The sequence below is a fragment of the Pyrus communis genome, chromosome 3 (genome assembly GCF_963583255.1).
Source record: "Pyrus communis chromosome 3, drPyrComm1.1, whole genome shotgun sequence".
Lineage (NCBI taxonomy): Eukaryota > Viridiplantae > Streptophyta > Magnoliopsida > Rosales > Rosaceae > Pyrus > Pyrus communis.
Window position 1 is genome coordinate 4692705 of NC_084805.1, and position 70458 is coordinate 4763162.

The 70458-nt window shown below is 38.2% G+C and overlaps 14 protein-coding genes and 2 long non-coding RNA genes across 16 annotated transcripts; 6 read left to right on the plus strand and 10 right to left on the minus strand.

Moving 5' to 3' along the window:
* The first annotated feature begins 3009 nt into the window (after window positions 1-3009).
* LOC137727535 (uncharacterized) lies at window positions 3010-11268 on the plus strand. Its single transcript, XR_011067807.1, has 5 exons — window positions 3010-3198; window positions 3277-3375; window positions 10311-10384; window positions 10487-10926; window positions 11117-11268. It is a non-coding gene; the product is annotated as an uncharacterized lncRNA (long non-coding RNA).
* Window positions 11269-12277: 1009 nt separating this feature from the next.
* LOC137729322 (indole-3-acetic acid-induced protein ARG7-like) lies at window positions 12278-12888 on the minus strand. Its single transcript, XM_068468238.1, has one exon. The coding sequence runs from the start codon at window positions 12833-12835 to the stop codon at window positions 12536-12538; it is 300 nt and encodes a 99-aa protein (XP_068324339.1). The 5' UTR covers window positions 12836-12888; the 3' UTR covers window positions 12278-12535.
* A 4119-nt stretch (window positions 12889-17007) lies between these two features.
* Window positions 17008-17539, minus strand: LOC137729321 (auxin-induced protein 15A-like). The gene has a single exon (XM_068468237.1). It carries the CDS (start codon window positions 17444-17446, stop codon window positions 17084-17086), a length of 363 nt encoding a protein of 120 aa, XP_068324338.1. The 5' UTR covers window positions 17447-17539; the 3' UTR covers window positions 17008-17083.
* Window positions 17540-20016: 2477 nt separating this feature from the next.
* On the minus strand, window positions 20017-20535 carry LOC137729236 (auxin-responsive protein SAUR21-like). The gene has a single exon (XM_068468100.1). The coding sequence runs from the start codon at window positions 20533-20535 to the stop codon at window positions 20230-20232; it is 306 nt and encodes a 101-aa protein (XP_068324201.1). The 3' UTR covers window positions 20017-20229.
* A 5380-nt stretch (window positions 20536-25915) lies between these two features.
* Window positions 25916-26221, plus strand: LOC137728094 (auxin-induced protein 15A-like). The gene has a single exon (XM_068466980.1). The coding sequence runs from the start codon at window positions 25916-25918 to the stop codon at window positions 26219-26221; it is 306 nt and encodes a 101-aa protein (XP_068323081.1).
* Window positions 26222-28113: 1892 nt separating this feature from the next.
* Window positions 28114-30113, minus strand: LOC137729237 (uncharacterized). The gene is made up of 5 exons (XR_011067979.1): window positions 29940-30113; window positions 29770-29838; window positions 29600-29668; window positions 28976-29037; window positions 28114-28293 (listed from the first exon to the last, which is right to left on the minus strand). It is a non-coding gene; the product is annotated as an uncharacterized lncRNA (long non-coding RNA).
* A 5919-nt stretch (window positions 30114-36032) lies between these two features.
* LOC137728095 (auxin-responsive protein SAUR21-like) lies at window positions 36033-36338 on the minus strand. Its single transcript, XM_068466981.1, has one exon. It carries the CDS (start codon window positions 36336-36338, stop codon window positions 36033-36035), a length of 306 nt encoding a protein of 101 aa, XP_068323082.1.
* Window positions 36339-44924: 8586 nt separating this feature from the next.
* LOC137728096 (auxin-responsive protein SAUR21-like) lies at window positions 44925-45230 on the minus strand. Its single transcript, XM_068466982.1, has one exon. The coding sequence runs from the start codon at window positions 45228-45230 to the stop codon at window positions 44925-44927; it is 306 nt and encodes a 101-aa protein (XP_068323083.1).
* Window positions 45231-50617: 5387 nt separating this feature from the next.
* Window positions 50618-50923, plus strand: LOC137728097 (auxin-induced protein 15A-like). The gene has a single exon (XM_068466983.1). The coding sequence runs from the start codon at window positions 50618-50620 to the stop codon at window positions 50921-50923; it is 306 nt and encodes a 101-aa protein (XP_068323084.1).
* Window positions 50924-53111: 2188 nt separating this feature from the next.
* On the minus strand, window positions 53112-53417 carry LOC137728098 (auxin-responsive protein SAUR21-like). Its single transcript, XM_068466984.1, has one exon. The coding sequence runs from the start codon at window positions 53415-53417 to the stop codon at window positions 53112-53114; it is 306 nt and encodes a 101-aa protein (XP_068323085.1).
* Window positions 53418-54730: 1313 nt separating this feature from the next.
* LOC137727932 (auxin-induced protein 15A-like) lies at window positions 54731-55466 on the plus strand. Its single transcript, XM_068466798.1, has one exon. It carries the CDS (start codon window positions 54856-54858, stop codon window positions 55129-55131), a length of 276 nt encoding a protein of 91 aa, XP_068322899.1. The 5' UTR covers window positions 54731-54855; the 3' UTR covers window positions 55132-55466.
* Window positions 55467-56989: 1523 nt separating this feature from the next.
* On the minus strand, window positions 56990-57295 carry LOC137728099 (auxin-responsive protein SAUR21-like). Its single transcript, XM_068466985.1, has one exon. It carries the CDS (start codon window positions 57293-57295, stop codon window positions 56990-56992), a length of 306 nt encoding a protein of 101 aa, XP_068323086.1.
* A 5385-nt stretch (window positions 57296-62680) lies between these two features.
* LOC137728100 (auxin-induced protein 15A-like) lies at window positions 62681-62986 on the plus strand. The gene has a single exon (XM_068466986.1). It carries the CDS (start codon window positions 62681-62683, stop codon window positions 62984-62986), a length of 306 nt encoding a protein of 101 aa, XP_068323087.1.
* Window positions 62987-65170: 2184 nt separating this feature from the next.
* On the minus strand, window positions 65171-65476 carry LOC137728102 (auxin-responsive protein SAUR21-like). Its single transcript, XM_068466987.1, has one exon. The coding sequence runs from the start codon at window positions 65474-65476 to the stop codon at window positions 65171-65173; it is 306 nt and encodes a 101-aa protein (XP_068323088.1).
* Window positions 65477-66808: 1332 nt separating this feature from the next.
* LOC137729662 (auxin-induced protein 15A-like) lies at window positions 66809-67529 on the plus strand. Its single transcript, XM_068468661.1, has one exon. The coding sequence runs from the start codon at window positions 66921-66923 to the stop codon at window positions 67194-67196; it is 276 nt and encodes a 91-aa protein (XP_068324762.1). The 5' UTR covers window positions 66809-66920; the 3' UTR covers window positions 67197-67529.
* Window positions 67530-68578: 1049 nt separating this feature from the next.
* On the minus strand, window positions 68579-69118 carry LOC137729793 (auxin-responsive protein SAUR21-like). Its single transcript, XM_068468814.1, has one exon. It carries the CDS (start codon window positions 68990-68992, stop codon window positions 68687-68689), a length of 306 nt encoding a protein of 101 aa, XP_068324915.1. The 5' UTR covers window positions 68993-69118; the 3' UTR covers window positions 68579-68686.
* Window positions 69119-70458: the final 1340 nt, after the last annotated feature.

The following is a 70458-nucleotide window of genomic DNA, read 5'->3' on the forward strand; positions in this document are numbered from 1 at the left end:
CTCCCAAAAGATTTTAGTTATTTTGGTTTTAATAGACGTCCATGTGATTTTGAATGAATTATTGTCTCTCTTCATTTGTTCATGCTGGTGCCTTGGATGGCTTTTGGCATATACCAATTTATCCATATATACTTACATATGACATGACTAAGGAGCAAAGCAACACAGTCTTCTAATGCTCAACTCCCAAGCATCTCTAAGCTCTCTTTTTTCATAAGTTAATTGAGATCCCCATTAGTTTTTTAATATAGAAATTTAAAACAATGGGTTTCCGATTGCCTGGCATCGTTTATGTTAAGAAAAACCAAGTTCCTTCAATGGCCTTTTATGTGCCTAAAGGCTGTTTTGGCTGTACGTTGGGGAGGGCCAAAAGAAGCGGTATGTGATTCTGGTATCATACTTGAACCAACCTTCATTCCAAGAATTTTTAAGTCCAGCTGAAGAAGAATTCGGGTATGATCATCTCATGGGTGCTATCAGAATTGTTAAGTCTAGCTGAAGAAGAATTCGGGTATGATTATCTCATGGGTGCTATTACAATCCCGCGTAGTGAAGATCAGTGGCGAAGGCAGGAATTGCTGGTGGAGGGGCGAAATATAAAAGGGTAGAAGCTTTTGCCTTTGTTTTGTCACGCTCCATAAAAACACATTTAGTTGTGAAAACTCGTCAAACGCTTTCATAGCCCCGCCCATTTATCCGCATATGGAATACAACAACATATAACCCATAAACATATTCAATGCAACCTAGTCATGTTTCTTCACAAGCCCATGCATTATTTTCTCATATGTTAGTGCTTTAACCTCACAAATGATGAAATTATCAGGTTTTGCATCATTCTCTTGACTCAGATATCATGTTATAGAAGAGATACAAGGTATATTCCTATCAACTATCACTATAGTACCTCCCAAGCGTGGCATTTAAGAAAGAGACAGTTAAGTGGGGTGTTTCGTTAAACATCTTGCTGGCATGACCGAGTGACTCATATAATTTATAAGTATGTCTATTGTGCTCTATTCCCTCACTCAACATTTTAGTAAAATACCTCTTGGCCATCATATACAGGTTGTGGTGCATAATGGCCTTAAATAGAGCCTCACAAGACTTGAAACTTCTCTGCACACGCAATTCCTTCATACTATTAAACAATTTACTAGACTGTTGAATAATGATAGCCTTACTGTAGCCCTCCTTCATGACGTCGTTCTACGTCTTTTTTATCCCAGGACCAAAACGACTTCGTTTTGGCCTAGGTATTTAAAAAAAAAAAATTTAGAAGAAGTAGTGAAGCATAAAATGTAGAAGTAGCGAAGCAGATTTCAGCGGCAGTTCAGAGGACCAGAGGGGTGAAATCCTCATTCTCAATTTCCGGCGACTAAAGGGGCAGCCGCCCTCCTTGTATGTATGGCGAAACATCATCAATGGGACACCCCACCTCAGTCAGCTTGGCAGGTGCCGCTGCTGCTGCAGTTATGGATGCATTTCGAATCACCTGCAGCATCCACCATTGATGTATTCCCATTGGCGAGATATAGACATACCTCAATCACCGGAATTCTTCTTTTGCCACATAAACTTTATTATCATCGTCATTGTTGTTACTGCTCTTAAGTGTGACGATAATGCTGAAACCACTGAACTTTAATTTCTGAGCGTTATAGGAATGCCCGATCCATTTGGAATCCAGGGCTCGCACAAAACGATGCCATTACATAGTCGGCAATGATTCTTTTCCTCCTGAAGATTTGGGAGAAGGGATGGGGAGGGTATTAGTGTTTTAACTTAAAGGTGTATTAGAACTTTTACATTAATTATTAGTTAAATTTGTAAGAATAACAAAAGGTAGGCTAAAAATCATTTCGTGATACAAAATGTGGCTAGCTTTCAAAATTTCCCAATACATTTAAATACTTCCTCATATGTTTCGAAGTGGAAATGAAGTTTACATATACAGGATAAAAGACAAAACTTGACTGCCTTAGCATTAAGATTGGACCTGTGTTGTTTGGACCAAATGTTCATGATATCATCATTTGTCATGTTGATAACTTTTTCTGTCTGCTCAACCCACATTGTGTCATTTCATTGGATGCTCAATTGTGGCCTTTTCTTTATCCAATTTCGATGTTTTCTGAACTGAGGATTCTTTGGATACGACCATATCAAAATTCTTCTTGGGCTCCACACTCGAGTGAGTTCTAAAATGAGGCTTTGCCTTTTTTGGATGATCGGATCCCGTTCACTCATACACTCAAGCGAGAAGTGAGACGAAGGAATGTGTCTTCACTGCAGGGAATTGTGGCTTTATATTCTCAAGAGGGAATCAGAGTTCTCTTGGCGGACAATTCGAGGCAAAAGGAAACCCATGACTCTATATTCTCAAGAGGGCAAAAGAAGAAGCAAAAGATTTTAAAGGACTTGGAAAACACAGAGAAAGTTTGATGCTTATTAGGAAGGTGAAGATTATTTGTTGTTCAGGATGAACTCGGTATAGACGAATAGAGTGCAGAAAATCATTAGGCAGATATAATGATTGGTGAAGAGGCTCTGAGACGGTAAACAACGAGGGACACACTAGCTTGTGAGCAATCACATGGGTTTGTCATCCACCGTAACAAAAATCATCTGAGAGATTTCTCGCGAAACTCTTCCCTACCACATATGGATAATAAACAACAAGGACTACTAAATGTGATTCAATCCCAAGGAATCATGTATGTTAGGTAAGAAGCATATATGATTGAGAAATGGCACTTGTCTATGTGACCACCAATTCAAAATGCCGATTAATTGGACTCATTACTCCAAAAATTCTTAATTAGGTCTGCTAGTAAATTGCATGTGTTGATTGAATGAATGTAACAACTCGTCCCGAATGTTACGGAACATCGAGGGACCCGTTTCCCACTCAACCCCATCCTTTCTGCCACGTGCCACCTTTTCCCCACCCCATACCTTTCGGATCCCTCTCTTCCCTCAGCTCCCTCATTCTGTCACCCCCTTATTCCCGAGAGCACACTCAGCTCCAACCTTCCCTCTTTCTCCCTTTCTCAGTTTGATCTCCCTCGCCCCCCCTTGGAGCTCCTCATCTCTCTTGTTCTTCTCATTCCTCTGCAAGTGTAGAGTGACCGTTGCACGTTGGTAACTAGTGAGAGAACGGGGGGAGATCCGGCGAGTGTGACCACCTTCGATTGGGTGAGTCTCAGACCCCTTTTGTCTATCTCTGGATGTTTTCTTTGATTTCTAAAACATATTTATTCGTACTTGGTGAAGGTTTAACTTGAAAACTACTAGGTGGAAACCTCCCCGGATTATGGCGAAGAATGTCGTGACTTCCCGACCAATTCCCGGCCACGGCTGGACCTAAGTATGGTATGATCCTCTTCCTCTCCCTTGTGGCTTCTTTTCCATGGTTTACATCGTTGAGTTTAGTGTAGTTTCGAGGTTGACCGGAGCTTGGGAAGCTCCTATTTTCGTCTCCGTGAAGTTGGTTTGAAAACCGGGTCAAACCGACCCAAACCTGGAAACCAAGACCCACCAACCCAAACCTTTGGGCTGGGCCACCAAGCCCAAGACCCCATCTGAACCCAGCCCTAAAACCCTCTAACCCAAAACCCAAACTAGGCCTTTGGGCCATGGAACCTAGCCCATAGTCTCAGGCCCAAAACCCTAAGATCCAAACCTAGTTATTACTTGGCCCAAGCCCAAAAACAAACCCAACCCAGAACTGGCCCAACCACTACGATCTAGACCCGGATCCGATGGAATATTCCGTTAGGGAATATTCTTTGGAATATTCTGTGTTGACTTTTACGAAATTTGCCCGGGACCCCCCTTAGGGTAATTCGACGTCCTGAATTTGTTTCCAATGTCCATTTTCCCAAATTCAATAGTTATGATAGACTTTTAGTAATTGGTACCTTTATGTGCTTAGGTGCAATTGTTTATGGCATTTCCGTCTTTGCTAGTTTGCACGGCTTTTCGACGGCGAAGTATCTGTGAGTGGACCCCTTCAAAAGTGCATATTTTACCATTAGAAATGCATACATGAAAAACATGATTTATTGGTTACGTTTTATGAAACGTTGATGAGTAAATTGGTTTCACGATTAATGAATTATCATGCTTTATCGACTTTACGTTCCTTGTGGTATATGATTGATGACTATATACATATTTGTGAATGTGATTTTACGATATGACATTTTAGCTACTGAACTCCGATTAACATATATATATATTAGAAATATTATGCTAGTGTTTTATGTACTTACTTAGTGGTTATTCATACGATTTGCCTATGGGTGAATGTCTTGCCTACGGGTGAATGATACTTTTATATTGGCTTTGGTCGGGTGTTGTAGGAGCCTACAAGTGATTGATATTTATATTGGCTTCGGTCGGGTGCTGTAGGAGCCTATGGGCGATTGATATTTATATTGGCTTCGGCAGGGCGTTTGGTTGGTGCCTACGGGTGGAAGATATTTATATTGGCTATGGCCGAGCGTTTAGTTGGTGCCCACGGGCAGAAGATATATATTGGCTATGGCTGGGTGTTTGGATGGTGCCTACGGGCGGAAGATATTTATATTGGCTTTGGCCAGAAGATATTTATATTGGCTTTGGCTGGGAGATGTAGTGCTTCCTGGCGAATGAAGATATATGTTTATATATAAATATATATATATATATATATATATATATATATATATATATATATATATATATATATATATATATATATGCCTTGTGCTACCACTACTGAGCAACCAATATACGATATATGTTTTATGAAAGGTTTTATGGCATACTAGGGTTTTCGGAAAAACCTATTACTTATTATGCTATACGAGTTTTCTAAACTTGGGGGTTAGTACGTTAAAGATTAACTGTTTTAGTATTACTTATATATATCAACTTGGTCTACTCCTGTTTTGTTTTGCGTCCCCTCAAGACCTAGAATCGAGGCGTACAATCCTGGTGTCAAGGCACTCCCGCATTGGCATCTTCGAGTCCCCTCGGTGTAGGACCCATCTCTTTGTTCATTCAATTTTATATTTCCATTCTAGTGTCTCGGTTAGTTGTATGCTCTGAACGTCTCCCTAAATTGCATAATCATTGTATTTAAATTTATAAGTGTTTTTTATATTTATTATTTCTCATGCATGTTAGTATGGTTCGTCACCTTCGGGTGTCGACCAGCACGTGCCTACTTTGGTGTTCGGTGGATATCAGGGTCGGGCATGTCAATTTGGTATCAAAGCGTGGTTTGTTCAGAGCATACTTAGGATATTTTGTTACTGTAGTTGTGTGTCGGTCTTGACATCATTTGGGTGTCACGACTTCTGAATTTGGTGCCATTCGACGTAGTTGTGCAAACTTTTCTCTGTTTGAATTTCAACTTTTGGTTGAAATACAAGAATTCATGTCAGGATTGTGTCTTATCGGTGACGAAATGGATTGTTGGACGACTTTCATCATTGGACCGATACTTTGCAACATGTGTTCTTTAGGAATTACGGGCAGAGTTAGATTTATATATGAGTGTTGGGAGACCCTAAATGGTGATGCTATTCTGCAACATGCGTTCCTTAGGAATTGCGGGCCGAGTCATATCTACACAGAAATGTGGTGAAACGGAAAAAAAAGTCCTAAGTGGTTTGAATTCGGAAAACCTGAGTCGGTGATGTCACTATGCGACATGCGTTCCCTAGTAATGACGGGTAGAGTCATATCTTTATGGAAATTGTTCGAAACATTGGAAGTGCGTGTTGGAGAAAGCGAGTAAAATGCTAGTTGTTATGAAGGTTAGTAAGTGTTAGTTTGGTGGGATCGAACCAATGTCCTTTGACTCGTTCCTGCCATGGAAACTCGTGTGGATCCTTAGAACAATTCTCGACAATTGTTTTTTTGATAACCTTCTTGCTTACTCTAACCACGAGGTCAAGTTCATTAAACATCGACAGTCAGATGTACGTCAAATTCTTCGAACGTTGTTTTTGTTTAGAGTAAATACTCTTCTTAAGAGATTCTTTGGTAGCAGACGCTATTCTCATCAATTTCCAAAAAAGGATTATGGTGTTGTGATATGTGAAATGTCTTTAGCCTCGTTAAATCCTATCAGCAGTTCTTAACTATTCTTTGAGCTTAGACCTATTTTCTTTTTAGCTATGAAACCAGTCAATTTCATTGCGATTCTGACAGCGAGCAAAGTTTCTGACAACAGGGTATTGTCTCATCTAACGTAGCTTTTACATGTTTCAAATTTCTATGGTGGTGTATTATTAAATGTTGGCTGAACGTTGATGCAGCAGGATTGAGTAATGCGTGTGTCTCTTGATGATTAGAAGGCATCAGACTTATCTTAATTTCTTTATATTCCTAGTTCGAGATGGGAAGAAATTTCCATGGTTATCCTTTTTGGGTTGTCGAGGACTTATTGGGGATGCGAATAAAGATGGGTGAGTGTCACCATAGATTTCTGTACAAACCATCTTGTACACGTGTTTCGGTATTTGTTGATCAACTCACTCGTTGTATTATCTACCAGTTCGAAAGGATTATACTTTCGAGCACTTGGAAAAAATTTTCATTCTAGACTTCGTTAGACCGACGTATCGATCACCATTGATTTCGACCGTGATCTTAGTTTCACCTCCTTGTACTAGAAGGCATTTTAGTCAACTTTAGGTTCGTGCTTACTTTACGACATTTCGTATCATTTCACTTCATATTTTTTCTATAGCATAGAGACTATTCAAGAAAACCACTCAGATCCGAAAGTTTTAGCCGGAACCATTAGTTATTCAACCACCTATTAACACCCTATCGAGCTAATCATTACCACTAGTGTTTGAATCTCGTTGAGTTTATCATTGTATCAAGTTGTTGTGAATTTTTGGAACGGGAAAAAAGTTTGAGTTCCCGTCTATCAGATTACATTAGACTACTACCTGAGTCAAGTCCGTACTCAACCATCTCGACTTGCGACCACAGAATCAAGTTAGGTACTTACACGTGTTCTTGCATCAAAGTTACGCATTCACTCCAGTTATCATATACTTTAGATTTCTTGGACTTGTTTTGACCCTTAAATTCGTGAGTGTTCACTTAGCTTTCTTGGCTTAGCTATTCGCTAAATCTGAGAGAAATTTTCAATGAATCAGCTTGCTTAGATGTTGTGAATCACATTGTTTTAGTTTTCGGTGTGTCGTCACTTTTATACCTTTTAGTGACGCGTGTTTCACTTCTAAGTTTTGTGAAGTTTTCATGAAGGCCATGAGTACTAAGTTGTTTGTCTTGTTTCGTATTTTTATTCGTAGACTATTAGACAGTCTGAATGAACTATCTAGATCTTGAAAGACGTGTTGCGTTCTTTTGATTTGTAGTTTCTGAATGATTAGCTTTTGCACCGATCTCTTTTGGAGTAGTTATGATGATAGTTTTATTTTCAGTTCTGTATGGCACTATTTGACACTTGGTTTGATTGATTATATTAACAGCACTGGTTGGACAGTGGAGTTCTGCAAATTGGTTTTCGGATGTTTGATTTTATGATTTGAGAAATTGTGTGCTTGTGTTGTTGTTGACGTGGGATTGGACAAATTGGTATTTTTGCACCCTTAGGAAATTACTACCTGCTTATCAAGACAACAATGTGTTGTCGATATTGCGGGCGGCCGACTGTAATATCTATGGCATATTTGTTGGTTTCGTTAAGCAAGTGGACAGGTAGACCCGTCTACAATAGCTGTTATTGTTTAGTTATTGTTGGGGCTCGACCTAAGGACACACCTGTTCTTAGAGTGCATGACGTTATGAATGCTTGGGCGAGACCCATTTTTCACTTTCGATTTTAAATTTTCAATACAAGTTTTTCAACCTCTATGTTAGTACATATCTATTTTGACGTTATTGTATTATACGTACATATTTTTGACCATACGTTATTGTACAATTTTGATTTTATATCTTTATGAAGTATGTTTCTACTATTTTGTTGATGGGGGAAGAAAGTAGAAGCTTAAAGGCATGAAAGAAGATTTTGCAACCCGCTCACAACGGTGTGGCATATTCTCTTTGATGCAACCACTCTGATGTGATTTCTTCTTTATACATATATTCTTTCCTATCTTCAAGTACTTTTACATAGTAAGTTATTTTCAAATTTCGGGACGAAATTTTCTTAACGGGGGTAGATTGTAACAACCTGTCCTGAATGTACGAAACGTCGAGGGTGATTTCATAATTCCACTTTGGTTTGAAAGATATTTTTTTTTTGTTGCTTTTAAACCTTAATTAATGTGCCTAGTGAGACCCGTTTCCTACTTAACCCCATCCCTTTTGCCACTTGTCACCTTTTCCCCACAGCATACCTCTCAGATCCCTTTTTTCCCTCACATTCCTCATTCTATCACCCCCTCATTCTCGAGAGCACACTCATGCTCATACCTTTCATTTTCTCCCTCTTTTGCTCTGATCTCCCTTGCCCCCCTCAGAGCTCCTTATCTCTCTCGTTCTTCTCATTCTTCTGCAAGTACAAAGTGACTGTTGCACTTGGTAACCAGCGCAAGATCGGGGGGAGATCTGGCGAGTGTGACCACCTTTGATTGGGTGAGTCTCGGACCTCTTTTATCTACCGGTGGATGTTTGCTTTGATTTCTAAAGCATATTTATTGGTACTTGGTGAAGGTTTAACTTGGAAGCTACTCGGGGGAAACCTCCCCTTCTGGCCACGGCTGGACCTAAGTATGGTATGATCCTCTTCCTTTCCTTCGTGGTTTCATTTCCATGGTTTACATCGTCGAGTTTAATGTAGTTTCGCGGTTGACTGGAGCTTGGAAAGCTTCGGCTTTCATCTCCGTGAAGCCTGTCTGAAAATCGAGTCAAAACGACCTAAACCCAGAAACACAGATCCACTAGCCCAAACCTTTGGGCCGGGCTACCAAGCCCAAGATCCCATCCAAACTGAGCCCTAAACCCTCTAACTTAAAACCCAAACCAGGCCTCTGGGCCTTGGAACCCAGCCTAGAGTCTCAGGCCCAAAACCCTTGGATCCAAACCCAGTTATTATTCGGCCCAAGCCCAGAAACAAACCCAGCCTAGAATCGGCCTAACCCCTGTGACCCAGAGCTGGATCCAGATGTGACCTGGATCTAATGAAATATTTTCTGGAATATTCTTTGTGTTGACTTTTTGTTGACTTTTATGAAATTTGCCCGGGACCCTTCTTAGGGCAATTCGATGTTCTGAATCTGTTTCCGGCGTCCATGTTCCTAAATTCAATAGTTATGATAGAGTTTTATTAATTGGTACCTTTATGTGCTTAGGTGCAATTGTTTATGGCATTTTCGTCTTTGCTAGTTTGCTCGGCTCTTCGACGGCGAAGTATTTGTGAGTGGACCCCTTAAAAAATGCATATTTTACTATTAGAAATGCATACATGAAAGGCATGATTTATTGGTTACGTTTTATGAAACGTTTATGAGTAAATTGGTTTCACGCTTAATGAATTACCATGCTTTATCGACTTTACGTTCCTTGTGGTATATATGATTGATGACTATATACATACTTGTGAATGTGATTTTACGATATGACATTTTAGCTACTGAAATACGATTAAGATAGATATATATATTAGAAAAATTATGTTAATGTTTTATGTACTTACTTAGTGGTTATTCATACGATCTGCCTACGGGTGAATGATCTGCATAAGGACGAATGTCCTGCCAAAAACGAATGATGCTGCTTACAGGTGAATGATACTTTTATATTGGCTTTGGTCGGGTGTTATAGGAGCCTATGGGCGATTGCAATTTATATTGGCTTTGGTCGGGTGCTGTAGTAGCTTACGGGCGATTGATATTTATATTGGCTTCGGCCAGGCGTTTGGTTGGTGCCTACGGACGGAAGATATTTATATTGGCTACGAATAGAAGATATATATATTGGCTACGGCTAGGCATTTGGTTTGTGCCTACGGACGGAAGATATTTATATTGGCTTCGGCCGGAAAATATTTATGTTGGCTTTGGCCGGGAGATGTAGTGCCTTCAGGTGAATGAAGATATATGTTTATATGAAAGGTTTTATGCCTTGTGCTACCACTAGTAAGCAACCTATATACGATATATGTTTTATGAAAGGTTTTATGGCATGCTAGGGTTTTTGGAAAAACCTATTACTTATTATGCTATACGAGTTTTCTAAACCTGAGGGTTAGTACGTTAAGGATTAATTGTTTTAGTATTACTTATATATATCAATTTGGTCCACTCATGTTTTGTTTTGCGCTCCCTTAGGACCTAGAATCGAGGCGTACAATCCCAGTATCAAGGCACTCCCGCATTGGCATCTTCGAGTCCCCTCAGTACAGGTCTCGGTTAGTTGTATGCTTTGAATATGTCCCTAAATTGCATAATCATTGTATTTAAATTTATAAGTGTTGTTTATATTTATTATTTCTCATGCATGTTAGTATGGCTTCGTCACCTTCGGATGTCGGCTAGCACGTGCCTACTCTGGTGTTTAGTGGATATCAGGGTTGGGCGTGTCAATGAAGACACCAACGGCACTCCACATGTCATGGCTCTACCCAAACCAAAACCCACCCGTAGCATGTGGGTTTGTCGTTTCATCAAGTATACCGTCAATCTCAACAAGCTATGGAAGTGTATTCTTTTGTTTTGGCAATATAGAGGATTCAAAGAGGCAGTATAACCAATAAATTGTACTGATTTTAATGTTCGACCACCATTTGAAGCTCAATATCAATGGACCTGAAATAGGAAGTTAGTTGTTTACGGAACTCTTGAAAGAGTAATTTGCAGGAAAAAGTAGATCGATCAGGTGAGGCAATGTTCCTAGGCTGGCAGAGATTTTATGTACGTAAAGTGGTTCATATTGGACATGCAGTAGGTACGTACTGTCGCTAACTTGTACATATTACGTCTGAAACCGTAATACTGATGTCATCAAAAGAAAGCTAATCTGGTTCTGTAAGTAATCGTAGATATATGCGTCTGAAGTCCTGTATTGGATGGAAGTCACAAGGGGATATTCCTATTCACACATCTCTAAAATTTCAAATGCTTTTTGTATTTTGCAGGTCATAAAATTGGTAGGGCATAATGTCCTCCAACAAATATACAGACTCAACTGCTACCAAGTTTTTAAGACTGGGACCGAAGACGCAGTCATGTGATCCTTCAATGCTTATGTCTTTTGTCAATCCAAACATAGTTTCCTGCCATATACAACATTTCCACACAATCCAGATATTTTTTCACTCTTTATCCTTTAATTGGTTTTTCCAGTTTTTATCATTTCCATTTAGTTGGGAAATTTGAATGACTTTATTTGGAAATTTTCAGAAATTTGTCTCCGACAATCCCAGTATTTTTTCTCTAATAAGTTGCACCAACACGGTGAAAACAATCAACCAAGTCAAAGGATTAAATTATCAGATAAAGGAAAATAGTGTAGAAATTCCCCATAATATTTGTATCTAGCGCATATATCTCATAATTTTATTTTGAGAGGGGGCCCATCATTACTACTTGAGGCACCACGGATTTGTATGAAGTACAAAGTATAACTAATTGAATTTCATTTCTTGAGAAAATCTGTTGTCATTGATAATTTAATTATATAGCAGATTACATTGCTATTTTTTTGAGGCACCAAAGCTAGAAGTAATAAAAAAATTAAGACAAGAAATGTTGGACTCCCACATCGGTGGGTGAAAAGAAAATAATGGGTTTAAATATGATTACCCCCACACTTGACTGATTGAGCATGTGATAAAGTTGATAACAGTATCAATGTCGTTAGAGTGCATCCCTTGGGCCCGTCGATTTAAAAATTTTAACATGGTATCGAGTCAAGGTTCGGGCTTGTACAAGCATTGTCACCAAGAAGGAAACAAGCTAGAACTCTTAACAGAGAGCCGGCCTCTAAGTTCCATTGAAAACAATGAGAACAAGTCTGGACTCTTAACATAGAGCGGACCTCTGAGTTTCAATTGCCAATATGTAGATCTCCACATGTGAATACTAAATAGGATTACACGTGAGGGGGAGTGTTGGAATCCTACATCGGACCGATCTAAAAATTCCAACAAGAAATTGGATCAGTATATAAATTTTATTTCATATTCCAATATATTTTGCTCAAAAGCAGCAGAGCAGTTTACATTTGATTGACTTAGAGCAGCCAACACATAAAACTAATTGGGTTAATTTAAATTCCCATGTCAACAGCATCTGTCGAAAATTTTTGAGTCATCATTTTTGGAAAGTTGGGTTTTTGGTGATGAATTCTTTGTTTGTCTGCTTCATTAATTTCCTAACTTTCAGCTCACATCACAGGCAGCTTCAGTACCGACGGCTTCACCTCAACACAGGATGTGAGTCGATTCAGTGGATGTTCGACCATAGCCTCTCCTTCATCGTAGCTCAGTGTGTTCCGAAATGAGGATCCTTTCGGACATGAAAGTGGATCACATATTCACTTCTTTAGTGTTCACTCACACACTTGAGCAGGAAGTGAGATGAAGGAAAGTGCCTTCACTGCAAGGTATTGTGATACCACCCATGGGATGATCATATCCAAATTCCTCTTCGGCTTGACTCAACAAATTTTGGAATAAAGGATCATTCAAGTATGATATTGGAATCACAAACCGCTTCTTCTGTCTCTCCCCAACATACACAGCAAAATAGCCTTTTGGGATATCTAAGGTCTTTAAAGCTGTCTGTTTTGAATTAGATAGAGACCGGACGAGACTTCTCTTCGCGCTAACAATTCCAGGCAACCGGAAACCCATCGATTTATGTTCTCAAGGGGATAAAAGAACTAGAAAAGGAATTCGAAGGACTTGGAAAAAAGAGAAAGCTTTGATATGTTCTTGGGAAGGTAAAGATTGAGTTGCTAATACCATTGTGAACTTGATCATGTGTATATATATAGATGAAAGGGTATGCGAAAAAATCTTATGGTACATGAAAATTATTGGTCAAGAGGAACTGCAAAGAGAAACGATGAGAGAAACTAGCTTATACCCAATCACATGGCTTTGTCTTGCTGCTCACATAACTCCCTACTCCGACAGATTTTTCGGACAGATTCTTGTGTGGAAGCAGGATTCCCTACCTCCTCCGGATAACAGGCAACACAAGAGACCACTACATGTGAATTTTGTTCCAATAGAATTATTTATGCCTGTCAGATAAGAGGCATTTTGCTTCAGACATGCCTGTTAATCACTAATCACGAATTACTTTTCTGGTTAGGCCTTGCTAACGACTGGGTACCCTTTGTTGCATCCACATGTTCTCAAATAATCAATTGCTTGCACACTGGATGTTAAACAAGTGGGCCAACAGTAGTGCATACGTTATGCCCCATCAAACAAAAGTTTGTGGGATAATTTGCATTTCATTGTAAACATGGAATAAATGCTAACTTGGCAAACAAGAATATATGGTGCTATGAAAATCTGGCATGGGGCCTGATGTATAAGAAGGGATGTGACTTTGTCGATTCATCAAAGAGTAAAGGAAGTTCAATATCATTTTGTTTTGCCTCTATGGAATCTAACGAGAAAACCGATCTATTGGAACACTAGAGACAATGAACACTGATGATTCACTATTAGATCAAACACTTTGAATTCAGTCTAAGAAACTAAAGCAAAAATCTGCTAAAGTTATCCAAGTACATTGAACTCTTGTTTTAGCAACTCCGTTGGCATGCATGTTTCAGAAGATAAATTGATAATAACCGGCTAAAAATTAGTAATTGAATAATCAGACTCTTACCGTTTACCATTTTGTAGGTTGACCGATCATACAAATCAACTTCCGCCACAAGGATTTTGTTCTACGAGATATTTAAAATTTAGGATCTGCCAAAACACATCGGTTTGCACCTATTCCTGCTCACGACCAAACTCAATCCGTGTGTACACATAAGATCTTATTAATTTTTTGAAGAGTGGAGGGATACTTTTTTAAAAGCAGTAGGTATTACGTACATATCTAAATCCCGTTTGATAACAAAGATTATTGTTGTCTTAAGAGCCCTTATCTGTTCCAGTCAAGAAATTATGGACACATATGTCTGAAGCATGTCCTCTACTGTATTCAAAGGAAGTAAGTCGCTCAAATGAAGAAGTAGCTTTTTCTGTCCACTCATCTATCCAAATATTTTCAAGTGGGGTTCCATGTTTGTAGGTTGTCATAAAAATGGTTGTGGCCAAAATGTTCTCCAACAAATATACAGACTCAAAAATAATATCCCAAAACAAGTCATCACAATCTGACTAAATTTTTCCTCTAGTTTACTCTAAAGTAATAACATGCACGACTAAGACCTGGTTTGGTACTGAGGTGATTCTGAAAAAAACTACTATAAAAAAAAGCTGGGATCTGTTTTTGTGTTTGGTAAACACTCAGCTTCAGCTTTTTTTCACAGTTTTGGGTGAATAAAAGCCAAAAACAAGAAGCTGCAAAACCCAGCTTTGAAATACCGGCTTTTTTTCACATCTGTTTTACATAAAAGTTTACCAAACACTCTAATACTGCTTTTTTTTTTTTTTTTTTTTTTTTTTTTTCCAAAAGTACTTTTACAAAAAAGTTTACCAAACACTCTGCTGCTTTATTTCACAGCTGCTTATTCTCACAGCACAGCAGAAACAGCTTTTTTTCAAAGCACAGCAATACCAAATTAGCTTAGTGGTTCACATGTGGAGATCCACGAGTCGACAATTAAAACTCAAAGGTCAGCTTCAATGGAGTCTGGACTTGTGTTCAATCTTTCCAAAAGGTGCTTCTTAAGAACTTAGAGGCTACCTCTACATTAAGAGTCCAGCCTTGTTTCCAAGCCCATACTTCCTGGTGACAAGCTTTTGGCATGTACAAGCCCGTAACCATGGGCTCTGATACAATGTTGGAATTTTAGATTGACAGGCCCTGGTGGCCCACTCTAATGATATAGATATTGTCCTCAACTTCATAATTACCACCTGCCCAATCCGTTAGGTGTGAGGTTTTACCACAAAAGGCCTCGATATTAGTTAGAGTAGGGTAATATTTAAACCCATTATTTTCTTTTGCCCCCACTGATGTGGGTTAGCTAACAGCATGGCTGCTTGGTTGTCACAAAACAAGGACATAGGATGATTGCTTGCAAACCCTAAGTCAAAGAGAAGACATTTTAACCAAATATGCTCACACACAGTGTGTGCCATTGCTCTATACTAAGCTTCTACGCTAGAACAAGCAACCACAGTCTACTTTTTGCTCTTCTATGTGACGACAAAGGTACAATAACCAGTAGTTGATTTGCAATCCGTGTATCCCATGATCTTTGTCCCTTGAGGTATCATAGAATTTTTCAACATGCAAGTGTAGTGTAAGTGCACCATTGTAGGGGAATGCATGAATTGACTCATTTACTCACTGCATACACAATGTCTGGCCTTGTGATACTAAGATAAATGAGCTTATCAACTAATCTTTGGAAGAATAGATATCGGTGAGAGGCTCCCCCTTCAACATCTAGCTTCAGTTTGCTATCAAGTGGAGTATGAGCTCGTTTGCAATCCAGCACCTCAACTTCTCGAAGTAAGTCAAGCACATATTTACGTTGGTTTAAAAACAGTCCTGTATGAGATGTGGCCATTTCAATTCCAATAAAATATTTCTATGCTCTAAAATCTTTAATTGCAAATTTTTTATGAAGAGAATGCTGGAGGGCATTGATTTCATCAATGTTCACTACCAGAAAGTACTGATGAACCATATTTCGTCTGGTTAAGTCATTTAACCCAACGAAAATCTAAGTTCGTTGAGCAAAACTGGTCAACATTTAGGATTTTTCCAACATATTTACGAGACCAAATATTTTCGAAAGGTAAGAAAGAATTTGTCAGGCAAATATTTGGTGCCAAAGGAAAAAAATGACTCGTATCGTGTAAACTCTTGCCAACAAACCATCAAAGTTTTGTCGCACAAAGGCTGAATTAGGTTTTAGGGTTTTATTTTGTTAGGTCAAGTGGAAATATTCATCTGGCTAAGTGAGAAGGTTGGCCTATTAAATTCCTTCGATGATTTTTGCAATCTGCGAGACTAGTTTCCACGATCTACCTGTCAAACTTGTTTGTATATACTCTAATATCTCATACACCAAAAATTACTGAAAAGAAACATTTGGAGATTAGGTAACGAGAAGAAATCCTTCGATGGTTACGAAAGAAAAATCATGATTAAACAGTTGTTTTAGCTCTAGTTTTGATGATTTTTTACAACTAACTCCTTGATCCTATAAGAATACAATTAATGAATTTGATCATCAATTTAAAATATTTACACTAGTGGCACAAAAGCTTATGTTCTACTTTATGAAAGTATAAAATAAACTCCTTAAGTGTTTGTGGAATCTATTATTTTAATGGGATACGCATTTTACGAACCTAGTTTCAATGATCTAATCATCAAACTTGTTTGTATATACTCTGAGGTCTCATACACCAAACACCAACAGCAAACATTCGGAGATTAGGTAATAGGACGAAATCTTTCGAGGCTTAAAAATGAAAAATCACAATTTAATAGTTATTTCAGCTCTGATTTTGATGATTTTTTACAAGTACACTTCTCAACCCTATAAGAATACAATGAACGAACCCGATCATCAGTTTAAAATATTTACACTACTAGACATCATAAAAGATAGAAGGTATCATAGATTATAAATATGTCGCATTGAAATCCATTATGGTTAAATCAAATTATTCATCACACGAGCATGAAATATGTTGATGCTCGTAAATAGAAGACCAGAAATGAGCCTAAAAAAATTTGGTAAAGAGAACAGTTAGTAAAATTGCTGTAAGCGGCGAGTATGTGGAAACAGAGCTGTGTATAGTTTGGATAGTGGATAAACGAACGAAGATGAGAAAAAAGAAGTATGAATATCTAATTAAAAGTTGCTAGATTTCTACATAATTCAGGGAGACATTGGTTCACTCCCCAATGAAAAACATGGTTACAAAATGTTGAGATTGTCTACTTTACAAAATTCTCCCAAATAGTTGGTTGAAGTAATATGCAGATTTCATTATGTATTCGCACAATCCATTCAAGCGAGAAGTGACATCAAGGAAGGCATCTTGTCTGCAGGGAATTGTTAGACCACCCATTGGATGATCAAACCCGAATTCTTCTTCAGCCTCACTTAGCAAGTCTTGAAATTCAGGCTCCTTAAGGAATGCAACTGGAATTACAAATCTCTGCTTTTCTCTCTCGCCAACATAAACTGCAAAATAACCTTTTGGGACATCTGCTAAATTAGTGGAAGCTCCTCTGGCTGTATTTGAAAAAGATCGTTGAAGAAGTTTCTTAGCAGGAATTACAGCTGGAAGACGGAAACCCATTGTTGTGAAGCTCGAGATCAAAAGTAGAAGAAAATCTCAAAGAACTTGCAGAACAAGGAAAACTATTGTACTTAAGAATTTTTAGACTTGAGAGTTTGTAGCTTGTATTTCGTGGTTATAAAAAGAGCCAGTCATATGGTTTATATATACTTGAATGGTCGTGTAGGATTTCTCTCTTGGAGGAAATATATGGTGCAAACAAGGACAACCTGATTGGGGTATAGAAAGGAACAAGGGCTGATAAGGGATCACATGGTTTTGTCTTCCACATTTCATCAAGCAATTACGAAAAATATGTGAAGCAAATCAACCGATACGAAATCTCAACCACTATCAACGAGTCTTGGTGATGAATTGGATGACAAAGCCATGTCGATTTTGGTCAAATGTTTGTCTCTTGCAAATCCCCACTCATTTATTGAAAGACCTGTCGCACCAACTACTAGAGATTTTCTGACACATCGATTGTAAATTTTATTAATTTGGACATGAAGTACAAGAAGCAAAGATAGCAAGTTGTATAAAAAACTTGCAGCCACAGAAGAGTAAATTAGAGTTGGGTGCACAAATGCATTTTGAATTTGTCTCCCACAGAAGAAATGCTTGTCTCAAGTATGTCTCTCTTGATTTTTAGGTTATTATCCTTCCCAACAGATTTTAATTACTTTAGTTTTAATATGATAGCCATATTGACTTTTGCATGAACTATTGTCTGTTCATTGGGTCCACGCTAGTTCCTTATCACCAATCATTACAGATTACAGATGGCTTTTGGCATAGCAGTTAATCTATATATGCATGCATATGATCAGGCTTGGGAGTAAATTGTTTCTTTCTCAGTCTGATGAAAGGACGGATGTAAAGTTTTTATTGCACTCTATCATCAACTAAAGTCGAATGATTGAAGTATGTTTCTGCCAAAAAAAAAGAAAATGATACGTCATTGTTACAATAAATAAGGTTAGTTTGGATGTTTTGCCCCATTTTGGTATCTCATTTTGTCCTTGCAGGAATGGATCTTGTCCAATCCAAAATTTTCGAGGTTTTAACATTCCAAGTTGAAATATTTTGTTCTAGTTCCAGAGGTAGCAAAATCTTGAATAAGTTTCTTCTTCAGATTTTCATGGTTGAGTTTCCATTAGAATCTCTTTTAATAGATATTGTTATGCTAATGTGTATACCACTAGAAATCTCGACTAAACACACCCTTTTTGAAGCAATTGTGACTCCTACTTGTTAATTACTTGATTTATATTATCAAACTGAGAATTTCCTACAACATTCAGAAACGTAAAATAAGTTAAACCCTTCAAAATTATTTAGTAACATTAAGTGCATGAGCACCAAATTTCACTGTTAGTTCTAATGGACACAAGCTTCCACAAAAGCTCATCGTTTCCAGCACAGTCCTGAATCTCTGCTTGAGCAGTGTGCTGCTAAATATGAACCTGGTGCGACCCCCCTGCTGATGTGCAACCCCGAATTGTTTGTTGACTAAATACTGCGGTTTTCAACAAGGAATTTGGTTGTGAAGAAGTGGTACGCCATAAACCATGACATATAACCAACAAGAAGAATAGGGGAAGCTAACCACAAAATGATGAAATGGGAGGGGGAGGGGGAGGTACTAATTACAATATATGTACCTCTTGATTAATCAGAAAATGGTTCAATGAATGTTTTCCCCGCAGCAAACTAACCCCAAGAAGATTTTGATCCTAGGAGTTTCATAGTTATAGCCAAACCTAGGGGCATATTTCATCTTTCCAATCACATTGACCTGAGCAGAAATGGTACAGCCATGTCTGCAGCTAGTGAGTCACGCAGCATTTGCTTTTAAAAGCTAGAGACTACGGTAAAGAAGTGTACTTTGTTGTTGAAAGCATAATTTCATGCTCCAACGGGGATATGTTGAATCAACACATTCGGTGCTCCCTTATAGAATTGGCTATCTTACAGGTCTTCTGAGAGGTCTAATTAAAGGGTGGTTTTGTTTGCTTGAAAGATTAGCGCTGCATCAACATCACCCGCTGACACCACTAAATGTGGACTTATGGTGCTCACACACTTAATTTAGCATCAGTCTTATTGAAGGTCAAACGTTTCTCTCATTCTTTTATTTTGTATGGTGACTCTTATACATCTCCTACATCAAGTATCAATAAAAAGTTGGAGTCGCAATTGGATATATGGAGGAGAATTATTCTTATACAGAAATTTTCGTATTGGAGTTGTTTGAATGAAAAATTCACAATTTAATCAACAGAATGACATACTAGTCATGCAGAGAAAACTTAGATTATTGTCCAAAACTGTTGGGGGAACTACTTCTTAACATATAAGCATTCTCTTAACTGTAAAAAAGGATCCTAATGGGAAACTGATCACAAGAGAATCTGAAGAAATAAATCCAAGATTGTAGGTTACATCTTTTTTTCATTCTCATTTTTATGAAAGAAAACAAAATTACTCCTTATGGTTAAATCAGGCGTTTCATCACACGACCAAGAAATGTTTTGTTGGTCATTATCAGAAGATGATAACAAGCAGCAGCAACACACCTGGTCATATAATTTAAAGGGATGCTTTCTATATTGTAATGTAATAAGCTATGAATATTGCTACAGTCTCCATTTAGGCATTTACGAATCTGATTCAAGGGGAAAAGTATGTGTCTCCCTCCTCGATCGAAAAAAAATGCACAAAATCTGGAAATTGTTTGGTTTCCAAAATTGTAACAATCACACAGTTCGTGTAATTGCTTTCCACAATCTGCTACTCTATCATAATGCACTCAAGCGAGATAATAGATCAAGGAAAGCATCTTGTCTGCAGGGAATTGTTAGACCGCCCATTGGATGATCAAATCCAAATTCTTCTTCAGCTTCACTTAGCAAGTGTTGAAATGCAGGCTGGCAGAGGAATGATATGGGAACCACAAATCGGTGCTTCTCACTCTCACCAACATAAACTGCAAAATAACCTTTAGGGACATCTGCTAAATTATATGAAGCTCCTTGACTTGAATTTAAAAAAGACCGTCGAAAAAGTTTCTTAGCAAGAATTACAGCAGGCAGCCGGAACCCCATTATAGTAAATCTTTTGGAGGAAAGACTAGCAATAGAGTTAATAAAAACTTGAAGATCTCAAGGAACTAGCAACAGAAAAACAAGAAAGCTATATGCTTGAGAATTTGAATTTAATTTGGTGGTCTTGATCCAATTCATATCGTATATATAGATGAAAAGTCATGTTGATTAATATTTTTGGCTAAAGAAAAAATATATGGTAAAGACAATGACAACTCGATGGGTATAGAAGGGAACAATAGCTCATTAGGGATCACATGCATGGTTCTGTCTTCAAATTAATCACGCATTTAGGGAAAAAATATGTGGAGCCTCAATCACTACCAAGGCTTCTGAAGAATTGGAAGACAGAGCCATGTGAACTTTGAAATGCTAATATCTATTGCCATTCAATTGCCTGGAGAATACCCACACGGCCCCTCACGCCAACTACCAGAGATTTTTTCCCGACACATCCATCATTTTATCAGTTTGGGTATGGAAACTTGTTGCTATGATATAGTAGTTCAACCACAAATCAATTTGTATTGGGTCCGCATATATAGTATGTTGAACTAGCAACCTGCCAGAAAATGCCTGTTTTCAGCATGTCCCTGATTTTATAGTTATGTATCTATTCTTCCAAAAGGATTCAATTATGCAAATTTTAATCTGATCTGATGGCGTCGGTGGTTATAACTTGGAGACAAGTTCAAGTGATTTACCTTGAGCTAATCTCTCTCATGATACCATCGTCGTGCCTCAATGATTGCCAATCAGTCGTTTCAGATAATGGATGGTTTATGGCTTATATCCATTTATCTATATATTTTATGGTAAGGCTCAGAAGAAAATGTCAAAGCCTTCTCTCATTTTTGGAAGTCAACTGAAATTTTGCATTGTTGCTTAATTTTCTGAATAAGAAATTTTAAACTATGGGTTTCTGGTTGCCGGGCACTGTTCATGCTAAGAAATTCCAAGTTTCTTCAAAGGCCTTGGATATTCCTAATGAGAACTATAACGTATTATTACTTTTTATTCTGCTGGTTATCTTATATATCTCATGTTTGGGTTCTAGTGAACTCTTATGAATTTGTTCCTACGTCTTTCTATCACTCGTCAATTCTGGGTGTATCTCAGGAACGAGGTGTGATGCCTCAACCATGATAGATCGAACATAAAAGGAGAGATTTGTTAGGCTATGACTTTATATGCTCCGCTATTGATTTAGTTCTTTGTATCCATACAATCTCTACTAAGTAATAACCTTCATATAGTAAGGCTTAGCAAAGTTGGCTAGCTAATGTAGTGAGCTCCTAAACTCTTCGGTATAATTAGGAATGAAATCGTGTAATTATAAGTTGTAAATCCCGATGTAAGATTTTCAACATTAACATGGTATAGTACAATTCTAAATATTGTAAAAGGGAGCTGTTATTTTCACAGCAAATAGTATTTTCCTTACAAAAATGCAGTGATCATTTACTAAAAAATTACTGCAACTTTTACATACATCATTCAAAGATACAGTTTTTACTTCTCACAAAACTTTTCACAATTACTTCCTACAGGTAGTGTTACCAAATCATGTAATTCTTTATGGACCGCGGTTGACCTAGACAATAGTAGATAAGAGATGCTCGTATTGTAAGCAAACTATATACAAACTGAAATCTTTCTGTGAAACCCCACCCTAAACTAATTGTAATTTCATTTAACAAGAATTATGAAATTACCCTTTTGTCCCCTATCCACTACCCAATCCGGTTTCTTTTTGGGATTTCCTCATAACTCTCTCCCTCTCATTAGCTGCCACGTGGCAGTTTCCCATCTCTTTTCTCTCATTCTCTCTTCCTTCCTCCAAGCTTTTTCCCTCTTAGCTCACTCTATCTCTCTTGCACAAACTTTCTCTCCCTCACCCCGATCTACACACACCCCCCAAATCAATACATGGCGATGATAGTGACACCTCCACACCCACCATGTAAGCCTCTCTCTCCTTCCTTCTTCGTGAAGCCTAGGAACCCAACAAAATTCCTTCGATGAGCCCTATGGCTTTCGAGCCAAAATCCGGCAAACTCCGACCACCACTCATCGTGAAATTGGTACGAATCTCTTCCTCTCCTCATAAGGTTTAACTTGATAGCTAAATCTCACCCTAGGTTGAGAATCGATGTTGAATGAAGCTGGGGAAGCTCTGGCCTTCCCTTCCATCGAAATCGGGTTGAAACGACCCAAACCCAAAACCCCATGTAACCCAAGTCCTTTGGCCCAAACTCTTTGGCCAGGCTTTCAAGGCTAAAGCCCATTAGAACCCAAACCCAAAACCCCTTGTAACCCAAGCCCTTGGGCCATATAGAACTTAGGCTTTGGACTCATTAAACCCTCGACCCAAATCCTTTGAGCCCAAACCTAAAACCCTTTAACCCATTTCACCCAAAACCAGGCCTGTAGGCCGTGTTAACTAGAGCCTTAGGCCTAACCTTGCAGCCTGATTCCTTAAACCCAGGCCTTTGGACCATGGAACCCAACCCAGTTATGGAGCCCAGGCCCAATTGCCTCAGCCCAATCCGGCCTAACCCAGAGAACCCAGGAACCTAGCCGAAGCACATAAATAGTCCAATTAATAAAACTCTATCATAACAATTGAATTTTGGGAAACGTACATCATAAATAGATTCAAGATGTCGAAAAACATAAGGGGGAACCTCGGGTACCCCCACGTGCTGCTGCAAGGTGGTGGCTTCGGCGGCCACTCGCTTCTGTGGGTTGCTAGAAAGTTGGCCAGAAAAGTCATCGACGCTGCTGTTGACAGAGGCGCGTGTACTCCACGTGCGGCCCAAGGTGCAACTATTAGCGGCAATTTTGTCCTTCCTATTTCGCACGGTTTATCAACGACGAAGTATTTGTGAGTGGACCCCTTCTAAAATGCATGTTTTAATAGTAGAAATGCATACATGAAAAACATGATTTAATGGTTACGTTTTATGAAACGTTTTATGAGTAAATTAGATTTACACTACATGTTTATCATACTTCACTGAGAATATTTTGGAATACCATACTTTATCTAATTTATGTTCTTTGTAATATATATGATGGATGACTATATACTATTTATGAACATTTTTTTACACTCTTGGTAGTATATATGATGGATGACTATATACTATGAAGATTTTTTGAGATATACGTACTTATGTTGGAAAGATTATATTCAATGATTTTGTACTTATCTAGTGGTTACTATATATGCCTTCGGGTGGGTGCTGTAGGAGCGTATAGGCGATTGATATGTGAAGTGTTCTGAATGAAGGCCTTCGAGCGAATAAAGTGTGCTAAATGAAAAGTTCTATATGCCTTCAGGTGATACTGATACCACTGTTTAACACACTATATACGATATATGTTTTACAAATGTTTTATGGCATGCTAGGGTTTTTGGAAAACCTATCACATATTATGCTATCAGTTTTCATAAACTTTGGGGGTTAGTACGTTATTGAATAACTATGTTTGTACTACTTATATATCAACTTGGTCCTCTTATGTTTGTTATGTGCCTCCTTAAGACATAGGAACGTGGCTTACAATCCGAGCTACGAGGCATTTCCCTAGCAGTGACATTGTGCCATCCTTTCTACTTTGACATCATTGTAACCACTCCTTATGCTTGTATTCTGAATTAGATGAATGCTTTGAACATGTAATGAATTATCACTATCAGTATCATTGTTGGCAGTTGAATATTATTATATTGTTTTATAAGGTTTATGTGGGAATATTACATTGCATAGTTCGCGAGAAATTTACATCCATGTTTCACATGTTCTCAGTATACGCATTCATTAAATGGCTTGCATCACCCTCGGGTGTCAGCCAACACGTGGTCATCCTAATGTCCCACTGACATCGAGATTGGGGCGTGTTAGATTAGTATCAGAGCATGCTTTCTTATTTCTATAATCTTTCGTTCTTCTAAATCTTGTTTGCCTTTTATCAGAATCATGGATCTTGTTGGTGGGAATGTACCTCGAAGACCTTGTTTTGGTCTATTGGGAGGAATTCAGTAATTGACCTTCGCACTACGAAATGCTTTTCCTGGTAGTAACAGGATGAGTTGTACATATATGGAGATTGCTCGTAGCCACGACCTTACGAAACTTAATGTAGTTGGAGCATGTGAGAAAACTCTGTAGTTTTTAAGGTAGTTCCAGTCAGGGTCACATGCTTTCTCAATATGAAATATTGTTCTTAGATTTCTGAATACTTTCTTAACTCAAATTTTGTTTTTGGGTTATAATTTGGGGATTTATGTAGTATTATTTTCTTTTCCGATCTCAGTTATTTTTCTATTTTTAGTATTGCTTTTTTTTTTTTTTTTTTTTTAATGTCAAATTCATCTATCCACTCGTCTAACTTTCATGGTCTATCTTTGTGTACAGATTCTATTCTTTTTCCTGAAGTTCCAATTGCTCTCAGGTTGTCCAGCCATCTTCTGCTTGGTGTTGTGAGGATATTTTCTAGAAAGGTGAATTACCTGTTTGATGATTGCAGTGAGGCTTTGCTTAAGATAAAGCAAGCTTTTCGCTCCACTGCAGTTGATTTACCTCCAGAAGAATCTACTGCTCCGTATCATTCCATCACCTTGCCTGAGACTTTTGATCTTGATGATTTTGAGCTACCAGATAATGAAATTTTTCAGGGGTTAGTATGTTCCATTGTGTTTAGGGCTAAAGCTTTAGCTGTTGAGATGCTGGATATGAAAATTTGTACTTGTGTGAATTTTAACATTCAGTTGTTTTGCAGTCCATGTGATTTTACTTGAGCTGATGTTCCTTCATTGGGTCCATCCTTATGGCTTAAGACCAATCATTTAGATAATTGATGTTCCTTGATTGGGCCCATCCTAGGGAGATCAAAATTTTAAACCAAATTTGCAAAACAAATGATGTGTTACCAATAGGAAATAAGCAAGTTAATCACCGTTTAAGTAATAATCTAATCATCAACAACCACATAATTTGGTTTTTAAATTTTGTTTAAAAAATTTAGTCCCCCTAGTATTATCCTAAAATAAATGATGGAAGGATAAATACTTAACTCGATCCACATATTTTGCCTAAATTGCTTGTTAGGAAGACAGAACCATGTGATCCCTCATGAGCTCTTGTTCCCTTCTATGCCCCATCCGGATTGTCTTTGTCGTAAATTCTCTTCAATAGAGGTTACTCTCCAAGACTTTTCAACTATATATACCAAATGAGTGCGTGGGTTAATGACCACCAAATTAAGTCTACAACATCTCAAGTCTGATTTTCCTTGTTTCCCAAGTTCCTTGAGATCTTGTTCAAGTTTTTATAAACTCGATTACTAGTCTTTCCTATCAAGATTTACAACAATGGGGTTCCGTCTGCCAGCTGTAGTTCCTGCCAAGAAACTTCTTCGGCAGTCTTTTTCAAATTCAAGTCAAGGAGCTTCATATAAGTTATCAGATGTCCCAAAAGGTTATTTTCCAGTTTATGTTGGAAAGAGTGAGAAGCAGCGGTTCATTGTTCCTCTATCATTCCTCAACCATCCTGCATTTCAAGACTTGCTAAGTGAGGCTGAAGAAGAATATGGATTTGATCACCCAATGGGCGGTCTAACAATTCCCTGCAGACAAGATGCCTTCCTTGATCTCATTTCATGCTTGAGTGCATTGTGAGATTGGATAATGGAGAACAATTACATTTACTGTGTGATTGTTACAATTTTGTACATCGGACAATTTTTCCACAACTTGTACATTTTTTTTGATTGAGAAAGGAGAATTATTTTTCCTTTGGAATCGAATTCGTGTAAATGGAGACTAGCAATTTTCATAGCTTCTTAATTTACAATATTGAAAAACATCCCTATACCACGCGTTGTTGTCTTCTGCTAGTGAGCATTAAATTGTTTCTTTCTCAGTCTGATGAAAGGACGGATGTAAAGTTTTTATTGCACTATATCATCAACTAAAGTCGAATGATTGAAGTATGTTTCTGCCAAAAAAAAAAGAAAAAGATACGTAATTGTTACCAGAAATAAGGTTAGTTTGGATGTTTTGCCCCATTTTGGTATCTCATTTTGTCCTTGCAAGAATGGATCTTGTACAATCCAAAATCTACGAGGTTTTAACATTCCAAGTTGAAATATTTTGTTCTAGTTCTAGAGGTAGCAAAATCTTGAATAAGTTTCTTCTTCAGATTTTCATGGTTGAGTTTCCATTAGAATTTCTTTTAATAGATATTGTTATGCTAATGTGTATACCACTAGAAATCTCGACTAAGCACACCCTTTTTGAAGCAATTGTCACTCCTCCTCGTTAATTACTTGATTTATATTATCAAACTGAGAATTTCCTACAACATTCAGAAACGTAAAATAAGTTAAACCCTTCAAAATTATTTAGTAACATTAAGTGCATGAGCACCAAATTTCACTGTTAGTTCTAATGGACACAAGCTTCCACAAAAGCTCATCGTTTCCAGCGCAGTCCTGAATCGCTGCTTGAGCAATGTGCTGCTAAATATGAACCTGGTGCGACCCCCCTGCTGATGTGCAACCCTGAATTGTTTGTTGACTAAATACTGCGGTTTTCAACAAGGAATTTCGTTGTGAAGAAGTGGTACGCCATAAACCATGACATATAACCAACAAGAAGACTAGGGGAAGCTTGTTGGAAAATCAAATAAAAACAGGTTGTTAATGGTTAAAACAAGCTGTCAGTTTCTTTCCAGGGTGTTTTTCAGCAACTACAAAGACCATGTGTTAGCCGAAAGGAGATTGAAAGACAGCAGAGATGTGAGCTGCTGTGTGCAAGCCGAAAGGTGGTTATTACAACCTGCCATGATGCAATGCATGTGTATGCCAACTGTCAAAGTTGCTGCATGTGTTTGAAAGGGTGTAAAGATGTGGAACACCATCATTCATTATATGTATTGTTGGATTGTTTATTTTTTCAGTTTTGTATAAATAGGCCATCTTGCTAAGCCTTAAAAAATATCATCCGAATCCCATTTCCCATTCTCATTTTCAGCTTGTAAGCTATTGATTTTTGTAAACTCTCTTTTCATATATCAAAGTCCAAGTGTTTTTTTTTTTTTTTAAAGCTTGTTGCTTCCCTCCTTTCTCTATTTCTTTGTCCAATTTTATTGAGAGTGAAAGTGAGAGGTGTGATAGAGTTTGTAAACTTATCACCCACATATTTTGGTATTGAGTTAGTAAACTTTAGAATACCAACAATTGGTATCAGAGCCAGAATACCATTCTGGCAGGTGCAGCAGTTATGGCATCCAACTTAGTGCAGCTCCAAGTTCCCACATTGAAGAAAGAAAATTATGAAAGATGGTGCATCCAATTCAAAGCATTGTTTGGATCACAGGAGCTATGGGAAGTTGTCAGTAGTGGGTATGTTGTACCCACTGCCGAGCAAGAAGCCGTATATTGACACGCCCCGACCCCGATATTCCCCGAATACTAGGATAGGCACGTGCTGGCCGACACCCGAGGGTGACGAAAGCCATTTATTAAGTGTAAAAGCTGAAAATAAGGGATAAATAAGGTTTATAAATATAAAAGAATAATTAATATGCAAATAAGGACCGTGTTCAGAGCACACCTCTAAGCTAGAACACTAAAAGAAAATAATATAAAATTGAATGAAACAAAGGAGTGGGTCCTACACCGAGAGGACTCGAAGATGCCGATGCAGAAGTGTCTGGACGTCGGGATTGTATGCCTCGATTCTAAGTCCTGAAGGGGGCGCAAAACAAACATGAGTGGACCAGGTTGATATATATATATAATAAAACAGTTATCAACATACTAACCCCCAGGTTTTATGAAAACACAAGTATAGTGAGAACATAGGTTTTCCGAAATCTAGCATGTCGTGCAATGTCTCAAATCATAAATCGCATAAATAATAATCACTAGTGAATGTCCGATATAACACTTCAGGCCCCATGCCGGCTCCCCGTCTCTGAGCAGACAGTCAGAGGAAAATGCACTTCAGGCCCCTTGCCGGCTCCTCGTCTCTGAGCAGACAGTCAGAGGAAAACACACTCCAGGCCCTATGCCAACACCAAACCGTCGCCCGGGACGGACCGGATCTATCCCTTCGTCCCGTAGCGGAAAGGACCACTAGGTAAGTACAAAACCAGTGAACATACATATATTGAAAATCAACTTCATAGTATAAAGTCATCCATCATCTATACTATAAAGAGGTGTTCTAAACATGTTCTAAATATCATATCGTCATCCATCAGATATGCTATAAGAACATGGGTTATAGGAAAAATAGTAATAATTCAAACTAGCCTCAGTAAGCATGTTATCTCAAAACGTTCATAAAACATAATCATAAAGTCATGCTTTTCTGTGTGTGCAATTCTACCATTAAAACATGCATTTTTAGAAGGGGTCCACTCACAGTACTTAGCTGCCGAAGAGCCACGCAACTAGCGAAGATGGAAACGCCACAATTAAACGCCCCTAAGCACATAAACGGTACATTTAGTCAAACTCTATTCAAACGATTGAATTTGGGAAAACGGACATCGGAAACGGGTTCAGGACGTCGAAATTAGCCTAGGAGGGGTCCCGCACAAAAACTCAAAAAGTCAACGGTCAAAGTCAACGTTGACCGTTGACCCGATTAAAGTCAAAGTCAACGCCGACCGTTGACCAGGTCAACGGGTCAACGGGTCACGGGTTTGGGCTTTAGGGTTTTGGGTTAGGGTAATTGGGTTTAGGTTTTAGGTGGGTTGGGTTTGGGTTAGAAGGAAAGTGGGTTTGGGTTTGAAACCTCATGGCCCAAAGGCCTTTAAAACAAAATAAAAATAAAAAGGAAAAGGTTTTGGGTTTTGGGCCAAAGACCAAACAGGCCTAAAGCCCGTGTGAGGGTGGAGAACGGCCCGAAGGCCTGGGTGCGCCGGAGAAGGACGCCGGAACTCGGCCGGAAAATTCCCAAGCTCCTTTGGAGCTCAAAACTCAACCAAAACATGTCATTCAATATACCAAATTGAAGCCCCGAAGGTAAGGAATCGAAATATACCCTTGGTTCCCGTCATCGTGGTCGGAGTTGGCCGGAAAACAGCCTGGAAGCCACGGGTGTCCGCCGGAACTGGGTAAGATTTAAATGAGCATAACTTCTTCAATACTCAATTAAATTGGGTGAAACAAAAAGGAAAGTTGTAGTACTCAGCGAGACGAAGAGATTGATACCTTGCACGCCGGCCAACTCGCCGTGGTTTGGCCGGAAATTGCCTCGAAAGTCACTGAGGTCGCCGGAAACTGGGTAAGATTCAAATGAGTATAACTTCTTCAATACTCAATGCAATTAGGTGAAACAAAAAGGAAAGTTGTAGTACTCAGCGAGACGAAGAGATTGATACCTTGCACGCCGGCCAACTCGCCGTGGTTTGGCCGGAAATTGCCTCGAAAGGGGCGGTGCTCGCCGGAAAACTGGGAAATGTCTCCGGGGTGGTTTCTTCGTGGTTTGACGTCCAAAACAAAACCACGGGGTTAGAAAAGAGTTATAGGTGTGGGCATGGGTGTGTGTGGGTGTGTGTGTGTTCGCATTCTGCTCGGAGGGAGGGAGAAAAAGACAGAGAGAAAGAAAGAGAGAAGAGAGACTGAGAAGACTTTTCAGAAGAAAAAAAAGAAAAGAAGGGAAAGGGAGGGAAAGGGAACCGGGGAACAAAAACAGGGGGTGGGCCCTTGGGCTCACCAATTAAGGCTCAAAAACAATTTTAAAAAGGAAAGTATCCCCAAACTTAGTGAAAATACAAAAATACCCATTTTCTTACGTAAATCCCGGGACGGGTTATTACATATATACTGCGGATCAAAGGAACACTCTCAAGGACTTACGAAAGAAGGAACAAAAGGCGCTGTATCTTCTATACCAGGGTTTGGAAGATTCAACGTTCGAGAAGGTTGCAGAAGCAACAACGAGTAAGCAAGTATGGGACACACTCAGTACAATCTACAAAGGAGTAGATCGGGTCAAGAAAGTGAGATTACAGTCACTTCAAGCAGATTTTGAAACTGCTCACATGAATGAAGGAGAGAGCATCTCCGACTATCACTCAAGGCTCATTGTGATAGTAAATCAGATGAGGAGAAATGGCGAGAGACTCGATGAAGTACGAGTTGTGGAGAAGATACTTCGGTCACTCACATCTAAGTTTGAGCATGTGGTGACTGCCATTGAGGAATCCAAGGATTTGGAGGCGATGAGCGCAGAGGAGCTACTAGGATCCCTCATAGTTCATGAGCAACGCATTCAGAAGAATGCAAGCCCCACAACGCTAGAGCAAGCTTTGGAGTCAAAGTTGAATATTGACAAACCAAATGGAGGTCGTGGGCAGTGGAACTCACGTCGTGGGAGTTCATCCAACTATAGCCGAGGACGAGCCCGAGGAAGAGGTCGAGGCTATGCACAAAATCAAGGTCAGTCTCAGGAGTGGAGATCTACTCGAGGAAAGGCGCATATCCAGTGTCATAACTGTAAGCAATATGGACATTATGCCAATGAATGTTCACATAAAAATGGTGAGCAAGTCAACATGGCAGAATCAAGTGGAAATACTGATGAAGAACTTACAGTCTTGCTAGCACACCATGATTCCAGTAGCCAACAAGATGTTTGGTATTTGGACTCTGGTGCAAGCAATCACATGTGTGGAAAGAAGGAGTTTTTTGCCGAACTCAAAGATGGGGCCTATGGATTTGTAAGTCTTGGTGACTCCTCAAAGTTTCCAGTTGAAGGCAAAGGGAAGATCAAGATCATCCAGAAGGATGGTAGAGAAGAATACATCTCTGATACCTACTACATACCAGGTATGAAGAGCAACATTCTGAGCATTGGTCAACTGCTCCAGAAAGGGTATGTTATACATATGGAGGATATGTTTCTCACTCTCAGGAATGCAAGAAGAAAGCTTATTGCAGGTGTTCAAATGTCAAAAAACCGAATGTTCCCGTTGAAGTTGAACACAAAGATTAGGAGTTGCAACATCGGTGTAATGGAAGATGGGTCATGGAAATGGCATCTTCGGTATGGCCATCTTCATTTCAATGGCCTAAAGTTGCTGTCAAGTGGAGGAATGGTTCGTGGTCTACCCCAAATTGAAGCCACACGCCGTATGTGAAGGTTGTGTGCTTGGCAAGCAAGCACGACTATCGTTCCCTGTTGGTGATACATGGAGAGCAAAGGCACCACTGCAGTTGGTGCACACATATATATGTGGTCCATTGGATCCCATGTCTTATGGAGGTAATAGGTATTTTATTACCTTCATTGATGATTTCAGTATAAAGACTTGGGTTTATTTTCTCAAGGAGAAGTCAGCTATCCAAAAAATTTTCAAGGAGTTCAAGGCACTCACAGAGGCTGAAAGTAACCACAAGCTTGTGGCTGTGAGATCAGATAGAGGTGGAGAGTACACCTCCAATGTTTTCCAAGCCTATTGCAAGGAGCAAGGAATTAGGCATCAACTGACTGTTGCCTATACACCACAGCAAAATGGGATAGCCGAAAGAAAGAATCGAACCATCATTGACATGACAAGGTCCATGCTTAAGGAGAAGAATTTGCCAAAAAAATTGTGGGCAGAAGCTGTAACTTGTTCGATTTATTTGTTGAATCGATGTCCAACAAAGAGTGTCAAGAGGATGACACCATAAGAGGCTTGGAGTGGGTACAAGCCGAATGTTGCACACCTAAGAGTTTTTGGGTGTGTTGCATATGCTCAGGTTCCATAAGCCAAAAGGAGAAAGCTCGATGATCGAGGTGAAAAGTGTGTGTTTGTGGGATATAGTGAAGAGTCCAAGGCATACAAGCTCTACAACCCACAAACTGGCAAATTAGTGGTTAGTAGAGATGTCATCTTCAGTGAGGAAGAGGCATGGAAGTGGAACAACAAAGAAGTCAGTAAAGAGAAAATCGTTTCCACTGATTTTGAAGAACCAGAAGTTGTACCACCTGTTGAGCAACAACCTGCTCAAACAACCACAACAACTCCATTGCACAGAACTGCAAGGAGTGGTCCGACATCTAGTGAAGAAAGCAGCTTCTCAACTCCAGTGAGGTTAAGGAGTCTCACAGAGATTTATGGACAAGAAGAAGAAGAAACCAATTTTTTCTCCTTCTATGCAGACCATGAGCCTCTCTCATTCAATGAAGCTGTGGAAGAAGATTGTTGGAAGAAAGCCATGGAAGAAGAGATCCATGCCATCGAGAAGAATGACACTTGGGAGTTAACAAAGCTCCCACCAAATCAGAAGGCTATTGGTGTCAAGTGGGTTTACAAGATCAAACGCATTGCAGATGGAAGTGTGGATCGATACAAATCAAGGCTTGTAGCAAAGGGCTACAAACAGAAGTATGGAGTGGACTATGATGAAGTCTATGCTCCAGTTGCAAGACTTGACATGGTAAGATTGCTAATTTCTCTTGTCGCTCATCATAAATGGAAAATTTATCAACTAGATGTCAAGTCAGCCTTCCTTAATGGAGTTCTTGAGGAAGAAGTGTACGTGGAACAACCGGAAGGCTTCCAAGTACAAGGAGAAGAAGAAAAGGTGTATCGTTTGAAGAAGGCTTTGTATGGCCTCAAGCAAGCACCACGAGCTTGGAACTCAAGGATTGATAACTACCTTCACCGAAATGGATTTCAGAAATGTCCATACGAGCATTCAGTTTACATGAAGAATGGTGCAAAAGGGGAGTTCTTAATTATTTGTCTCTATGTAGATGACTTGTTGTTTACAGGAAATAATGAAGCAATGTTCTGTGAGTTCAAGTAATCCATGTTAAGTGAATTCGAGATGACTGACAATGGATTAATGTCATACTTTCTTGGCATAGAGGTGAAGCAAGAAAGTGACGGTATCTACATCTCTCAACAAAAGTACATGAGAGATATATTGGAGAAATTCAATATGGACAAGTGCAATATTGTCAACACTCCAGTTGCAACTGGATTGAAGCTGTCCAAGGAAAGAGAAGGTGAGTTTGTAAACTCAACCGTGTACAAAAGCTTGGTTGAAAGTCTAAGGTACCTTACAATCACAAGACCTGATATAGTTTATGGTGTTGGACTCGTGAGTCGATACATGGAAACACCAAGGGAGTCTCATTGGCTGGCTGCTAAGAGAATTTTGAGGTACATAAAAGGTACTCTAACCTATGGTCTGTTTTATAATTTTGGTGAAAATGCAAAATTATTTGGTTATTCAGATAGTGATTGGGGAGGTGACCAAGATGAAAGGAAAAACATAACTGGCTATGTGTTTTTTCTAGGATCAACAGCTTTCTCATGGACTTCAAAGAAGCAATCAATTGTTGCTTTGTCATCATGTGAAGCCGAGTATGTTGCTGTAGCCTCAACAGTATGTGAAGCAATTTGGTTAAGAAATCTATTGAAGTCAGTGTGTCATCCACAAGTGGAATCGACTGTGATTCATGTGGATAACATGTCTGCAATCAAGCTTGCAAAGAATCCTGTTCAACATGGAAGGAGCAAGCACATTGATACCAGGTTCCATTTTCTAAGGGATCATGTGAAGCAAAAGACAATTGAGCTTGTCTATTGTCACACGAAGGAACAAGTGGCAGACATCTTCACTACTAAGCCACTGCCAGTTGAGCCATTCAAGTTGCTACGTGAAATGCTAGGGATAAAGGCGTTTTAATTTGAGGAGGTGTGTTGGAAAATCAAATAAAAACAGGTTGTTAATGGTTAAAACAAGCTGTCAGTTTCTTTCCAGGGTGTTTTTCAGCAACTACAAAGATCATTGCTTCCTCCATGTGTTAGCCAAAAGGAGATTGAAAGACAGCAGAGATGTGAGCTGCTGTGTGCAAGCCGAAAGGTGGTTATTACAACCTGCCATGATGCAATGCATGTGTATGCCAACTGTCAAAGTTGCTACATGTGTTTGAAAGGGTGTAAAGATGTGGAACACCATCATTCATTATATGTATTGTTGGATTGTTTATTTTTTTAGTTTTGTATAAATAGGCCATCTTGCTAAGCCTTAAAAAATATCATCCGAATCCCATTTCCCATTCTCATTTTCAGCTTGTAAGCTATTGATTTTTGTAAACTCTCTTTTCATATATCAAAGTCCAAGTGTTTTTTTTTTTAAAGCTTGTTGCTTCCCTCCTTTCTCTATTTCTTTGTCCAATTTTATTGAGAGTGAAAGTGAGAGGTGTGATAGAGTTTGTAAACTTATCACCCACATATTTTGGTATTGAGTTAGTAAACTTTAGAATACCAACAAAGCGAACCACAAAATGATGAAATGGGAGGGGGAGGGGGAGGTACTAATTACAATATATGTACCTCTTGATTAATCAGAAAATGATTCAGTGAATGGTTTCCCCGCAGCAAACTAACCCCAAGAAGATTTTGATCCTAGGAGTTTCATAGTTATAGCCAAGTCTAGGGGCATATTTCATCTTTCCAATCACATTGGCCTGAGCAGAAATGGTACAGCCATGTCCGCAGCTAGTGAGTCACGCAGCATTTTCTTTTAAAAGCTAGAGACTACGGTAAAGTGGTGTACTTTGTTGTTGAAAGCATAATTTCATGCTCCAACGGGGATATGTTGAATCAACACATTCGGTGCTCCCTTATAGAATTGGCTATCTTACAGGTCTTCTGAGAGGTCTAATTAAAGGGTGGCTTTGTTTGCTTGAAAGATTAGCGCTGCATCAACATCACCCGCTGACACCACTAAATGTGGACTTATGGTGCTCACACACTTAATTTAGCATCAGTCTTATTGAAGGTCAAACGTTTCCCTCATTCTTTTATTTTGTATGGTGACTCTTATACATCTCCTACATCAAGTATCAATAAAAAGTTGTAGTCGCAATTGGATATATGGAGGAGAATTATTCTTATACAGAAATTTTCATATTGGAGTTGTTTGAATGAAAAATTCACAATTTAATCTACAGAATGACATACTAGTCATGCAGAGAAAACTTAGATTATTGTCCAAAACTGTTGGGGGAACTACTTCTTAACATATAAGCATTCTCTTAACTGTAAAAAAGGATCCTAATGGGAAACTCATCACAAGAGAATCTGAAGAAATAAATCCAAGATTGTAGGTTACGTCTTTTTTTCATACTCATTTTTATGAAAGAAAACAAAATTACTCCTTATGGTTAAATCAGGCGTTTCATCACACGACCAAGAAATGTTTTGTTGGTCATTATCGGAAGATGATAACAAGCAGCAGCAACACACCTGGTCATATAATTTAAAGGGATGCTTTCTATATTGTAATGTAATAAGCTATGAATATTGCTACAGTCTCCATTTAGGCATTTACGAATCTGATTCAAGGGGAAAAGTATGTGTCTCCCTCCTCGATCGAAAAAAAATGTACAAAATCTGGAAATTGTTTGGTTTCCAAAATTGTAACAATCACACAGTTCGTGTAATTGCTTTCCACAATCTGCTACTCTATCATACTGCACTCAAGCGAGATAATAGATCAAGGAAAGCATCTTGTCTGCAGGGAATTGTTAGACCGCCCATTGGATGATCAAATCCAAATTCTTCTTCAGCTTCAATTAGCAAGTGTTGAAATGCAGGCTGGCAGAGGAATGATATGGGAACCACAAATCGGTGCTTCTCACTCTCACCAACATAAACTGCAAAATAACCTTTAGGGACATCTGCTAAATTATATGAAGCTCCTTGACTTGAATTTGAAAAAGACCGTCGAAAAAGTTTCTTAGCAGGAATTACAGCAGGCAGCCGGAACCCCATTGCTGTAAATCTTTGGAGGAAAGACTAGCAATAAAGTTTATAAGAACTTGAAGAGGATCTCAATGAACTTGCAAGTGCAAAACAAGAAAGCTCTATACTTGAGAACTTGAAGATTTAATTTGGTGGTCATCATCCCATTCATATGGTATATATAGATGAAAAGTATTGTGTAATATCTTCTACTAAAGAAAAAAATACATGGTAAAGATAATGACAATCTGGATGGGGTATAGAAGGGAATAAGAGCTCATCAGGGATCACATGGTTCTGTCTTCAAATTAATCAAGCATTTAGGCAAAATATGTGGAGCCTCCATCACTACCAAGGCTTGTGATGAATTGGATGACAGAGCCATGTGAACTTTTAAATGCTGATGTCTATAGCCACTCAATTGCCTGGAGAACACCCACACAGCCTTTCACGCCAACTACTAGAGATTTTTTTTTTTTTTTTTTTTTTTCCCCGACACATCCATTGTTTCAGTTTGGATATGGAAATTTGTTGCTATGATATGGTACTGCAACAACAAATCAATTTGTATTGGGTCCACATATATAGTATGTTGAACTAGCAACCTGCAAGAAAATGCCTGTTTTCTGCATGTTTCTGATTTTATACTAGTCATGTATCTATTCTTCCAAAATGATTCAATTATGCAAACATTAATCTGATGGCATCGGTGGTTGTAACTTTGAGACAAGTTCATGTGATTTTCCATGAACTAATCTCTCTCATGGTACCATCATGGTCCCTCAATAATCACCACTCGGAGAAAAGTTGATGAATTTGAAGACAACGGCATGTGAACTTGCAAATGCTACTGTCTTTAGAATTATTATTTTTTTCAATCCCATTCAATTTCCTGCAGACCACTCCCTCAAACTTTCTTATAACATTATGTTGATTGTTAGGATTACGACTGATCTTGCCGGCGTACCTTCCGAACATGAGTAGGACATTGTGTTTTATTTTAGTTTCAATACTTTTTCAGTTTGTGCAGTTATTAAAAGATGTAGCTGTAGGGTATTGTGATTCTTCATTTCTGCTCACATTTTTTTCTTGATTAGTTGGAAAGACAAGTCCATGTGATTTTCCATGAGAAAATGACTATCACTTGGCTCCGCCACGGTCCTTCACCAATCGTATTTTTTTCCGTAAACGACTCGTGAAATATTGATAATTAACTTGTAGACAAGCCCATGTGATTTTCTATGAGAAAACTCTCTCTCTCACTTGGGTCCATCCCAGTGCTTCATCACCAATCATTTCAGGTAACTGATGGCTTGCAGCATACCGCTTTGGCTATATATGCATACATCATCCAAGGTTCAGAAGCAAACCAACACAACTCTTCTACTCCCAAGCATATCTTATCAAAGCTCTTTCTGTCCTGAAATTCATTTGAACTCTTTATTGTTCCTTTTTACAGAGAAATTTTAAAACCATGGGTTTCCGATTGCCTGGTATTTTACATGCCAAGAAAAGTCAAGTTTCTTCAAAGTCATTGGATGTTCCAAAAGGCTATCTTGCCATCTACGTTGGGGAGAGCCAGAAGAAGCGGTTTATTATTCCGGTGTCCTACTTGAACCTGTTGGTATTTTACAGTTTACTAACTCAATACCAAAATATGTGGGTGATAAGTTTACAAACTCTATCACACCTCTTTCACTTTGCACTCTCAAATAAAATTGGACAAAGAAAGAAATAGAGAAAGGAGGGAAGCAACAAGCTTTGGCAAAACACTTGGACTTTGATATATGAAAAAGGTTTACAAACTATTGGAATAAGAAAGCTTACAAGCTTCTTCACAATTGGAAGTGGGATTTGGATGGGATGATTTACAATGCTTGAGAGCTTGGGTATTTATAGCAAACCAAATGATTAAACTAAGATTATTTATTACCACACAAAACACATTAATTGCACCTAATAATTTTTATTCAACCATACCTAACATTGCCTAACTTTCCATGCCTAACTTTGACATTGATTTTCAACAATAGCAACTTGTTTTGATTTGAATTTCCAACACACCTCCTCAAATCAAATCGCCTTCATTCCTAGCATTTCACGCAGTAGCCGGAATGTTTCAATTGGCAATGGCTTTGTGAAGATGTCTGCCACTTGTTCCTTGGTGTGACAGTAGACAAGTTCAATTGTCTTTTGCTTCACATGGTCCCTTAGAAAATGGAACCTGGTATCAATGTGCTTGCTCCTTCCATGTTGAACAGGATTCTTTGCAAGTTTGATTGCAGACACGTTATCTACGTGAATCACAGTCGATTCCACTTGTGGATGACACACTGACTTCAACAGATTTCTTAACCAAATTGCCTCACACACGGTTGAGGCTACAGCAACATACTCGGCTTCACATGATGACAAAGCAACAATTGATTGCTTCTTTGAAGTCCATGAGAAAGCTGTTGATCCTAGAAAAAACACATAGCCAGTTGTGCTTTTCCTTTCATCTTGGTCACCTCCCCAATCACTATCTGAATAACCAAATAATTTTGCATCTTCACCAAAATTATAAAATAGACCATAGTTTAGAGTACCTCTTATGTACCTCAAAATTCTCTTGGCGGCCAGCCAATGAGACTCCCTTGGTGTTTCCATGTATCGACTCACGAGTCCAACACCATAAACTATATCAGGTCTTGTGATTGTAAGGTACCTTAGGCTTCCAACGAGGCTTTTGTACACTGTTGAGTTTACAAATTCACCCTCTCCTCCTTTGGACAGCTTCAATCCAGTTGCGACTGGGGTATTGACAGTGTTGCACTTGTCCATATTGAACTTCTTCAATATGTCTCTCATGTACCTTTGTTGAGAGATGTAGATACCATCACTTTCTTGCTTCACTTCTATGCCAAGAAAGTATGACATTAATCCATTGTCAGTCATCTCGAATTCACTGAACATGGATTGCTTGAACTCATGGAACATTGCCTCATTGTTTCCTGTAAACAATAAATCATCTACATAGAGACAAATAATTAAGAACTCCCCTTTTTCACCATTCTTCATGTAAACTGAATGCTCGTATGGACATTTCTGAAATCCATTTTGGTGAAGGTAGTTGTCGATCCTTGAGTTCCAAGCTCGTGGTGCTTGCTTGAGGCCGTACAAAGCCTTCTTCAAACGATACACCTTATCTTCTTCTCCTTGTACTTGGAAGCCTTCCGGTTGTTCCACGTACACTTCTTCCTCAAGTACTCCATTAAGGAAGGCTGACTTGACATCTAGTTGATAAATTTTCCATTTATGATGTGCGGCAAGAGAGATTAGCAATCTTACCGTGTCAAGTCTCGCAACTGGAGCATAGACTTCATCATAGTCCACTCCATACTTCTGTTTGTAGCCCTTTGCTACAAGCCTTGATTTGTATTGATCCACACTCCCATCTGCAGTGCGTTTGATCTTGTAAACCCACTTGACACCAATAGCCTTCTGATTTGGTGGGAGCTTTGTCAGCTCCCAAGTGTCATTCTTCTCGATGGCATGGATCTCTTCTTCCATGGCTTTCTTCCAACAATATTCTTCCACAGCTTCATTGAATGAGAAAGGCTCGTGGTCTGCATACAAGCAGAAAAGGTTGGTTTCTTCTTCTTCTTCTTGTCCATAAATCTCTGTGAGACTCCTTAACCTCACTGGAGTTGAGGAGCTGCTTTCCTCACTAGATGTAGGACCACTCCTTGCAATTCTGTGCACTGGAGTTGTTGTGATTGTTTGAGCAGGCTGTTGCTCAATCGGTGGTACAACTTCTGGTTCTTCAAAATCAGTGGAGACGATCTTCTCTTTACTGACTTCTTTGTTGTTCCACGTCCATGTCTCTTCCTCACTGAAGATGACATCTCTACTAACCACTAGTTTGCCAGTTAGTGGGTTGTAGAGCTTGTATGCCTTGGACTCTTCACTATAGCCCACAAACACACACTTCTCACCTCTATCATCAAGTTTCCTCCTCTTGGCTTCTGGAACTTGAGCATATGCAACACACCCAAAAATTCTTAGGTGTGTAACATTCGGCTTGTATCCACTCCAAGCCTCTTGTGGTGTCATCCTCTTGACACTCTTTGTTGGACATCGATTCAACAAATAAATCGAACAAGCTACAGCTTCTGCCCATAACTCTTTTGGCGAATTCTTCTCCTTAAGCATGGACCTTGTCATGTCAAGGATGGTTCGATTCTTTCTTTCGGCTATCCCATTTTGCTGTGGGGTATAGGCAGCAGTAAGTTGATGCCTAATTCCTTGCTCCTTGCAGTATGCTTGGAAAGCATTGGAGGTGTACTCTCCACCTCTATCTGATCTCACAGCCACAAGCTTGTGGTTACTTTCTGCCTCTGTGAGTGCCTTGAACTCCTTGAAAATTTTTAGGGCAGCTGACTTCTCCTTGAGAAAATAGACCCAAGTTTTTCTACTGAAATCATCAATGAAGGTAATAAAATACCTATTACCTCCATAAGACATGGGATCCAATGGACCACATATATCTGTGTGCACCAACTGCAGTGGTGCCTTTGCTCTCCATGTATCACCAACAGGGAACGATAGTCGTGCTTGCTTGCCAAGCACACAACCTTCACATACTTGGCGTGTGGCTTCAATCTGGGGTAGACCACGAACCATTCCTCCACTTGACAGCAACTTTAGGCCATTGAAATTAAGATGGCCAAATCGAAGATGCCATTTCCATGACTCATCTTCCATTACACCGATGTTGCAGCTTCCAATCTTTGTGTTCAAATTCAACGGAAACATCCGGTTCTTTGACATTCAAACACGTGCAATAAGCTTTCTCCTTGCATTCCTGAGAGTGAGAAGCATGTTCTCCATATGTATAATGTACCCTTTCTGGAGCAGTTGACTAATGCTCAGAATGTTGCTCTTCATACCTGGTATGTAGTAGGTATCGGAGATGTATTCTTCTCTTCCATCCTTTTGGATGATCTTGATCTTCCCTTTGCCTTCAACTGGCAACTTTGAGGAGTCACCAAGACTTATAGATCCATAGGCCCCTTTTTTGAGTTCGGCAAAAAACTCCTTCTTTCCACACATGTGATTGCTTGCACCAGAGTCCAAATACCAAACATCTTGTTGGCTACTGGAATCATGGTGTGCTAGTAAGACTGTAAGTTCTTCATCAGTATTTCCACTTGATTCTGCCATGTTGACATGCTCACCATTTTTATGTGAACATTCATTGGCATAATGTCCATATTGCTTACAGTTGTGACACTGGATATGTGCCTTTCCTCGAGTAGATCTCCACTCCTGAGACTGACCTTGATTTTGTGCATAGCCTCGACCTCTTCCTCGGGCTCGTCCTCGGCTACGGTTGGATGAGCTCCCACGACGTGAGTTCCACTGCCCACGACCTTTATTTGGTTTGTCAATATTCAACTTTGACTCCAAAGCTTGCTCTAGCATTGTGGGGCTTGCATTCTTCTGAATGCGTTGCTCGTGAACTAGGAGGGATCCTAGTAGCTCTTCTACGCTCATCACCTCCAAATCCTTGGATTCCTCAATGGCAGTCACCACATGCTCAAACTTAGATGTGAGTGACCGGAGTATCTTCTCCACAACTCGTACTTCATCGAGTCTCTCGCCATTTCTCCTCATCTGATTTACTATCACAATGAGCCTTGAGTGATAGTCGGAGATGCTCTCCCCTTCATTCATATGAGCAGTTTCAAAATCTGCTCGAAGTGATTGTAACCTCACTTTCTTGACTCGATCTACTCCTTTGTAGATTGTACTGAGTGTATCCCATACTTGCTTGCTCGTTGTTGCTTCTGCAACCTTCTCGAACGTTGAATCTTCCAAACCCTGGTATAGAAGATACAGCGCCTTTTGGTCCTTCTTTCGTAAGTCCTTGAGAGTGTTCCTTTGATCCGCAGTATATACGGCTTCTTGCTCGGCAGTGGGTACAACATACCCACTACTGACAAGTTCCCATAGCTCCTGTGATCCAAACAATGCTTTGAATTGGATGCACCATCTTTCATAATTTTCTTTCTTCAATGTGGGAACTTGGAGTTGCACTAAGTTGGACGCCATAACTGCTGCACCTGCCAGAATGGTATTCTGGCTCTGATACCAATTGTTGGTATTTTACAGTTTACTAACTCAATACCAAAATATTTGGGTGATAAGTTTACAAACTCTATCACACCTCTTTCACTTTGGCAAAACACTTGGACTTTGATATATGAAAAAGGTTTACAAACTATTGGAATAAGAAAGCTTACAAGCTTCTTCACAATTGGAAGTGGGATTTGGATGGGATGATTTACAATGCTTGAGAGCTTGGGTATTTATAGCAAACCAAATGATTAAACTAAGATTATTTATTACCACACAAAACACATTAATTGCACCTAATAATTTTTATTCAACCATACCTAACATTGCCTAACTTTCCATGCCTAACTTTGACATTGATTTTCAACAATAGCAACTTGTTTTGATTTGAATTTCCAACAGAACCAACCTTCATTCCAAGATCTGTTAAGCCTATCTGAAGATGAATTTGGATATGATCATCCAATGGGTGGTATCACAATCCCCTGCAGTGAAGACACCTTCCTTGGTCTCACCTCAGCTTTGGTGTATAAGTAGAGGCTAGCTACATATACGTCGACAGGATTTTGACACAACAGCTGTAAAAGCACTGGGCAATTTTAATCGCTTTCTGGCTCACTTGAAGGAGGTTCAATTGATTGATCATCCAATGAATCACCATGATGGAAGAGGACATCAACGTCAAACCGCTTATGAGCTGAGAGGAAAATGGCCAGCCTAGCGGACATAAACTCGCTGACACAATTTTTCTAGAATAGTTATTGTCAACTGAATGTACATAGTTGTCCTGCAAGGAAAACTGAGATTAGAATATTTCATTACAATACAACGTTTTTACAGTTTCATAATATACCTTTCATTTTATTTGCTATCTTGTTCAATCAAGTTATGAACAGACGATAAATTTATACACAAGGGACTAATTACTGGAATATTGACAGACGAAGTAATGCAAGTAAACATCATAGGCAGATTTAAAAACATGTTATGAATGGACTATTGTATGGATAAAATTTTAAATATAACAAGCATTGGATGTACCCAGAATAGCACTAATCCCTGCTGAAATTACCATGAAAATACCCCAAATTAAATAGCACTAGTCCATGCTTAAATTCTCACAAAAATATCAATGCGAACATTTTAATACATTCTATCTCATAGAAATTTTCGTTTGGTTGACATTAAAAGCCTATTCAGGCAAATCCCCAAAGACATGCGCCAAAGTCTTTAACCATCCTAGGCTCTAAGATATCCAAATCTTGATATGATTATATTACTTACTAGCATGGTCAAAAAGTTTCAACTATACAGATATTAGCAAAGTAAAGATATAGTCTCAAGCAGGTTCTTTACTGCAAGAGATCAGCCTAGCTACTTAATTTTTGCCCGTGTCAAGAACTACAACTCTTACCTTCCCCAAAGTTGATCTGATTACTCAAATAAATGGTACCTGTACATACAAATGTCCTAACTTGATTTTGTGTGTTGACAGTGGAATCCGTACGTATTAAAAGATTTCCCTTTATGGGAGCTATAGGTCTTTGGCTAGCTAATTCAGTACTCACTTGTGTTAAATCTCTCATGGACAGTGGAATCACATGATTGGTGATTAAGCCAAAAGAACTAGGGACCGAAGCCGTTTGGAAGCTCCTGAGTCAATGTCCATCTTATTAAAGAAGCACCGTGTCCACTCTCAGCAGTTGTATAGAAGTAATTAAAACTGACTGACAATATATCCCACCTTTAAGATAATCCCCTAGCTAATTAGATCACAGACAGGCTTATTGAAGGTTCAACGTTTCTTTCATTCTTCTGTTTTGTATGATGACTCATATACATCTACATCAAGTATTAATAAAAAGTTGGAGTCATAATTGGATATATGGAGAACAATATAACTCATACAGAAAATTTCACAGTGGAGTTGTTTGAATGAAAAATTCGCATTTTACTCTACCAAATGACATACTAGTCATGCAGAGAAAACTAAGGTTATTGTCCAAACTGTTGAGGGGACTACTACTTAACATATTAGTATTCTCATAAATATATATATAAAAATAAAAAAAAAATAAAAAAGGATCCTAATGGGAAACTCGATCACGAAAGAATCTGAAGAAATTAATCCAAAATTGTACAGTTCACGTTTTTTTACTTCTCTTTTTTATAACAGAACAAAATTAGTCCTTAAGGTTAAACCAGACGGTTCATCCACGACCAACAAATGTTTTGTTGGCCATTAACAGAAGACAACACCAAGCAGCAGCAACACACCTGATCATTTAATTTAAAGGGATGCTTTCTATATTGTAATGTAATAAGCTATGAACATTTCTCCATTTAGGCATTTACATAATCTGATTCCAGGGGAACAATATTTCTCCCTCCACGATCAAAAAAAATTAAAATGCACAAAATCTGGAAATTGTTTGATTTACAAAATTGTTACAATCACACAGTTCATGTAATTGCTCTCCACAATCCACCACTCTATCAAACTGCACTTAAGCGAGATACAAGATCAAGGAAAGCATCTTGTCTGCAGGGAATTGTTAGACCGCCCATTGGATGATCAAATCCAAATTCTTCTTCAGCTTTACTTAGCAAGTGTTGAAATGCAGGCTGGCAGAGGAAAGATATGGGAAGCACAAATCGGTGCTTCTCACTCTCACCAACATAAACTGAAAAATAACCTTTAGGGACATCCGCTAAATTATATGAAGCTCCTTGACTTGAATTTGAAAAAGACCGTCGAAAAAGTTTCTTAGCAGGAATTACAGCAGGCAGACGGAACCCCATTATAGTAAATCTTTTGGAGGAAAGACTAGCAATAGAGTTAATAAAAACTTGAAGATCTCGAGGAACTAGCAACAGAAAAACAAGAAAGCTATATGCTTGAGAATTTGAATTTAATTTGGTGGTCTTGATCCAATTCATATCATATATATAGATGAAAAGTCATGTTGATTAATATTTTTGGCTAAAGAAAAAATATATGGTAAAGACAATGACAACTCGATGGGTATAGAAGGGAACAAGAGCTCATTAGGGATCACATGCATGGTTCTGTCTTCAAATTAATCACGCATTTAGGGAAAAAATATGTGGAGCCTCAATCACTACCAAGGCTTCTGAAGAATTGGAGACAGAGCCATGTGAACTTTGAAATGCTAATATCTATTGCCATTCAATTGCCTGGAGAATACCCACACGGCCCCTCACGCCAACTACCAGAGATTTTTTCCCGACACATCCATCATTTTATCAGTTTGGGTATGGAAACTTGTTGCTAAGATATAGTAGTTCAACCACAAATCAATTTGTATTGGGTCCGCATATATAGTATGTTGAACTAGCAACCTGCCAGAAAATGCCTGTTTTCAGCATGTCCCTGATTTTATAGTTATGTATCTATTCTTCCAAAAGGATTCAATTATGCAAATTTTAATCTGATCTGATGGCGTCGGTGGTTATAACTTGGTGACAAGTTCAAGTGATTTACCTTGAGCTAATCTCTCTCATGATACCATCGTGGTGCCTCAATGATTGCCAATCAGTCGTTTCAGATAATGGATGGTTTATGGCTTATATCCATTTATCTATATATTTTATGGTAAGGCTCAGAAGAAAATGTCAAAGCCTTCTCTCATTTTTGGAAGTCAACTGAAATTTTGCATTGTTGCTTAATTTTCTGAATAAGAAATTTTAAACTATGGGTTTCTGGTTGCCGGGCACTGTTCATGCTAAGAAATTCCAAGTTTCTTCAAAGGCCTTGGATATTCCTAATGAGAACTATAACGTATTATTACTTTTTATTCTGCTGGTTATCTTATATATCTCATGTTTGGGTTCTAGTGAACTCTTATGCATTTGTTCCTACGTCTTTCTATCACTTGTCAATTCTGGGTGTATCTCAGGAACGAGGTGTGATGCCTCAACCATGATAGATCGAACATAAAAGGAGAGATTTGATAGGCTATGACTTTATATGCTCCGTTATTGATTTAGTTCTTTGTATCCATACAATCTCTACTAAGTAATAACCTTCATATAGTAAGGCTTAGCAAAGTTGGCCAGCTAATGTAGTGAGCTCCTAAACTCTTCGGTATAATTAGGAATGAAACCGTGTAATTATAAGTTGTAAATCCCGATGTAAGATTTTCAACATTAACATGGTATAGTACAATTCTAAATGTTGTAAAATGGAGCTGTTATTTTCACAGCAAATAGTATTTCCCTTACAAAAATGCAGTGATCATTTACTAAAAAATTACTGCAACTTTTACATACATCATTCAAAGATACAGTTTTTACTTCTCACAAAACTTTTCACAATTACTTCCTACAGGTAGTGTTACCAAATCATGTAAATTCTTTATGGACCACGGTTGACCTAGACAATAGTAGATAAGAGATGCTCGTATTGTAAGCAAACTATATACAAACTGAAATCTTTCTGTGAAACCCCACCCTAAACTAATTGTAATTTCATTTAACAAGAATTATGAAATTACCCTTTTGTCCCCTATCCACTACCCAATCCGGTTTCTTTTTGGGATTTCCTCATAACTCTGTCCCTCTCATTAGCTGCCACGTGGCAGTTCCCCATCTCTTTTCTCTCATTCGCTCTTCCTTCCTCCGAGCTTTTTCCCTCTTAGCTCACTCTATCTCTCTTGCACAAACTTTCTCTCCCTCACCCCGATCTACACACACACCCACACACACCCTAAATCAATACATGGCGATGATAGTGACACCTCCACACCCACCATGTAAGCCTCTCTCTCCTTCCTTCTTCGTGAAGCCTAGGAACCCAACAAAATTCCTTCGATGAGCCCTGTGGCTTTCGAGCCAAAATCCGGCAAACTTCGACCACCACTCATCATAGGGTTGAGAATCTCTTCCTCTCCTCATAAGGTTTAACTTGATAGCTAAATCACACCCTAGGGTTGAGAATCGATGTTGAATGAAGCTGGGGAAGCTCTGGCCTTCCCTTCCATCGAAATCGGGTTGAAACGACCCAAACCCAAAACCCCATGTAACCCAAGTCCTTTGGCCCAAACTCTTTGGCCAGGCTTTCAAGGCTAAAGCCCATTAGAACCCAAACCCAAAACCCCTTGTAACCCAAGCCCTTGGGCCATATAGAACTTAGGCTTTGGACTCATTAAACCCTCGACCCAAATCCTTTGAGCCCAAACCTAAAACCTTTTAACCCATTTCACCCAAAACCAGGCCTGTAGGCCGTGTTAACTAGAGCCTTAGGCCTAACCTTGCAGCCCGATTCCTTAAACCCAGGCCTTTGGACCATGGAACCCAACCCAGTTATGGAGCCCAGGCCCAATTGCCTCAGCCCAATCCGGCCTAACCCAGAGAACCCAGGAACCTAGCCGAAGCACATAAATAGTCCAATTAATAAAACTCTATCATAACGATTGAATTTTGGGAAACGTACATCATAAATGGATTCAAGATGTCGAAAAACATAAGGGGGAACCTCGGGTACCCCCACGCGCTGCTGCAAGGTGGTGGCTTCGGCGGCCACTCGCTTTTGTGGGTTGCTAGAAAGTTGGCCAGAAAAGTCATCAACGCTGCTATCGACAGAGGCGCGTGTACTCCACGTGCGGCCCAAGGTGCAACTATTAGCAGCAATTTTGTCCTTCCTATTTCGCACGGTTTATCAACGACGAAGTATTTGTGAGTGGACCCCTTCTAAAATGCATGTTTTAATAGTAGAAATGCATACATGAAAAACATGATTTAATGGTTACGTTTTATGAAACGTTTTATGAGTAAATTAGATTTACACTACATGTTTATCATGCTTCACTGAGAATATTTTGGAATACCATACTTTATCTAATTTATGTTCTTTGTAATATATATGATGGATGACTATATACTATTTATGAACATTTTTTTACACTCTTGGTAGTATATATGATGGATGACTATATACTATGAAGATTTTTTGAGATAACTTATGTTGGAAAGATTATATTCAATGATTTTGTGCTTATCTAGTGGTTACTATATATGCCTTCGGGTGGGTGCTGTAGGAGCGTATAGGCGATTGATATGTGAAGTGTTCTGAATGAAGGCCTTCGAGCGAATAAAGTGTTCTAAATGAAAAGTTCTATGTGCCTTCAGGCGATACTGATACCACTGTTTAACACACTATATACGATATATGTTTTACAAAGGTTTTGTGGCATGCTAGGGTTTTTGGAAAACCTATCACATATTATGCTATTAGTTTTCATAAACTTTGGGGGTTAGTACGTTATTGAATAACTATGTTTGTACTACTTATATATCAACTTGGACCTCTTATGTTTGTTATGTGCCTCCTCAAGACATAGGAACGAGGCTTATAATCCGAGCTACGAGGCATTTCCCTAGCAGTGACATTGTGCCATCCTTTCTACTTTGACATCATTGTAACCACACCTTCTGCTTGTATTCTGAATTAGATGAATGCTTTGAACATGTAATGAATTATCACTATCATTATCATTGTTGGCAGTTGAATATTATTATATTGTTTTATAAGGTTTATGTGGGAATATTACATTGCATAGTTCGCGCGAAATTTACATCCATGTTTCACATGTTCTCAGTATACGCATTCATTAAATGGCTTGGATCACCCTCGGGTGTCAGCCAGCACGTGGTCATCCTGATGTCCCACTGACATCGGGATTGGGGCATGTTAGATTAGTATCAGAGCATGCTTTCTTATTTCTATAATCTTTCGTTCTTCTAAATCTTGTTTGCCTTTTATCAGAATCATGGATCTTGTTGGTGGGAATGTACCTCGAAGACCTTGTTCTGGTCTATTGGGAGGAATTCAGTAATTGACCTTCGCACTACGAAATGCTTTTCCTGGTAGTAACAGGATGAGTTGTACATATATGGAGATTGCTCGTAGCCATGACCTTACGAAACTTAATGTAGTTGGAGCATGTGAGAAAACTCTGTAGTTTTTAAGGTAGTTCCAGTCAGGGTCACATGCTTTCTCAATATGAAATATTGTTCTTAGATTTCTGAATACTTTCTTAACTCAAATTTTGTTTTTGGGTTATAATTTGGGGATTTATGTAGTATTATTTTCTTTTCCGATCTCATTTATTTTTCTATTTTTAGTATTCTTTTTTTTTTTTTTTTTTTTTATTTTAATGTCAAATTCATCTATCCACTCGTCTAACTTTCATGGTCTATCTTTGTGTACAGATTCTATTATTTTTCCTGAAGTTCCAATTGCTCTCAGGTTGTCCAGCCATGTTCTGCTTGGTGTTGTGAGGATATATTCTAGAAAGGTGAATTACCTGTTTGATGATTGCAGTGAGGCTTTGCTTAAGATAAAGCAAGCTTTTCGCTCCACTGCAGTTGATTTACCTCCAGAAGAATCTACTGCTCCGTATCATTCCATCACCTTGCCTGAGACTTTTGATCTTGATGATTTTGAGCTACCAGATAATGAAATTTTTCAGGGGTTAGTATGTTCCATTGTGTTTAGGGCTAAAGCTTTAGCTGTTGAGATGCTGGATATGAAAATTTGTACTTGTGTGAATTTTAACATTCAGTTGTTTTGCAGTCCATGTGATTTTACTTGAGCTGATGTTCCTTCATTGGGTCCATCCTTATGGCTTAAGACCAATCATTTAGATAACTGATGTTCCTTGATTGGGCCCATCCTAGGGAGATCAAAATTTTAAACCAAATTTGCAAAACAAATGATGTGTTACCAATAGGAAATAAGCAAGTTAATCACCGTTTAAGTAATAATCTAATCATCAACAACCACATAATTTGGTTTTTAAATTTTGTTTAAAAAATTTAGTCCCCCTAGTATTATCCTAAAATAAATGATGGAAGGATAAATACTTAACTCGATCCACATATTTTGCCTAAATTGCTTGTTAGGAAGACAGAACCATGTGATCCCTCATGAGCTCTTGTTCCCTTCTATGCCCCATCCGGATTGTCTTTGTCGTAAATTCTCTTCAATAGAGGTTACTCTCCAAGACTTTTCAACTATATATACCAAATGAGTGCGTGGGTTAATGACCACCAAATTAAGTCTACAACATCTCAAGTCTGATTTTCCTTGTTTCCCAAGTTCCTTGAGATCTTGTTCAAGTTTTTATAAACTCGATTACTAGTCTTTCCTATCAAGATTTACAATAATGGGGTTCCGTCTGCCAGCTGTAGTTCCTGCCAAGAAACTTCTTCGGCAGTCTTTTTCAAATTCAAGTCAAGGAGCTTCATATAAGTTATCAGATGTCCCAAAAGGTTATTTTCCAGTTTATGTTGGAAAGAGTGAGAAGCAGCGGTTCATTGTTCCTCTATCATTCCTCAACCATCCTGCATTTCAAGACTTGCTAAGTGAGGCTGAAGAAGAATATGGATTTGATCACCCAATGGGCGGTCTAACAACTCCCTGCAGACAAGATGCCTTCCTTGATCTCATTTCATGCTTGAGTGCATTGTGAGATTGGATAATGGAGAACAATTACATTTACTGTGTGATTGTTACAATTTTGTACATCGGACAATTTTTCCACATCTTGTACATTTTTTTTGATTGAGAAAGGAGAATTATTTTTCCTTTGGAATCGAATTTGTGTAAATGGAGACTAGCAATTTTCATAGCTTCTTAATTTACAATATTGAAAAACATCCCTATACCACGCGTTGTTGTCTTCTGCTAGTGAGCATTAAATTGTTTCTTTCTCAGTCTGATGAAAGGACGGATGTAAAGTTTTTATTGCACTATATCATCAACTAAAGTCGAATGATTGAAGTATGTTTCTGCCAAAAAAAAAGAAAAAGATACGTAATTGTTACCAGAAATAAGGTTAGTTTGGATGTTTTGCCCCATTTTGGTATCTGATTTTTTCCTTGCAAGAATGGATCTTGTACAATCCAAAATCTACGAGGTTTTAACATTCCAAGTTGAAATATTTTGTTCTAGTTCTAGAGGTAGCAAAATCTTGAATAAGTTTCTTCTTCAGATTTTCATGGTTGAGTTTCCATTAGAATCTCTTTTAATAGATATTGTTATGCTAATGTGTATACCACTAGAAATCTCGACCAAGCACACCCTTTTTGAAGCAATTGTGACTCCTCCTTGTTAATTACTTGATTTATATTATCAAACTGAGAATTTCCTACAACATTCAGAAACGTAAAATAAGTTAAACCTTTCAAAATTATTTAGTAACATTAAGTGCATGAGCACCAAATTTCACTGTTAGTTCTAATGGACACAAGCTTCCACAAATGCTCATCGTTTCCAGCGCAGTCCTGAATCGCTGCTTGAGCAGTGTGCTGCTAAATATGAACCTGGTGAGACCCCCCTGCTGATGTGCAACCCTGAATTGTTTGTTGAGTAAATACTGCGGTTTTCAACAAGGAATTTGGTTGTGAAGAAGTGGTACGCCATAAACCATGACATATAACCAACAAGAAGACTAGGGGAAGCTAACCACAAAATGATGAAATGGGAGGGGGAGGGGGAGGTACTAATTACAATATATGTACCTCTTGATTAATCAGAAAATGGTTCAGTGAATGTTTTCCCCGCAGCAAACTAACCCCAAGAAGATTTTGATCCTAGGAGTTTCATAGTTATAGCCAAGTGTAGGGGCACATTTCATCTTTCCAATCACATTGGCCTGAGCAGAAATGGTACAGCCATGTCCGCAGCTAGTGAGTCACGCAGCATTTGCTTTTAAAAGCTAGAGATTACGGTAAAGTAGTGTACTTTGTTGTTGAAAGCATAATTTCATGCTCCAACGGGGATATGTTGAATCAACACATTCGGTGCTCCCTTATAGAATTGGCTATCTTACAGGTCTTGTGAGAGGTCTAATTAAAGGGTGGCTTTGTTTGCTTGAAAGATTAGCGCTGCATCAACATCACCCGCTGGCACCACTAAATGTGGACTTATGGTGCTCACACACTTAATTTAGCATCAGTCTTATTGAAGGTCAAACGTTTCTCTCATTCTTTTATTTTGTATGGTGACTCTTATACATCTCCTACATCAAGTATCAATAAAAAGTTGGAGTCGCAATTGGATATATGGAGGAGAATTATTCTTATACAGAAACTTTCATATTGGAGTTGTTTGAATGAAAAAGTCACAATCTAATCTACAGAATGACATACAAGTCATGCAGAGAAAACTTAGATTATTGTCGAAAACTGTTGGGGGAACTACTTCTTAACATATAAGCATTCTCTTAACTGTAAAAAAGGATCCTAATGGGAAACTCATCACAAGAGAATCTGAAGAAATAAATCCAAGATTGTAGGTTACGTCTTTTTTTCATTCTCATTTTTATGAAAGAAAACAAAATTACTCCTTATGGTTAAATCAGGCGTTTCATCACACGACCAAGAAATGTTTTGTTGGTCATTATCGGAAGATGATAACAAGCAGCAGCAACACACCTGGTCATATAATTTAAAGGGATGCTTTCTATATTGTAATGTAATAAGCTATGAATATTGCTACAGTCTCCATTTAGGCATTTACGAATCTGATTCAAGGGGAAAAGAATGTGTCTCCCTCCTCGATCGAAAAAAAATGTACAAAATCTGGAAATTGTTTGGTTTCCAAAATTGTAACAATCACACAGTTCGTGCAATTGCTTTCCACAATCTGCTACTCTATCATACTGCACTCAAGCGAGATAATAGATCAAGGAAAGCATCTTGTCTGCAGGGAATTGTTAGACTGCCCATTGGATGATCAAATCCAAATTCTTCTTCAGCTTCACTTAGCAAGTGTTGAAATGCAGGCTGGCAGAGGAATGATATGGGAACCACAAATCGGTGCTTCTCACCCTCACCAACATAAACTGCAAAATAACCTTTAGGGACATCTGCTAAATTATATGAAGCTCCTTGACTTGAATTTGAAAAAGACCGTCGAAAAAGTTTCTTAGCAGGAATTATAGCAGGCAGCCGGAACCCCATTGCTGTAAATCTTTGGAGGAAAGACTAGCAATAAAGTTTATAAGAACTTGAAGAGGATCTCAATGAACTTGCAAGTGCAAAACAAGAAAGCTCTATACTTGAGAACTTGAAGATTTAATTTGGTGGTCATCATCCCATTCATATGGTATATATAGATGAAAAGTATTGTGTAATATCTTCTACTAAAGAAAAAAATACATGGTAAAGATAATGACAATCTGGATGGGGTATAGAAGGGAATAAGAGCTCATCAGGGATCACATGGTTCTGTCTTCAAATTAATCAAGCATTTAGGCAAAATATGTGGAGCCTCCATCACTACCAAGGCTTGTGATGAATTGGATGACAGAGCCATGTGAACTTTTAAATGCTGATGTCTATAGCCACTCAATTGCCTGGAGAACACCCACACAGCCTTTCACGCCAACTACTAGAGATTTTTTTTTTTTTTTTTTTTCCCGACACATCCATTTTTTCAGTTTGGATATGGAAATTTGTTGCTATGATATAGTACTGCAACAACAAATCAATTTGTATTGGGTCCACTTATATAGTATGTTGAACTAGCAACCTGCAAGAAAATGCCTGTTTTCTGCATGTTTCTGATTTTATACTAGTCATGTATCTATTCTTCCAAAATGGTTCAATTATGCAAACATTAATCTGATGGCATCGGTGGTTGTAACTTTGAGACAAGTTCATGTGATTTTCCATGAACTAATCTCTCTCATGGTACCATCATGGTCCCTCAATAATCACCACTCGGAGAAAAGTTGATGAATTTGAAGACAAAGGCATGTGAACTTGCAAATGCTACTGTCTTTAGAATTATTATTTTTTTCAATCCCATTCAATTTCCGGCAGACCACTCCCTCAAACTTTCTTATAACATTATGTTGATTGTTAGGATTACGACTGATCTTGCCGGCGTACCTTCCGAACATGAGTAGGACATTGTGTTTTATTTTAGTTTCAATACTTTCAGTTTGTGCAGTTATTAAGAGATGTAGCTGTAGGGTATTGTGATTCTTCATGTCTGCTCATATTTTTTTCTTGATTAGTTGGAAAGACAAGTCCATGTGAATTTCCATGAGAAAATGACTATCACTTGGCTCCGCCACGGTCCTTTACCAATCGTATTTTTTTCCGTAAACGACTCGTGAAATATTGATAATTAACTTGTAGACAAGCCCATGTGATTTTCTATGAGAAAACTCTCTCTCTCACTTGGGTCCATCCCAGTGCTTCATCACCAATCATTTCAGGTAACTGATGGCTTGCAGCATACCGCTTTGGCTATATATGCATACATCATCCAAGGTTCAGAAGCAAACCAACACAACTCTTCTACTCCCAAGCATATCTTATCAAAGCTCTTTCTGTCCTGAAATTCATTTGAACTCTTTATTGTTCCTTTTTACAGAGAAATTTTAAAACCATGGGTTTCCGATTGCCTGGTATTTTACATGCCAAGAAAAGTCAAGTTTCTTCAAAGTCATTGGATGTTCCAAAAGGCTATCTTGCCATCTACGTTGGGGAGAGCCAGAAGAAGCGGTTTATTATTCCGGTGTCCTACTTGAACCAACCTTCATTCCAAGATCTGTTAAGCCTATCTGAAGATGAATTTGGATATGATCATCCAATGGGTGGTATCACAATCCCCTGCAGTGAAGACACCTTCCTTGGTCTCACCTCAGCTTTGGTGTATAAGTAGAGGCTAGCTACATATACGTCGACACAATTTTGACACCAACAGCTGTAAAAGCACTTGGCAATTTTAATCGCTTTCTGGCTCACTTGAAGGAGGTTCAATTGATTGATCATCCAATGAATCACCATGATGGAAGAGGACATCAACGTCAAACCGCTTATGAGCTGAGAGGAAAATGGCCAGCCTAGCGGACATAAACTCGCTGACACAATTTTTCTAGAATAGTTATTGTCAACTGAATGTACATAGTTGTCCTGCAAGGAAAACTGAGATTAGAATATTTCATTACAATACAACGTTTTTACAGTTTCATAATATACCTTTCATTTTATTTGCTATCTTGTTCAATCAAGTTATGAACAGACGATAAATTTATACACAAGGGACTAATTACTGGAATATTGACAGACGAAGTAATGCAAGTAAACATCATAGGCAGATTGTATGGATAAAATTTTAATTATAACAAGCATTGGATGTACCCAGAATAGCACTAATCCCTGCTGAAATTACCATGAAAATACCAATGTGTTTATTGAATATGCCCCAAATTAAATAGCACTAGTCCATGCTTAAATTCTCACAAAAATATCAATGCGAACATTTTAATACATTCTATCTCATAGAAATTTTCGTTTGGTTGACATTAAAAGCCTATTCAGGCAAATCCCCAAAGACATGCGCCAAAGTTTTTAACCATCCTAGGCTCTAAGATATCCAAATCTTGATATGATTATATTACTTACTAGCATGGTCAAAAAGTTTCAACTATACAGATATTAGCAAAGTAAAGATATAGTCTCAAGCAGGTTCTTTACTGCAAGAGATCAGCCTAGCTACTTAATTTGTGTGTTGACAGTGGAATCCGTACGTATTAAAAGATTTCCCTTTATGGGAGCTATAGGTCTTTGGCTAGCTAATTCAGTACTCACTTGTGTTAAATCTCTCATGGACAGTGGAATCACATGATTGGTGATTAAGCCAAAAGAACTAGGGACCGAAGCCGTTTGGAAGCTCCTGAGTCAATGTCCATCTTATTAAAGAAGCACCGTGTCCACTCTCAGCAGTTGTATAGAAGTAACTAAAACTGACTGACAATATATCCCACCTTTAAGATAATCCCCTAGCTAATTAGATCACAGACAGGCTTATTGAAGGTTCAACATTTCTTTCATTCTTCTGTTTTGTATGATGACTCATATACATCTACATCAAGTATTAATAAAAAGTTGGAGTCATAATTGGATATATGGAGAACAATATAACTCATACCGAAAATTTCACAGTGGAGTTGTTTGAATGAAAAATTCGCATTTTACTCTACCAAATGACATACTAGTCATGCAGAGAAAACTAAGGTTATTGTCCAAACTGTTGAGGGGACTACTACTTAACATATTAGTATTCTCATAAATATATATATAAAAATAAAAAATAAAATAAAAAAGGATCCTAATGGGAAACTCGATCACGAAAGAATCTGAAGAAATTAATCCAAAATTGTACAGTTCACGTTTTTTTACTTCTCTTTTTTATAACAGAACAAAATTAGTCCTTAAGGTTAAACCAGACGGTTCATCCACGACCAACAAATGTTTTGTTGGTCATTAACAGAAGACAACACCAAGCAGCAGCAACACACCTGGTCATTTAATTTAAAGGGATGCTTTCTATATTGTAATGTAATAAGCTATGAACATTTCTCCATTTAGGCATTTACATAATCTGATTCCAGGGGAACAATATTTCTCCCTCCTCGATAAAAAAAAAATAAAATGTACAAAATCTGGAAATTGTTTGATTTACAAAATTGTAACAATCACACAGTTCATGTAATTGCTCTCCACAATCCACCACTCTATCAAACTGCACTTAAGCGAGATACAAGATCAAGGAAAGCATCTTGTCTGCAGGGAATTGTTAGACCGCCCATTGGATGATCAAATCCAAATTCTTCTTCAGCTTTACTTAGCAAGTGTTGAAATGCAGGCTGGCAGAGGAAAGATATGGGAAGCACAAATCGGTGCTTCTCACTCTCACCAACATAAACTGAAAAATAACCTTTAGGGACATCCGCTAAATTATATGAAGCTCCTTGACTTGAATTTGAAAAAGACCGTCGAAAAAGTTTCTTAGCAGGAATTACAGCAGGCAGACGGAACCCCATTATAGTAAATCTTTTGGAGGAAAGACTAGCAATAGAGTTAATAAAAACTTGAAGATCTCGAGGAACTAGCAACAGAAAAACAAGAAAGCTATATGCTTGAGAATTTGAATTTAATTTGGTGGTCTTGATCCAATTCATATCGTATATAAAGATGAAAAGTCATGTTGATTAATATTTTTGGCTAAAGAAAAAATATATGGTAAAGACAATGACAACTCGATGGGTATAGAAGGGAACAAGAGCTCATTAGGGATCACATGCATGGTTCTGTCTTCAAATTAATCACGCATTTAGGGAAAAAATATGTGGAGCCTCAATCACTACCAAGGCTTCTGAAGAATTGGAAGACAGAGCCATGTGAACTTTGAAATGCTAATATCTATTGCCATTCAATTGCCTGGAGAATACCCACACGGCCCCTCACGCCAACTACCAGAGATTTTTTCCCGACACATCCATCATTATATCAGTTTGGGTATGGAAACTTGTTGCTATGATATAGTAGTTCAACCACAAATCAATTTGTATTGGGTCCGCATATATAGTATGTTGAACTAGCAACCTGCCAGAAAATGCCTGTTTTCAGCATGTCCCTGATTTTATAGTTATGTATCTATTCTTCCAAAAGGATTCAATTATGCAAATTTTAATCTGATCTGATGGCGTCGGTGGTTATAACTTGGAGACAAGTTCAAGTGATTTACCTTGAGCTAATCTCTCTCATGATACCATCGTGGTGCCTCAATGATTGCCAATCAGTCGTTTCAGATAATGGATGGTTTATGGCTTATATCCATTTATCTATATATTTTATGGTAAGGCTCAGAAGAAAATGTCAAAGCCTTCTCTCATTTTTGGAAGTCAACTGAAATTTTGCATTGTTGCTTAATTTTCTGAATAAGAAATTTTAAACTATGGGTTTCTGGTTGCCGGGCACTGTTCATGCTAAGAAATTCCAAGTTTCTTCAAAGGCCTTGGATATTCCTAATGAGAACTATAACGTATTATTACTTTTTATTCTGCTGGTTATCTTATATATCTCATGTTTGGGTTCTAGTGAACTCTTATGCATTTGTTCCTACGTCTTTCTATCACTCGTCAATTCTGGGTGTATCTCAGGAACGAGGCGTGATACCTTAACCATGATAGATCGAACATAAAAGGAGAGATTTGTTAGGCTATGACTTTATATGCTCCGTTATTTATTTAGTTCTTTGTATCCATACAATCTCTACTAAGTAATAACCTTCATATAGTAAGGCTTAGCAAAGTTGGCCAGCTAATGTAGTGAGCTCCTAAACTCTTCGGTATAATTAGGAATGAAACCGTGTAATTATAAGTTGTAAATCCCGATGTAAGATTTTCAACATTAACATGGTATAGTACAATTCTAAATGTTGTAAAATGGAGCTGTTATTTTCACAGCAAATAGTATTTCCCTTACAAAAATGCAGTGATCATTTACTAAAAAATTACTGCAACTTTTACATACATCATTCAAAGATACAGTTTTTACTTCTCACAAAACTTTTCACAATTACTTCCTACAGGTAGTGTTACCAAATCATGTAAATTCTTTATGGACCACGGTTGACCTAGACAATAGTAGATAAGAGATGCTCGTATTGTAAGCAAACTATATACAAACTGAAATCTTTCTGTGAAACCCCACCCTAAACTAATTGTAATTTCATTTAACAAGAATTATGAAATTACCCTTTTGTCCCCTATCCACTACCCAATCCGATTTCTTTTTGGGATTTCCTCATAACTCTGTCCCTTTCATTAGCTGCCACGTGGCAGTTCCCCATCTATTTTCTCTCATTCTCTCTTCCTTCCTCCGAGCTTTTTCCCTCTTAGCTCACTCTATCTCTCTTGCACAAACTTTCTCTCCCTCACCCCGATCTACACACACACCCACACACACCCCAAATCAATACATGGCGATGATAGTGACACCTCCACACCCACCATGTAAGCCTCTCTCTCCTTCCTTCTTCGTGAAGCCTAGGAACCCAACAAAATTCCTTCGATGAGCTCTGTGGCTTTCGAGCCAAAATCCGGCAAACTCCGACCACCACTCATCGTGAAATTGGTACGAATCTCTTCCTCTCCTCATAAGGTTTAACTTGATAGCTAAATCACACCCTAGGGTTTGTAATCGATGTTGAATGAAGCTGGGGAAGCTCTGGCCTTTCCTTCCATCGAAATTGGGTTGAAACGACCCAAACCCAAAACCCCATGTAACCCAAGTCCTTTGGCCCAAACTCTTTGGCCAGGCTTTCAAGGCTAAAGCCCATTAGAACCCAAACCCAAAACCCCTTGTAACCCAAGCCCTTGGGCCATATAGAACTTAGGCTTTGGACTCATTAAACCCTCGACCCAAATCCTTTGAGCCCAAACCTAAAGCCTTTTAACCCATTTCACCCAAAACCAGGCCTCTAGGCCGTGTTAACTAGAGCCTTAGGCCTAACCTTGCAGCCCGATTCCTTAAACCCAGGCCTTTGGACCATGGAACCCAACCCAGTTATGGAGCCCAGGCCCAATTGCCTCAGCCCAATCTGGCCTAACCCAGAGAACCCAGGAACCTAGCCGAAGCACATAAATAGTCCAATTAATAAAACTCTATCATAACGATTGAATTTTGGGAAATGTACATCATAAATGGATTCAAGATGTCGAAAAACATAAGAGGGAACCTCGGGTACCCCCACGCGCTGCTGCAAGGTGGTGGCTTAGGCGGCCACTCGCTTCTGTGGGTTGCTAGAAAGTTGGCCAGAAAAGTCATCGACGCTGCTGTCGACAGAGGCGCGTGTACTCCACGTGCGGCCCAAGGTGCAACTATTAGCAGCAATTTTGTCCTTCCTATTTCGCACGGTTTATCAACGACGAAGTATTTGTGAGTGGACCCCTTCTAAAATGCGTGTTTTAATAGTAGAAATGCATACATGAAAAACATGATTTAATGGTTACGTTTTATGAAATGTTTTATGAGTAAATTAGATTTACACTACATGTTTATCATGCTTCACTGAGAATATTTTGGAATACCATACTTTATCTAATTTATGTTCTTTGTAATATATATGATGGATGACTATATACTATTTATGAACATTTTTTTACACTCTTGGTAGTATATATGATGGATGACTATATACTATGAAGATTTTTTGAGATAACTTATGTTGGAAAGATTATATTCAATGATTTTGTGCTTATCTAGTGGTTACTATATATGCCTTCGGGTGGGTGCTGTAGGAGCGTATAGGCGATTGATATGTGAAGTGTTCTGAATGAAGGCCTTCGAGCGAATAAAGTGTTCTAAATGAAAAGTTCTATATGCCGTCAGGCGATACTGATACCACTGTTTAACACACTATATACGATATATGTTTTACAAAGGTTTTATGGCATGCTAGGGTTTTTGGAAAACCTATCACATATTATGCTATTAGTTTTCATAAACTTTGGGGGTTAGTACGTCATTGAATAACTATGTTTGTACTACTTATATATCAACTTGGACCTCTTATGTTTGTTATGTGCCTCCTCAAGACATAGGAACGAGGCTTACAATCCGAGCTACGAGGCATTTCCCTAGCAGTGACATTGTGCCATCCTTTCTACTTTGACATCATTGTAACCACACCTTCTGCTTGTATTCTGAATTAGATGAATGCTTTGAACATGTAATGAATTATCACTATCATTATCATTGTTGGCAGTTGAATATTATTATATTGTTTTATAAGGTTTATGTGGGAATATTACATTGCATAGTTCGCGCGAAATTTACATCCATGTTTCACATGTTCTCAGTATACGCATTCATTAAATGACTTGGATCACCCTCGGGTGTCAGCCAGCACGTGGTCATCCTGATGTCCCACTGACATCGGGATTGGGGCGTGTTAGATTAGTATCAGAGCATGCTTTCTTATTTCTATAATCTTTCGTTCTTCTAAATCTTGTTTGCCTTTTATCAGAATCATGGATCTTGTTGGTGGGAATGTACCTCGAAGACCTTGTTCTGGTCTATTGGGAGGAATTCAGTAATTGACCTTCGCACCACGAAATGCTTTTCCTGGTAATAACAGGATGAGTTGTACATATATGGAGATTGATTGTAGCCATGACCTTACGAAACTTAATGTAGTTGGAGCTTGTGAGAAAACTCTGTAGTTTTTAAGGTAGTTCTAGTCAGGGTCACATGCTTTCTCAATATGAAATATTGTTCTTAGATTTCTGAATACTTTCTTAACTCAAATTTTGTTTTTGGGTTATAATTTGGGGATTTATGTAGTATTATTTTCTTTTCCGATCTCATTTATTTTTCTATTTTTAGTATTGCTTTTTTTTTTTTTTTTTTTTTTTTTTAATGTCAAATTCATCTATCCACTCGTCTAACTTTCATGGTCTATCTTTGTGTACAGATTCTATTCTTTTTCCTGAAGTTCCAATTGCTCTCAGGTTGTCCAGCCATCTTCTGCTTGGTGTTGTGAGGATATATTCTAGAAAGGTGAATTACCTGTTTGATGATTGCAGTGAGGCTTTGCTTAAGATAAAGCAAGCTTTTCGCTCCACTGCAGTTGATTTACCTCCAGAAGAATCTACTGCTCCGTATCATTCCATCACCTTGCCTGAGACTTTTGATCTTGATGATTTTGATCTACCAGATAATGAAATTTTTCAGGGGTTAGTATGTTCCATTGTGTTTAGGGCTAAAGCTTTAGCTGTTGAGATGCTGGATATGAAAATTTGTACTTGTGTGAATTTTAACATTCAGTTGTTTTGCAGTCCATGTGATTTTACTTGAGCTGATGTTCCTTCATTGGGTCCATCCCTATGGCTTAAGACCAATCATTTAGATAACTGATGTTCCTTGATTGGGCCCATCCTAGGGAGATCAAAATTTTAAACCAAATTTGCAAAACAAATGATGTGTTACCAATAGGAAATAAGCAAGTTAGTCACCGCTTAAGTAATAATCTAATCATCAACAACCACATAATTTGGTTTGTAAATTTTGTTTAAAAAATTTAGTCCCCCTAGTATTATCCTAAAATAAATGATGGAAGGATAAATACTTAACTCGATCCACATATTTTGCCTAAATTGCTTGTTAGGAAGACAGAACCATGTGATCCCTCATGAGCTCTTGTTCCCTTCTATGCCCCATCCGGATTGTCTTTGTCGTATATTCTCTAGGTTACTCTCCAAGACTTTTCAACTATATATACCAAATGAGTGCGTGGGTTAATGACCACCAAATTAAGTCTACAACATCTCAAGTCTGATTTTCCTTGTTTCCCAAGTTCCTTGAGATCTTGTTCAAGTTTTTATAAACTCGATTACTAGTCTTTCCTATCAAGATTTACAATAATGGGGTTCCGTCTGCCAGCTGTAGTTCCTGCCAAGAAACTTCTTCGGCAGTCTTTTTCAAATTCAAGTCAAGGAGCTTCATATAAGTTATCAGATGTCCCAAAAGGTTATTTTCCAGTTTATGTTGGAAAGAGTGAGAAGCAGCGGTTCATTGTTCCTCTATCATTCCTCAACCATCCTGCATTTCAAGACTTGCTAAGTGAGGCTGACGAAGAATATGGATTTGATCACCCAATGGGCGGTCTAACAATTCCCTGCAGACAAGATGCCTTCCTTGATCTCATTTCATGCTTGAGTGCATTGTGAGATTGGATAATGGAGAACAATTACATTTACTGTGTGATTGTTACAATTTTGTACATCGGACAATTTTTCCACATCTTGTACATTTTTTTTGATTGAGAAAGGAGAATTATTTTTCCTTTGGAATCGAATTCGTGTAAATGGAGACTAGCAATTTTCATAGCTTCTTAATTTACAATATTGAAAAACATCCCTATACCACGCGTTGTTGTCTTCTGCTAGTGAGCATTAAATTGTTTCTTTCTCAGTCTGATGAAAGGACGGATGTAAAGTTTTTATTGCACTATATCATCAACTAAAGTCGAATGATTGAAGTATGTTTCTGCCAAAAAAAAAAGAAAAAGATACGTAATTGTTACCAGAAATAAGGTTAGTTTGGATGTTTTGCCCCATTTTGGTATCTCATTTTTTCCTTGCAAGAATGGATCTTGTACAATCCAAAATCACGAGGTTTTAACATTCCAAGTTGAAATATTTTGTTCTAGTTCTAGAGGTAGCAAAATCTTGAATAAGTTTCTTCTTCAGATTTTCATGGTTGAGTTTCCATTAGAATCTCTTTTAATAGATATTGTTATGCTAATGTGTATACCACTAGAAATCTCGACTAAGCACACCCTTTTTGAATCAATTGTGACTCCTTGTTAATTACTTGATTTATATTATCAAAGTGAGAATTTCCTACAACATTCAGAAACGTAAAATAAGTTAAACCTTTCAAAATTATTTAGTAACATTAAGTGCATGAGCACCAAATTTCACTGTTAGTTCTAATGGACACAAGCTTCCACAAAAGCTCATCGTTTCCAGCGCAGTCCTGAATCGCTGCTTGAGCAGTGTGCTGCTAAATATGAACCTGGTGCGACCCCCCTGCTGATGTGCAACCCTGAATTGTTTGTTGACTAAATACTGCGGTTTTGAACAAGGAATTTGGTTGTGAAGAAGTGGTACGCCATAAACCATGACATATAACCAACAAGAAGAATAGGGGAAGCTAACCACAAAATGATGAAATGGGAGGGGGAGGGGGAGGTACTAATTACAATATATGTACCTCTTGATTAATCAGAAAATGGTTCAATGAATGTTTTCCCCGCAGCAAACTAACCCCAAGAAGATTTTGATCCTAGGAGTTTCATAGTTATAGCCAAGTCTAGGGGCATATTTCATCTTTCCAATCACATTGGCCTGAGCAGAAATGGTACAGCCATGTCCGCAGCTAGTGAGTCACGCAGCATTTGCTTTTAAAAGCTAGAGACTACGGTAAAGTAGTGTACTTTGTTGTTGAAAGCATAATTTCATGCTCCAACGGGGATATGTTGAATCAACACATTCGGTGCTCCCTTATAGAATTGGCTATCTTACAGGTCTTCTGAGAGGTCTAATTAAAGGGTGGCTTTGTTTGCTTGAAAGATTAGCGCTGCATCAACATCACCCCGCTGACACCACTAAATGTGGACTTATGGTGCTCACACACTTAATTTAGCATCAGTCTTATTGAAGGTCAAACGTTTCTCTCATTCTTTTATTTTGTATGGTGACTCTTATACATCTCCTACATCAAGTATCAATAAAAAGTTGGAGTCGCAATTGGATATATGGAGGAGAATTATTCTTATACAGAAATTTTCAAATTGGAGTTGTTTGAATGAAAAATTCACAATTTAATCTACAGAATGACATACTAGTCATGCAGAGAAAACTTAGATTATTGTCCAAAACTGTTGGGGGAACTACTTCTTAACATATAAGCATTCTCTTAACTGTAAAAAAGGATCCTAATGGGAAACTCATCACAAGAGAATCTGAAGAAATAAATCCAAGATTGTAGGTTACGTCTTTTTTTCATTTCATTTTTATGAAAGAAAACAAAATTACTCCTTATGGTTAAATCAGGCGTTTCATCACACGACCAAGAAATGTTTTGTTGGTCATTATCGGAAGATGATAACAAGCAGCAGCAACACACCTGGTCATATAATTTAAAGGGATGCTTTCTATATTGTAATGTAATAAGCTATGAATATTGCTACAGTCTCCATTTAGGCATTTACGAATCTGATTCAAGGGGAAAAGTATGTGTCTCCCTCCTCGATCGAAAAAAATGTACAAAATCTGGAAATTGTTTGGTTTCCAAAATTGTAAAAATTACACAGTTCGTGTAATTGCTTTCCACAATCTGCTACTCTATCATACTGCACTCAAGCGAGATAATAGATCAAGGAAAGCATCTTGTCTGCAGGGAATTGTTAGACCGCCCATTGGATGATCAAATCCAAATTCTTCTTCAGCTTCACTTAGCAAGTGTTGAAATGCAGGCTGGCAGAGGAATGATATGGGAACCACAAATCGGTGCTTCTCACTCTCACCAACATAAACTGCAAAATAACCTTTAGGGACATCTGCTAAATTATATGAAGCTCCTTGACTTGAATTTGAAAAAGACCGTCGAAAAAGTTTCTTAGCAGGAATTATAGCAGGCAGCCGGAACCCCATTGCTGTAAATCTTTGGAGGAAAGACTAGCAATAAAGTTTATAAGAACTTGAAGAGGATCTCAATGAACTTGCAAGTGCAAAACAAGAAAGCTCTATACTTGAGAACTTGAAGATTTAATTTGGTGGTCATCATCCCATTCATATGGTATATATAGATGAAAAGTATTGTGTAATATCTTCTACTAAAGAAAAAAATACATGGTAAAGATAATGACAATCTGGATGGGGTATAGAAGGGAATAAGAGCTCATCAGGGATCACATGGTTCTGTCTTCAAATTAGTCAAGCATTTAGGCAAAATATGTGGAGCCTCCATCACTACCAAGGCTTGTGATGAATTGGATGACAGAGCCATGTGAACTTTTAAATGCTGATGTCTATAGCCACTCAATTGCCTGGAGAACACCCACACAGCCTTTCACGCCAACTACTAGAGATTTTTTTTTTTTTTTTTTTTTTTCCCCGACACATCCATTGTTTCAGTTTGGATATGGAAATTTGTTGCTATGATATGGTACTGCAACAACAAATCAATTTGTATTGGGTCCACATATATAGTATGTTGAACTAGCAACCTGCAAGAAAATGCCTGTTTTCTGCATGTTTCTGATTTTATACTAGTCATGTATCTATTCTTCCAAAATGATTCAATTATGCAAACATTAATCTGATGGCATCGGTGGTTGTAACTTTGAGACAAGTTCATGTGATTTTCCTTGAACTAATCTCTCTCATGGTACCATCATGGTCCCTCAATAATCACCACTCGGAGAAAAGTTGATGAATTTGAAGACAACGGCATGTGAACTTGCAAATGCTACTGTCTTTAGAATTATTATTTTTTTCAATCCCATTCAATTTCCTGCAGACCACTCCCTCAAACTTTCTTATAACATTATGTTGATTGTTAGGATTACGACTGATCTTGCCGGCGTACCTTCCGAACATGAGTAGGACATTGTGTTTTATTTTAGTTTCAATACTTTTTCAGTTTGTGCAGTTATTAAAAGATGTAGCTGTAGGGTATTGTGATTCTTCATTTCTGCTCACATTTTTTTCTTGATTAGTTGGAAAGACAAGTCCATGTGATTTTCCATGAGAAAATGACTATCACTTGGCTCCGCCACGGTCCTTCACCAATCGTATTTTTTTCCGTAAACGACTCGTGAAATATTGATAATTAACTTGTAGACAAGCCCATGTGATTTTCTATGAGAAAACTCTCTCTCTCACTTGGGTCCATCCCAGTGCTTCATCACCAATCATTTCAGGTAACTGATGGCTTGCAGCATACCGCTTTGGCTATATATGCATGCATCATCCAAGGTTCAGAAGCAAACCAACACAACTCTTCTACTCCCAAGCATATCTTATCAAAGCTCTTTCTGTCCTGAAATTCATTTGAACTCTTTATTGTTCCTTTTTACAGAGAAATTTTAAAACCATGGGTTTCCGATTGCCTGGTATTTTACATGCCAAGAAAAGTCAAGTTTCTTCAAAGTCATTGGATGTTCCAAAAGGCTATCTTGCCATCCACGTTGGGGAGAGCCAGAAGAAGCGGTTTATTATTCCGGTGTCCTACTTGAACCAACCTTCATTCCAAGATCTGTTAAGCCTATCTGAAGATGAATTTGGATATGATCATCCAATGGGTGGTATCACAATCCCCTGCAGTGAAGACACCTTCCTTGGTCTCACCTCAGCTTTGGTGTATAAGTAGAGGCTAGCTACATATACGTCGACACGATTTTGACACCAACAGCTGTAAAAGCACTTGGCAATTTTAATCGCTTTCTGGCTCACTTGAAGGAGGTTCAATTGATTGATCATCCAATGAATCACCATGATGGAAGAGGACATCAACGTCAAACCGCTTATGAGCTGAGAGGAAAATGGCCAGCCTAGCGGACATAAACTCGCTGACACAATTTTTCTAGAATAGTTATTGTCAACTGAATGTACATAGTTGTCCTGCAAGGAAAACTGAGATTAGAATATTTCATTACAATACAACGTTTTTACAGTTTCATAATATACCTTTCATTTTATTTGCTATCTTGTTCAATCAAGTTATGAACAGACGATAAATTTATACACAAGGGACTAATTACTGGAATATTGACAGACGAAGTAATGCAAGTAAACATCATAGGCAGATTTAAAAACATGTTATGAATGGACTATTGAATGGATAAAATTTTAAATATAACAAGCATTGGATGTACCCAGAATAGCACTAATCCCTGCTGAAATTACCATGAAAATACCAATGTGTTTATTGAATATGCCCCAAATTAAATAGCACTAGTCCATGCTTAAATTCTCACAAAAATATCAATGCGAACATTTTAATACATTCTATCTCATAGAAATTTTCGTTTGGTTGACATTAAAAACCTAGTCAGGCAAATCCCCAAAGACATGCGCCAAAGTTTTTAACCATCCTAGGCTCTAAGATATCCAAATCTTGATATGATTATATTACTGACTAGCATGGTCAAAAAGTTTCAACTATACAGATATTAGCAAAGTAAAGATATAGTCTCGAGCAGGTTCTTTACTGCAAGAGATCAGCCTAGCTACTTAATTTTTGCCCGTGTCAAGAACTTCAACTCTTACTTCAACTCTTACCTTCCCAAAGTTGATCTGATTACTCAAATAAATGGTACCTGTACATACAAATGTCCTAACTTGATTTTGTGTGTTGACAGTGGAATCCGTACGTATTAAAAGATTTCCCTTTATGGGAGCTATAGGTGTTTGGCTAGCTAATTCAGTACTCACTTGTGTTAAATCTCTCATGGACAGTGGAATCACATGATTGGTGATTAAGCCAAAAGAACTAGGGACCGAAGCCGTTTGGAAGCTCCTGAGTCAATGTCCATCTTATTAAAGATTAGTCCTTAAGGTTAAACCAGACGGTTCATCCACGACCAACAAATGTTTTGTTGGTCATTAACAGAAGACAACACCAAGCAGCAGCAACACACCTGGTCATTTAATTTAAAGGGATGCTTTCTATATAGTAATTTAATAAGCTATGAACATTTCTCCATTTAGGCATTTACATAATCTGATTCCAGGGGAACAATATTTCTCCCTCCTTGATCAAAAAACAATTAAAATGCACAAAATCTGGAAATTGTTTGATTTAAAAAATTGTAACAATCACCCAGTTCATGTAATTGCTCTCCACAATCCACCACTCTATCAAACTGCACTTAAGCGAGATACAAGATCAAGGAAAGCATCTTGTCTGCAGGGAATTGTTAGACCGCCCATTGGATGATCAAATCCAAATTCTTCTTCAGCTTTACTTAGCAAGTGTTGAAATGCAGGCTGGCAGAGGAAAGATATGGGAACCACAAATCGGTGCTTCTCACTCTCACCAACATAAACTGAAAAATAACCTTTAGGGACATCCGCTAAATTATATGAAGCTCCTTGACTTGAATTTGAAAAAGACCGTTGAAAAAGTTTCTTAGCAGGAATTACAGCAGGCAGACGGAACCCCATTATAGTAAATCTTTTGGAGGAAAGACTAGCAATAGAGTTAATAAAAACTTGAAGATCTCAAGGAACTAGCAACAGAAAAACAAGAAAGCTATATGCTTGAGAATTTGAATTTAATTTGGTGGTCTTGATCCAATTCATATCATATATATAGATGAAAAGTCATGTTGATTAATATTTTTGGCTAAAGAAAAAATATATGGTAAAGACAATGACAACTCGATGGGTATAGAAGGGAACAAGAGCTCATTAGGGATCACATACATGGTTCTGTCTTCAAATTAATGACGCATTTAGGGAAAAAATATGTGGAGCCTCAATCACTACCAAGGCTTCTGAAGAATTGGAAGACAGAGCCATGTGAACTTTGAAATGCTAATATCTATTTGCCATTCAATTGCCTGGAGAATACCCACACGGCCCCTCACGCCAACTACCAGAGATTTTTTCCCGACACATCCATCATTTTATCAGTTTGGGTATGGAAAATTGTTGCTATGATATAGTAGTTCAACCACAAATCAATTTGTATTGGGTCCGCATATATAGTATGTTGAACTAGCAACCTGCCAGAAAATGCCTGTTTTCAGCATATCCCTGATTTTATAGTTATGTATCTATTCTTCCAAAGGGATTCAATTATGCAAATTTTAATCTGATCTGATGGCGTCGGTGGTTATAACTTGGAGACAAGTTCAAGTGATTTACCTTGAGCTAATCTCTCTCATGATACCATCGTGGTGCCTCAATGATTGCCAATCAGTCGTTTCAGATAATGGATGGTTTATGGCTTATATCCATTTATCTATATATTTTATGGTAAGGCTCAGAAGAAAATGTCAAAGCCTTCTCTCATTTTTGGAAGTCAACTGAAATTTTGCATTGTTGCTTAATTTTCTGAATAAGAAATTTGAAACTATGGGTTTCTGGTTGCCGGGCACTGTTCATGCTAAGAAATTCCAAGTTTCTTCAAAGGCCTTGGATATTCCTAATGAGAACTATAACGTATTATTACTTTTTATTCTGCTGGTATCTCATGTTTGGGTTCTAGTGAACTCTGATGTATTTGTTCCTATGTCTTTCTATCACTCGTCAATTCTGGGTGTATCTCAGGAACGAGGCGTGATGCCTCAACCATGATAGATCGAACATAAAAGGAGAGATTTGTTAGGCTATGACTTTATATGCTCCACTATTGATTTAGTTCTTTGTATCCATACAATCTCTACTAAGTAATAACCTTCATATAGTAAGGCTTAGCAAAGTTGGCTAGCTAATGTAGTGAGCCCCTAAAATCTTCGGTATAATTAGGAATGAAACCGTGTAATTATAAGTTGTAAATCCCGATGTATGATTTTCAAAATTAACATGGTATAGTACAATTCTAAATATTGTAAAATGGAGCTGTTATTTTCACAGCAAATAGTATTTCCCTTACAAAAATGCAATGATCATTTACTAAAAAATTA

Coding starts and splice junctions, on each gene's coding strand:
- LOC137729322 (XM_068468238.1), bottom strand. CDS start 12,835: ATGGGTTTCCGGTTGCCTGGAATTGTTAGCGCGAAGAGAAGTCTCGTC.
- LOC137729321 (XM_068468237.1), bottom strand. CDS start 17,446: ATGGGTTTCCGTCTTCCAGCTGTAATTCCTGCTAAGAAACTTCTTCAA.
- LOC137729236 (XM_068468100.1), bottom strand. CDS start 20,535: ATGGGGTTCCGGCTGCCTGCTGTAATTCTTGCTAAGAAACTTTTTCGA.
- LOC137728094 (XM_068466980.1), top strand. CDS start 25,916: ATGGGGTTCCGTCTGCCAGCTGTAGTTCCTGCCAAGAAACTTCTTCGG.
- LOC137728095 (XM_068466981.1), bottom strand. CDS start 36,338: ATGGGGTTCCGGCTGCCTGCTGTAATTCCTGCTAAGAAACTTTTTCGA.
- LOC137728096 (XM_068466982.1), bottom strand. CDS start 45,230: ATGGGGTTCCGTCTGCCTGCTGTAATTCCTGCTAAGAAACTTTTTCGA.
- LOC137728097 (XM_068466983.1), top strand. CDS start 50,618: ATGGGGTTCCGTCTGCCAGCTGTAGTTCCTGCCAAGAAACTTCTTCGG.
- LOC137728098 (XM_068466984.1), bottom strand. CDS start 53,417: ATGGGGTTCCGGCTGCCTGCTATAATTCCTGCTAAGAAACTTTTTCGA.
- LOC137727932 (XM_068466798.1), top strand. CDS start 54,856: ATGGGTTTCCGATTGCCTGGTATTTTACATGCCAAGAAAAGTCAAGTT.
- LOC137728099 (XM_068466985.1), bottom strand. CDS start 57,295: ATGGGGTTCCGTCTGCCTGCTGTAATTCCTGCTAAGAAACTTTTTCGA.
- LOC137728100 (XM_068466986.1), top strand. CDS start 62,681: ATGGGGTTCCGTCTGCCAGCTGTAGTTCCTGCCAAGAAACTTCTTCGG.
- LOC137728102 (XM_068466987.1), bottom strand. CDS start 65,476: ATGGGGTTCCGGCTGCCTGCTATAATTCCTGCTAAGAAACTTTTTCGA.
- LOC137729662 (XM_068468661.1), top strand. CDS start 66,921: ATGGGTTTCCGATTGCCTGGTATTTTACATGCCAAGAAAAGTCAAGTT.
- LOC137729793 (XM_068468814.1), bottom strand. CDS start 68,992: ATGGGGTTCCGTCTGCCTGCTGTAATTCCTGCTAAGAAACTTTTTCAA.